We start from the raw sequence: 72,089 nt of genomic DNA, 5'->3' as shown, positions 1-72,089 counted from the left end.
GCTCCTGGAGTATGTAGAAGACAAATTACTGGTATAGCTGGGCTGTGAGCCAGCCAGGGAGATGCCCCACTGGACCTGCTGTTTACAGACAGGGAAGGACTGGTGGGTGATGTGGTGTTCAGAGGATGTCTTGGGCACAGTGATCATGAGATGATAGAGGTTTTAAGGGCGGGGTGGGGAGGGTGGGGGGGGTAGGAGGTGGGCACCGGGCAGCAGAACCACTACCTTGGACTTCTGAAGAACTGACTTTGGCCTGTTTACGATCCTGGTTGACAGAGGCCCTTAGGAGATAGTTCTGAAGGGCCAAGATGTCCAGGAAGGCTGGACATTCTTCAAGAAGGAGGTCTTACAGGCACAGGATCAGGCTGTCTCCAAGTGCTAAAAGATGAGCCAATGGGGGAGAAGACTGGCCTGCCTGAACAGAGAGCTCTGGCTGGGAGTCAGGGGGGGGAAAAAAAGAGTTTAGTACCTTTGGAAGAAGGGCAGGTAGATCTGGAGGACTGTAAGGATGTCACAAGATTATGCAGTGAGATGACTCTAAAGGCAAATGCCCAACTCAGCTCAGTCTGGCCACTGCTGTAAAAGATAGCAAAGAAAAGTTTTTGCAAATACATTAGAAACAAAAGGAAGGCCAAGGATAACCTGCACCCTTTATTGGATGTGGGGAGGGGGAAACTTTACCACAAAGGATGAGACGAAGGCTGAGGTACTTAATGCTTTCTTTGCCCCAGTCTTTTATAGTCAGACCAGTAACCCTTTGGGCACTCAGCCCCATAAGCTAGAAGACAGGGATGAGGAGGAGCAGCATGAAGTCCCCACAGCCCAGGAGGAAACAGTCAATGACCTGCTGCTCCACTTAGACACACACAGGTCTATGGGGCCGGGTGACATCCACCTGAGGGCACTGAGGGAGCTGGCAGACGAGCTCACCAAGCCTCTCTCCATCGTTTATCAGCAGCCCTGGCTAACTGGGGAGGTCCCAGCAGGCTGGAGGTTAGCCAGTGTGACACCCATCTACAAGAAGGGAGGGAAGGAGGATCCAGGGAACTACAGGCCTCTCAGCCTGACCTCGGTGCTGGGGAAGGTTATGGAGCAGATCAGCCTGAGTGCCCTCACACAGCATGTGCAGGACAGCTGGGGGATCAGGCCCAGCCAACATGGGGTTATGAAAGGCAGGTCCTGCTTGACAAACCTGATCTCCTTCTACGACAACATGACCTGCATAGTGGATGAGGGAAAGGCTGTGGATGGTGTCTACCTGGACCTTAGTAAAGCCTTTGACACTGTCTCCCACAGCATTCTCCTGGAGACACTGGCTGCTCAGGGCTTGGATGGGTGTGCTCTGTGCTGGGATGAAAGCTGGATGGACAGCCAAGTCCAAGGAGTAGTCCTAAGTGGAGTTACATCCAACTGGCAGCTGGTCACAAGTGGTGTTCCCCAAGGCTCAGCAGTGGAGTCAGTTCTGTTTAATATCTTTATTGACCATCTGGATGAGGGGATTGAGTACGATCCTCCATAAGTTTGCAGGTGACACCAAGCTGAGGATGGGAGTGTTGATCTGCTTGAGAACACATGGCCCTGCAGCGGGACCTGGGCAGGCTGGAGCGATGGGCCCAGGCCAGTCGTGTGAGGTTCAGCAGGGCTCAGTGCCGGGTCCTGCCCTTGGGTCACACCAGCCCCACGCAGCGCTACAGGCTGGGGCAGAGCGGCTGGAAAGGGCCTGGTGGGAAAGGGCCTGGGGGTGCTGGGTGACGGCCGGCTGGGCAGGAGCCAGCAGTGTGCCCAGGGGGCCCAGGCGGCCAGCAGCACCCTGGCTGGTGTCCCCAGCAGTGTGGCCAGCAGGACCAGGGCAGTGACCGTCCCCCTGCCCTGGGCACTGCTGAGGCCGCCCCTCGAACCCTGTGTTCAGGTCTGGGCCCCTCTCTGCAAGAGGGACGTAGAGGGGCTGCAGCGTGTCCAGAGACAGGCCAGAAAGTTGGTGAAGTGTCTGGAATATGAGTCTTATGAGGAGCAGCTGAAGGATCTGGGATTGTTTGCCTGGAGAAGAGGAGGCTCAGGGGGGACCTTGCTGCTCTCTACAGCTGCCTGACAGGAGGCTGTAGGCAGGTGGCAGTCAGTCTCTTCTCCCAGATAACAAGTGACAGGACAAGAGGAAATGGCCTTATGTTGTGCCAGAGGAAGTTGAGACTGGATATTAGGAAAACTTCCTTCACGGAAAAGGTGGTGAAGCATTGGGACAGGCTGCCCAGGAAAGTGGTGGCATCACCATCCCTGGTGGTGTTCAAAAGACACATAGATGTGGTGCTTAGGGACATGATTTAGTGTTGGACTTGGTAGCCCTGGGTTAACGGTTGGAGTTGATCTTAAAGGTCTTTTACAACCTAAATGATTCTATGATGCTACTTCTTGTCTTTTATCAACTCACAAGTAAGCCATGTAAAACCACTGTTGCAGAATGAGAGCCCAGTACCTTCAGTCACCTGCCTCAACCCCCTGGTTTACCTTTGGTAGGAGAATACATGAATTTATTTCCATTCTTATGTGCTTCCAGTGTTTTTCCTCTGTTCTTTATGCCCATTCTTGCAAGACCACTGTGCACCATACAGATGTCAGCTGAGTTGTCACTGAACACAACACATCTCATCTTTTATGAGCTGTGCTCCATTTCACAGCAGTGGAGAACCAGGGTTATTTACACTTCCTTGTTCTCCTCCAAGAAACTCACTTTACAAGTATTTGGGGTTGCTGGGGGGAATAAACTAGCTTTTGGTAGCTCTTTGCATTGTGGAATCTCTTGTCTACTGCAAACTCCATCCCCCTTGTATGCAGAGGTCCAGGTCATGAGAGTGGATGGTCACTTAAATGCCTCATAAATCTCCCTAGAATTTTTCATCGTCAGTTTTACATGGGATATATTAAAAAGAGTTTTGCATGAGTGAGTGTCATTTATACAAGTCTTCCATACTTTATGAAAGTACTTCTTTATTGAAATAACAGAGCAAGAAAAAAAAAGCAAAAATTATAGCCTTGCTTTAACCATAAAGTCCACAGATACTAGGCATTGCCTAAAACTACCCATGTACATCTGATGGTTTACGTAGATAATTGCAAGGCATTCTGGCAGAGCAAGTACTAATTCTTTACCACTGAATTCCTCAGCTAGGAATTATCCAAAACAGAAATAAGTTCTTGGTACCTTAGGTGAACAGATATTTGGCTGTTCTCTGGCAAGGAGATCTTGACAGTTTCAAGTATAGGCTGGCTGACACAACTCTCTACCTACCTCTTAAATGAGCTTGATCCTGTCTGAATTTCATATATATAACATACCATAAATGACAGAAATAGTAGGACTATGAGCAAAAAGGTTTGGCTTTTTTCTCTTGGGAACTTCTTCCATTGCCATCCTTGTAATGAGCCTGAAGATCCAGCTAGAAGCACTTTGCTAACTGGGAGAAAAGGCATTTTTAGTACTTGAGGTTTTACCCATTTTGAGAGTACCTCTCTGCAGCTGCCTTCAGAAAGCTCAAAAAGAGTGTTATGTCTGCAGTGAAGGATGCAACTATACCATGTTGCCATTGAAAATGGTGACTTCTGGTATTCTCTTATTCAGTAATATGCACAGAATATTAATTAAATTTGTTAAAACAGTGACTCACTTTTGAGACTGGATAGAAAGCATAAACATGTAGAAAAGTGATTTCGTAGAGCAAGTCTGCATGTTTCCTCTAAAGGTATTCTTTTTGGTGGTGGAGAAAAAGTTATTGCTTGCCTTTACTGACGTAAAATCTGCTCTGAAAATGAAAAGTAAATCTTTTTCTGCCCACAGGCAGGAATAGTTACCCAGTCGGCGGATGTTTCTTTTGGTGATGTTGAGTACTTTCTGATGGGGTGAATTTTTTTCTACAACAAAGAAAACATCAAAGCTTCACCTTAAATAAAAGTGAAAGTTTATTTCTGAGAGAAGGCACAGAGCGTACTAACGTACGGGGTCTCTAATACATCTCAATTTCATACAAGGACATAAGATGCTATATTTGCATCTGTGTCTAAGTGTCATTTGTATCATTGCCTGTAGAAAAAAAGGACAGACTGAGGATTCAGGAACTGGAGTCTGTTTGAAGACCTCTTACCTTCACACCTAGTTCTAGTTTTGCTAGCTGATCTACAGGAGCTCGTTTAATACCTCTGTCTCTTAACTCCTAGCCATGAAATGAGGTGACACTTCATGTACAATACCCTCAGTGAAGTAGGTATAAATGCACTTACAATTTAGAGGTCCTCAAACGTTCTGCTTATTATACTACTCAAATGACAGAAAACTAGTGTGGATCAGAAGGCTTGTTTTCAAAGAATCCTAAAAAAATTTTTGGATCTAATAAAAATATCAGTAACATTTTCTTTTAAATTGCCAGGAGGGTGTGCCAGCTCAAAGTGATTAATTTACGTGCGCACACACCTCCAAACACAATGCAAATGTATTTGTAGCCTGGTGCAATCCACATGGACTTGATCAGATTTTATAGCCATTTGAATAGCAAAACCCAAAATTGTGTTTTGGAGTGACCGTGTTTGAATGGGTCAGTCTATCCTATAAACTTAAGCAAGTATAAATTCCTTATGCCAGCTAGAGGCAACACGTCTTTCACAAAGCTCTGGGGTATAAGCAGTTAAACTGGTAAATCTTTCAGTCAGTGCAGTTGGTTGAACCTGAAGAAATGGCAAGAGTACTTTCCAGCACAGACCTGCTAACAGCTTTTCCCATTGGAGCCTTGCCCAAGGAGGTAGAAATACTGAGTGCCTTACATCTGCACCAGGAGAGAGCTGCAGCTTTATTTGGGTTGGAATAGGAAGATGTGTTGGACCGTCACTCTCTAGCTCTGTTAAAACGTGTGATATTGATGCAGAACGAATGCATAGAAAGAAACTTTCCCTACACCATCATCATTCTAGTGCCTTTGCATCAAAGTGAAATATTCCTCCAGATCTATTTTCTTCAGAGCAGACCTGCAAAGGGAAAGAGTTCTAGCATGTGCCTTATCCCGTGAGAGGAGTTTTGCCTTTTGTGGTTATCTGTCCCTCCGTGACATCAGCCAAGCACATAGCATGCCCTTGTTGCAGCACATACTTCATTTGTGCGTGCCAGAATAGGGGCGATGGTGTGCTTCTGTGGGTGCCTGTTTCATGCCATCGCCTGCAATGCCATCACAGAGACAAGCGATACGCTGCTTGCCAAGCTGACCTGAGGTCAGACCAGCTTAAGGTGCTGATGTGAGCATTGACACACAGCTATGTTTCTTGTGCTCCTAACCGCTCCCAGGAAGAGAGCAGAAGCTAATACCCAGAACTTCATTGAATTATTTCAATTATTGGAAAACTGGTGGCAAAAGTTTCCCAAGAACTGAAGGAATCTGCAATGAAATCTCTCATTATTATTCAGATAATCAGGCATTTGTTCTATACAAATCTGTTTGTATCTATATTAGATAGATAGATAGATAGGTAGATAGATAGATAGATAGATAGATAGATAGATAGATAGATAGATAGATAGATATACACACACACAAGCACATGCACATGTTTTGTGCATACAAAAAATAGGTGAGCACTGACAAAGAGTTGAATCATAATGAAAGCATGTTGCTTGTAATCCAGTTATTTGGTTGTATTTAACATTACTTTATGTCAACTGCACATATAAAATCTGAGAGGGGACAGAAATGCAATGACAGGTTTGGTTTATAAAACTAGCCAGCTTTGCAAAAGACAATATTGCAAGCACAAATAAATTTATATATATATATATATACACACCATAATTATGCAGCAGCTATGCTATAGCAGCTATAGCTACACTATAGTACATATTTTGAAATAAATGGGGTGGTCTTCTTTAGCAACACACATAGAGAATTAATTTAGATACTTGTTTCCTTAACACATTTGAGAACATTTACTTGTGCTTCTGTACGTTCATTTTAGAAACATCATCTCAGCATTATGTTGTAGTCAGGTCACGGTGGTCTGAAGAAAAAGGAAAGCACTCTGTACTCTACAACGGCAATAGCTTAGAGAGCTGCCAGAGAACCACAGACCTTTTAGTGCTCTACAGATGGAGGCATGGTTTGCTGTCAGTTTCCCTCTAAAACTCAATCAGCCTCTCCTTTGCTATACTTTTAGGGCCTTCTGGAGATCATTTTTACTTAAATTTTAAGGCAAGTAAAGGCCCCACATAGTGTGCTCTTCTGCCTAATGCAAATCACAGCTCTTTACCTAATAATTTCTGTACCAGACTCATAACCTTTGTTTGTGCTGCAGCATCTCTCTGGGAGAGACAAACTTGATTTCAAAATGTCAAATGAGACACAATTATTTGCTGAGCACTATCATGAGTATGATATGAATTGTGAAACGAACCTTGCTCTTTTAAGTAGGGAACTTGGCAAATCTTAGCATCAGCTGAACATATTGTAACGATCTATTTCTGTATCTGAAAAGTCCAAGGGAAAAAATTGGATTGATCAAGCTAGCACACAAGAATTGGAGAAACAGACTGTGCACAGGATGCTATTTTTTGCTGCCAGTTCCAAGGTCCTAGAAATGGTTGCATGTATAAACATGTCTGCTTGTCATAGATCACTCCTGTGTAATGAGGCAAGCAGCACATGGTGTTGTATAAATTTAAAATGTGCCAAAATGAAGGAACCGACACCAATGCACAAGCATGAAACTAGTCATGCAGAAGATTACCAAACAACACTAAATAGAGACTTAAATATGAACCCTTTTTATTAAAACAAAACAAAAACAAACAAAAAAAACCCCCGAAAAAAACCCCAAACAACAACTGTTTTCTCTTTACTTCATTGTAGCTGTTTGCTACTTTGTGAACACAAATTCATCTCACAGTGAATGCTGATGACAGAAGTAATCCCTAAGAGCATGCTTTTTATATAGGGTCTATATTTACATGGTGTCACACACAGAACAAGGCAATCCCTGTCACAGATAGAATTAGCAAAAATGGTTATAATAATAATAATAATAATCGAAAGAGGCAAGTTTGGTAAACTTTCTTGTTCTGTATTTGAGATAAACTCCAGGTGATATCTCTATGTTACAAGATGTGAGTGGTAACTTTCCTGTTCCACAAGCAATTCATGAGGATGCTAAACGAACAACCAACACAGCTGTACTTATTTATTTGAAGGAACTGGACAGCTTGCATCATAAAGTTTGGGCTTGTCTTCTCAAAAAGAGAAATAAAACGAGGAAAACCTCACTACCATCCTTTCTCCCTCCAAGCATTCATACTAATGTTCCTCTTTCACTCCAAATTCACTTGTACTTCTAAAACCTCCTTTTCCCTCTTTCTGCAACTTTATGATTTCAAACTTGAACTCCTTCTGCCCCAACATTCCATGTCCCTACCTCCATACAAGAAAGAGTTGCTACTGAGTGTGCTCCTTCTCTAGCCAGAGCCCACCACAGACTTCCCTTGCCATATTCCCATGCAGGCGGGACAAGCCCACTCAAAGGCATCACATTGCCCTGGACCTCTGTTGGCCTCAGGCTGCTGGCTGCCCAGTCTGTAAGACCAAAATGTCATAAAACTGTCCACATTTTCCTAAGTGTTTCTAGAGAAATGACCTACTTGACTGTGGTGGACTTTAAATTACTGAAATTTAAATCATGTCTTAAAGGTTCTTTCCTCTTGTGAACGCTGTGTTCAGTGAAGATATAATTCAGGTGTCTGAATATAGAATATCTGGGGAAAATCTTGAATGTTTTTATATTTTTTCATTTGAACATTGTTTTTTTAAGAGCTGGTCATCCTCAGCAGATCTTTGCTGAAGTCAATGATGCTAAGTAGCAATGGTGACTTAACTAAATGGGAACTAAACTCTGCAAAGCACAGAACCAAAGAAAGTCTGTTTAATAAGGTACATCACTTCAATGATCTTTGTCTTCACTCACTTCCAAAGTCTTGCAGAAATATATGTTGTGTGGATTCAAAAGGTGTTTTCCAGAGTTAAAATTTCATGTTTGCCTCTGTCCTGGGGTAAGTGATCTCCCAAAATTGTCCAACTATTTTGCAGCCAACGATCATGTACATATGCATGTAAAAAAAGCTGCAAGATTGCTGCATGTGTGATGTCTTAGCACTCAGCATTTCTATAGCTTCATCACTTCTAAGCTCTGTACAAATATTTTCTAACCATTTAACAATCATTCCAAATCTGGGTGGGGCTCCGACATTTTCTATTTAGAGTCTTTAAATACACGCTTATTCCTCCTAAGATCAGTGGCATAAGCTTAGTTAAGACTCCACATTTTAAAGCTGTTTCTTGACGGGGCATTATATATTAGCAAGACGCAGAAAAGCAGTTACATGGATTTTTATTACTCTGTCGGTACAGGCTCAGGTAGCTGCACTTCCTTGACGCAGATTTGGTGAAGATGATTTAGCTTTCAACAGTGACCCCTTACGGTGTGCGTGGGGAGATGCTCCACACCGCACACACCGCTGGAGCTGTCACTTCTAATATGAAATACTTTGCTTACAAAAATTATTACTTTTCAGTCGTGATCTGAGGAGCGTAAGTGGAAAAAGTCTGCCATAAAGGCCTATCTTCCTTCCTGACCTTGCTTTATTAAGACATCTCCAAGTACTTTTGATTTTTTAAACACTAAATGTCATTTAACCAAGATCAATGCCTCTTAGCAGAGTTGCACTACTTAGAGAACATGAATCAATGTTCAGTCCTGTGCTAAACATAGAAAAGACTATAAGTGGTCTTGGGAAATAATACCTGCCAAAAAACTCATTATTTTCTTTCTGAAAGTGAAATACTGAAATTTCCATTCTTGTGAATCCCTCCCTCCCATCCTTGCTTTTGCTTCTTTCTCTCTGAATTAAAAGCCCAAATGCCATTTAAAAGTTTAATGGCTCCTTTTAAGACCATTTGATGGTAATGATCTGTGTTGCAGAGCTTTCATTCTCTATTCCTGCTCTGAGACAGTCTTCATTAATTTACCAGGCAGGGACCTGTACTTTTTAAGCAGAAGGGTTATAATCCCAGTACTGCAATGAAGTTCCAAATAAACATAATACACAACATAGCCAGAAATTAAAATCCTGAGTAGATTCATTTTTACTGTTGTCCTCATTTTTGCAGACTGCTAGCTTGTCTTCCAGGCATGCTACCATTTCATTTCACTTGATAAGCCTTTAAAATTTGTGCCTTTCTAGATGAAAAATTTGTTGTTTCTTCTGGAGTGGCATGAGACATTCTGTCACATTCCTCTGCAAAGTGAAAAAGTTTTTTCATCAGTACAGCTTTGCTTCCTCAGTGCTGTTCTAGCATTTGGTTCCACTGTTTGCTAGTTTGAGTGTTTTTTTGGTGTGGGGTAGAAGAACTAATCTAATTAAACATGGTTCCAGTGGGAATACTTTATATTTTGTGATATTGTGGAGCCTCTTCTACACACTACAATATGCTTGTAAAATAATAAAGCCTAGCAGGAGCTGCAATCAATTTACCTGTTCCCTTAGTCTGAAGCTGAAGTAGCACCGCCACGGCCACTCTAGCCAGGTGCACATCCAATCTGCTCCCACAGACTCCCAAGGTGCAGTCCACACCCTTCCAAGGTGGTTTCTTCCAGGGCTTGGATCATGTCAGAAACTACTTCAGATGTCCAAGCAGGTTCTCCCTTACTGCTTTTAACGCTGCCACACTGTTAGTCGTCTCCTCATGGGTGCAGAGAACAGGTATTTCCATGGTAATACCTGTCTTTAAGTGACCGGGGTTCACTTGCCTCAGCTGACTGTAGTCTTCTCATAGTCATCACTGCATCTCAGGCTTGATCTCTGGGGGCGACTATAACACCTCTGGTTGGAAGATGGAGAGACAGCCAACAGAGCACATAACAGACACAGTAAGCATCCCATTAGAGGATGGCTGGAGACACTGCCTCCCTGTCAACTAAGGTGGGCTGGTCATTACAGAAAGAGCTGAAATAGTCCTTCCCACACAAAGACGTTTGTCATTGTCCTTGAAATATGCTCCTTTCATACTTCTGTCTCTGCCTCTCCTGAGTTGCGGTGGCAAGCCAGGGAGACAGTGCAAGTTTTCCTGGTTGTTTTTTTTCTCCCTTTCCTGCTGTGGATGTCAGACCCTGTCTCCAAGATCCTGAGGGTTGTTCTTCTGTGACAGCTACAAACAAAGGCCACAAGTGCAGCCAAGTGTTTTCAGCGGGAGCTGAAGGTATCACAGCTTTGTGGGAGGCCAGGTCAGGGAAGCAATGTGTTGTGAGCACGTCCTGGATGGACAGATCTTTCACCGAGGCTAGGGAGGAAGATGCTAATGGGAAACATTGCATAAGACCCTCAACACAAGGGGGTGCCATGGCTGAGCCCAAGATGGGACACGACAACTGGGAAAGCTATGATTGTGCCAGAGCAGCCTGAAATTATGCTCCTTGAGACAGCTGATGGGACTGGATGGGACAGATGAGAAAGGAAGAGCTCTTGATACTCCCCACCCAGACTTACCAAACAATGTAAACTGATCGTTCAAGACTCCATTAAGACCAACTGGTCTGACGTTAGCAGGAAAGAAACTTTCCTCTTTTCTTGCAGTTCTAGTGGTATTGGGATGGTTGCTCATTTATTACATTCACTGTGAAAAAGAGGGTATGAATATGGGAATGACTTGTTCCCTGTTTCTCAGCTACTGCAGGATTAGCTTTTCCCCATACTCACTCAGGACCTATTTCCTCTGCTGGAAAAGAGAAAGAGCAGCACCTTCTGAGGATCCTGTAAGAACATCTAGCCGCTGCCAAAGGCTGTTATGTGGCTTACTCATGCCTGATAGACCCTCATGGCCTCTTTGCCATTCACTGAAGCTTATATCATGACAAAAGGCATGTGGGATGGTTCATGTTTCAAGCACTGGGAAATCCTGCTGATGCGTAGTCATTTTAATAGCATTAGGCCACATACGTCTCCCACAACCTTCCCAAATAGTGAAGTATACCAAAGTTTGAAAAGAATGCCAGTGCTCCTTGGAGCACTATTGACAATGCTTGTAGTACCTCCAGAGGACCAAGAGCTCTGTTTTAAACTGTGCTTGTTTATCTTCAAAGTCCACTGGCTTCTAGAGTTAGGATCTCATTCTTTTTCTCTTTTTTCCTTCAGAAAGGCAGTAGAATGTTTTATTTAAAAAATAAAAAAAAAAGCAGTTTGAATAGAGTCAGAAGTTTGAAATGGTCAAAAATTACAAACTGAATATGACTTGTAATATTTTTCCTAGGGTTTATTACTAACTACATGAAGAATTCCTTGCTCTGTTTGCTTCTCAGAGTCATTGTATTAGACTGTGGAGTGTAAAACCTTTTAATGGAAAATCTTTAGAGAACAACTACTGCCAGATAATTTTGTACTGCAGTATCCTTGCAAGCAAAATACAAATAGGGATGAACCCAATCATACCAATTTGGCTCCAGAATTAGTTTTCCAGATCTTTTTCCTCAGCTCCTTTAACTCTGACAGTTAATAATTTTTTATCAAAAACAAACAAAAGGTATATATAAATTAAAAACCAAACAGAATTAATAATGCTGTACAGACTTTTTTGTCCACTGTTACATTTCAGTGTCCTGATCCTGCAGTGTGACATAGGTACCCAGGTGACAACAACATTTGGCAGTTTAAGGTGAACTGCAAACATGAAAAAATGCTTCTTAAATGCACAGAGTCCAAAATTTCCAGTGCCCAGTTCTACACTCAGCCAAATCAGAGATGAAACACAGGTGGCATGATAAAAACGTATTTTACCAGCAATCTGTCACTCCTCCCTGTACAAAGCAAACACTGAAACCATTATGCAGTGACCACGTTCAAAGGTGTTTCCACTTAAAAGAATCCCTCCCAGAGAGGGATTAAGACACTACAAGTTAAAGATCTTTTTCCCCCTTTTTTGATTTTTTGCTCTGATTGCTACAAGACATAGTATACTTCTTGCTCTTTGACTCCTTTTTCTGTATCAGTCTGCAGCAGAATATAGTAAACCCATCAAGAATCCTTCTAGCTGACTGATCAGTCAATGGCAACCAGCAATTTCACATATTAATCTGTTTAATCAAGGTATCTAAGATGAAAAAGATGACTAGGGAGCTTTGCAGGAAAGGGAGACTGACTTGTCATTATTGTCTTGTCATAAGGCTTCTTATCCTCTTCCTAAGTTCACAAAAGCAGAGTAACTTGGGTCAAGAAAGGAAATCACTGAACAAGAAATACGTCGCTGAAATGCTTTGCTGAGTCAGGTTTTGAGTTTGTTCTCAGATGCAGTGGGAACTGTGCATCAGCTGAAGTTCGGGAAGAATGGAAATCTTTTCAAAGTTTACCACATTCTTAACTGATACCCCAAACAAGGGTCATCTGCTGATCAAGGCCCTGGTCTGCAAGATGCTGTATTCCCCCCACTTCCACATAAATATCCTTTGTAAATGTTTAAAGGTTTTGGGATGGGGTTTTTCCCCAAGAAAAGGTACCTGACATCGTAACTTCTTTACTGTCCCTCGGTAATGTAGCTGTCACTGCTGCTGCAAGATTGCATGTTTGCTTCTCAGAACCCTTATGCAGGCAGTCTTAATGTTCTGCAGCCAGAAAAGCCCTGTCTCCCTGCACCTGCCTGACATTAGCACTTCAGAGTGCATGAAGGCATGGGTCTCTGCAGCATTGTATCTGCAACCTGACACTGCTCCACTGAACCTGGTCAGGTCTACTCCCATTGCCTTGTGCAGCTTGGCAGGGGTTGCAGTGTGAGCCAACAGCATAATAACCATACCTTGGAGGATACTTAGGATTTCACTGGATGCATAGATAAGACTGAACCTACCTGCCTGGCTGTATAAAACCAAAAACTTTCAGATGGCACTATGTCAGAACTTGTAAAGAGACTCCATGTTGCTCTCCAACAAATTCCGTCTGGCACAAGGAGCCAATTTGTTCCTTCCAAAAAGCCTGAAAGACTTATAAAATCCAGCACTTCAGAGGCCATAGCTCTCTTGCACTATTTGTCCATGCATTTTCATCTTCCTCTCTCTCACCTGCATTTCTGCAATTTGTATTAACCCCTTCTGATCCCTATGATGGAGAACTAACTTTAGGCAAGAGGACTGAAGAAACTCGATTTGTTTCAACCAGCTAAAAAGGGCTTCAAGCAAGGATGTGATTCTCTTTGAATACAGCAGAGTAAACACTGGAGAAGGATAAGGACTAGGACTATTGAAGCTAATGGATGATGTTGTGAGGTACTATGGCAGTCTGTTTGCAGACTTCTGGAAAAACATCCCTATAGATCTCCATAGTCCCTTCACTTTTGGAAAGATTTGTCAGTATGGGCTTAGAAATCATCCCCTCTCCTTGTATTTCTCTCTCTCAAATGGAACATTTCAGTCTTCTATGCAGTTTTGCAGCAGGTCACTGATGCAGAAAATGGAATAACTGCAGAATTAAGAGAATGATTAAAGCAAGTATAGTGCTAAGTCATTCTGTAAATCAGATGTGAAGATCTTCTTAACCCATGAAATTTTGTAACACATTTACATCACCGGTTGATAAAATCCTACTGCTGTCATGCCTCTGGGAAGCCTTACTGACCTTGTGCTTCACACCAGAATCTTTGTATGATAGAGAGCTATGGGCCGTGCAGCCCAGAGGGAAGAGAACCCCAGGCAGGAGACAACAGCTGTTTGTGATGGTTCCCACTGCTCCACGGTAGTACAGGATGGAGCTGGGCATGCAGAGAGACTAAAGTGAGCTCTCTACTGGATGCAGTGGACCTGATTGTCCACCTTTCCCTGATGGTCAGGGGTGAAGATTGCTCAGCTGCCTTTCTGGCAGCACAGTTCCCCTTTTGCATCTGATATTTCAGGATGGGAACCACATTACTCCCCAAAAACTTACAGGGTTTAGAAAAGGTTGTGCTACTCATATAACTTCCCATTACCACTATCATACCAGCCAATCAAAGATCTCCAAGTGCTTTTTAAAGTACTCTTTCACAGCAGGATTGCAAGATAGATAGTGCTTCATTTATAGCTGAATTGAGCAATGACCCTTTACAGAAATGTTGCCATACACAGTAACTCTGGTTCTGGCTGACTTCTGATGCCACTGAGTGATGCTTCAGTCAACAAGATGGCCTGGCCAGGACCATACAGAAGCAGAGCCATAAGCAGAGCAGTTTCTAGCTTCTTGTGGGGCTGGTAGCATTGTGCCATGTTCACTGTTTTCTGTGGCAATGTAAGAGTGGCTCCTGGGTTCACCTAGTTAACGATACTACGCACAACAGACAATTTTAAGAACACAAGTATAGATTTACCCACAGGTGTATAATATGTGTCTCAGAGGAGAGAAATGGCAACCTTCTGCTAAATAAGTGCTGAAAAAATAAACCACTTCACTGCTAACAAACTCATTGAAACGTTCCTTAAGACAAATCAAATCTACCATCTCCATCAGTCTGACTAATTGTTGGACAATAAGTTGTCTTCTTTTTATATTGTTTCCCTGCAAATATACCTGATCCTTACTTGTTTGCTGATTCTTGCTACAGATGATATAATAATACCTAATTTACATATAGATTAAAAATTACCTTGAAGTTTATTTATCCCTTGATGAGGAAAGGCAGTGGAATGCCACACAGATTCCATTTAGGAACAGGTTCCATAAAGCCCATGTCATATTAAATATTAGAACTAAAAATTTTGGGGTTCAGTTTTGCTGGGTCAATATCACAAACTGGATTTGGAAAACTGTTCATAGTGGTTTGGGTACAAAGTATTATTCTGGATACTAATAGACACTGTTTAGCTGCTGCTATTTACTTCAGGGTTTAAAAATTATTAGACTTGCTTTGCTTATAAAAAATGTCTCCATTGGTTCTTGTGCCTAATTGCATTAGCTTCAGTACAATTTACAAAACTTTCTTCTCCCCCTCCCAGCCTCAGACATTGTCAGCCCAATGTGCTTTCAGATCTGGTACCATGAAAACAGTCCTCCCTCCCTCTGTCTCTCTTTCAGCTTTGTCCCCTGATACCAGTTTTTGCATCAGGACACTTCACGTTGATCCTCAGAGGACATCAGTCACGGAGGAGAGCTGCAAAAGCCTGCCAGAGCCAGTCTCCTCATGTAATTCAGTAGTAATGGTGAATACTTTTTTCCAAAGACATTCATATGGTTGAATACCCAGGTATCACTATGTCTTCAGTAATGCATTTTCTGCATAGTAAACAAGAACTAGAGATGGAAAAATAACATCAAATCATAAAATCGTAGAACCATTTAGGTTGGAAAGAACCTTTAAGATGAGCGAGACCAACCGTTAACCTGACACACCCAAGGCCACCACTAAACCATGACTCTAAGCGCCACATCTACACAACTTTTAAACACCTCCAGGGATGGTGACTCAGCCACTTCCCTGGCCAGCCTGTTCCATTGCCTGACAATCCTTTCAGTGATGCAACAATGTTAATAAATAAAATCTTCCCTTTTTCCTTAGTTTCCTAAGGAAATAATTAAACCTTTCTGTATTAATTTATTGAGTTCTTCGTATCTTCTACCATGCATTAAGCTTCATTATTACAAAATATTACAGATCTTTTATCATCTCTGACTGCTCGTTTCTGGTTTAACAAGAATAATAAAGGGAGTAATTGCTGAGAATGAGACAGGCATACATAGTGTTTCTAAGCTTACTAATGTTCTTTATGCTCCATATATTATTGAAAATTCATAGTCAGCTGAAATATGTCTTCACTGATCCTTTTTCTGTCCTTTCTAAGAAGAGGATGATGCATGTTTTCCTTCTCTGAAGAACCTTGCAAGTGGAGCATGAACTTAGTTTTTGTAAATGCATTTCAAGTATTGAGAAGACTTCCAGGATGCTTCTGGGCAGTGGATCTGTTGGAAAGGGGATGCTGAGAACCCAACTGGGGCAAGTGGCAGCAACCTCGTCCTGACAAGGGCTGCCCTGCTTTCCCTAAGGACGGGCATCCGCACCACTTGCTGGCTGATATTTAGTGACATTAAGGACATGGGGTATGCTCAATTTTAGCATACAGGTGAAGTGCGTGTCAGTAGATTTCTATCCATTTTCAGTCATTTGTAACCAGGCCTAGGCTGCAATGGCTAGTGAGAGAAGGATACTCATAACCTTCTGTCTGGGTTGGAGTGGTACACTTCACTCGTAATTAAGTAGCAATATGTTTATTGATATAAAACAGAGATTTAACAAAGTTTAATCATAAATACAACAGACTTGATGGCAAGGTACACTTGACTATTTACTGCACAGAGGGTCAGATAAAACTGCCAGGGAGACCCTCCCATTGAGTCATGAGGTTCAGAAAGGACCCCTTTGCATGCTAAACTCTTTCCTAGAGGGGCGTTTAGGTGTGGCTAGATCCTGACCTAGTCCCAGACTTGGTCAACAGTTTATATCTAAAGGATTATATATGCACAATCAATCCTTAACACCACTTAGCTGAGATTTCAAAGTTTGTCATGCTATTAATCACTTAGCAAGAATCTGTTGTGCCAAGGACTCTCTCAGCCTCGAGGTGTAACCTTGGGAAGCATCCCTAATCAAGGGGAGAGCCTGTTGTGCAGCCCACTGCTGTGCAGGAGAGCTCAACAGGCTCAGGGCTGTCCACTGTTTATACAGTAAGATAACTGACTTATAGTCATATTTGCATACCAACTGTAGAAGTTAGTTTCTTTCCAACTTGGCTTGACTCAGACCTTGACCAGCCCCGTTAGGTGGGCACATTGTTCAAATTAGCCCTTGGCTAGTGTGTTATCTGTCTCCGTCAAATCCACTTTGAGTGGGATACAGCCATCATGACCAGAAGCAGCCACTACAACCACCACTGGTTGTGATCACTGGAGAAAAGTTATGGAAATAAAGGTCAGGATGGGAGGGTGAGAGGCAGCAAAGCACGCCACCACACCTTCACAAAAACAACAACACAGGTTGGAGACATTTTTCTGTCTGATTGCACAGCCCTATATCCATGGCTGAGCATCCACAGTACATCACTTGAATATTCACTTTTTTAACGAAATGACACGTCCTTCACAGCTGGATCAGGAGTAGGACATTGGGTTAAAAAAAAAATGGGATGAGAAAAGACATACTGCCAACCTAAGTGCTCATTAATGTGCTAAAAAGGAAACATAACCTAAACCTTCAGGAAAAAGCAGCTTTAACAATTGGTACATGTTCCTTGACAAGAATGCCCTTTAAGAAGAGCGTATAATGGGTCCTCTGGCATGTGTAAAAAACTAGGTTTAGAGCATCCTTAAACTCCGTGGCATTGACTGAGTCTATAAGCTTGAAGCCCTCGCACTGATTCTCACTTGGAGCAGCTCACCTCCAACAGCATCATTTGAAACCTTTGGACTAAATCAAATAAGGAGAAAGAGGAAAAAAAAAAGGCATATCAGTATCATGAAATGACTCTGTAGAGGACTCTATAAGCTCTCAGAGTGGCTGCACTTAGAGCTCACTTGGTACTAATGGTGTGTGAGAAGTAGGATCACTTTTCTGGGAACCAGGAGTAATGGCAGTGTAGCCCCATCCCTGCCCGCTCTGAAGACACAAGCAGGCAGAGCAGCTCTCAATCGCGCTCTCTCCCCTTCTGCTCGAACAGCAGTAACCTCCTTTCCTGGCTTGTTTTCCACGCTCCCGCCTCACCCAGAGTGTTACCCAGACCTCTGAAACACAACACCGTGCTTGCTGCCATGGAATGAGAAGCACCAGAGCAGAGAGGAGGGGAGAGGTATTTAACAGCTTTCACCTCAAAAAAAAAAAATGCTACTTGTTTCTATAGTTCACAAACATTGCTGAAAAAAACAGCATGTATCTAACAAAGAAGACAGGGTGTACAAAAGGGCAAGGTCAGCTATATGACAAAAATTTTTCTTTTTTCTCTGTAAAATGGAACGTATAATAAAAAAATTGCATCTTGCCCCTTCAACATAGTATTGAAACCTTAAGTTGTGTCAAAAAGATATGCGCAAGGCCAAATCACTAGTTTCGTTAAAATCCTTCCATGGAATAGCCTTTTTTTTAAATGAATACAGTCTGTTTAAATGAATACACTGTTACTTCTTCGTTTTTGTTTTCATTTTGACATACATGATTTATTTTTTGAAGACTGTTCAACTATCCACCATGGATCCATTGTGAGAGAAATAAGGGACACATTCCCTGTAGACATCACCTTTTTTTGCTGCAGTAATTTTTCTCAGTTCTCTGATATCTTTGATTTTGAAAGAAAGGCCACCAGCTTTAGTTTTTTCTATGCTTCTCTTTTCAGTTACCAGTTTCTTTACATCTTCTTACTGTGTATTGTACAATTTGATGGATGCTGTAAGTACAAGAAGGCCATATATGAGTAAAGAAACCAAAAAGAAAATGCACAAATATGAGTAAAGCAGGTCTTCAGTTAGACTTTTTCTTAAAGAAACCTATAAGTGCTTAAGTTGCAACATGATTCCTTGTAGCTATTCCAAAATCCTTATTTTCCTGAGCTAACTGCATTTTCAAGATTTTATGATGACTTTACATATCCATTTGATAGCTGGTGTTGATAACCTCAATATAATTCTGAATATTGGTTTAATCCTCCTACAATCTTTACTCAGACAAAACCTCTCCTTTTGGTGGGACTGACATTCTACCCTTCTTTTTTTTTTTCATTGTATCAGTTTTCTTTCCAAATCATATGACCACTTCGGTATCTTACAACCACATAGGAAAAAACTTTAGTTAGAGGTAAGTATGTGTCCTATGGAAACTATGCGTTCCAATCTGTGTGTGTATGCATGCCTGCATCTTGGTACATCCCCACTGCACACATAACATTGCATCATCCTGATACCCACAGGGTATTATGTACAAGGCTCTGGCAGGGCTCTGAAAAGTTCACCTGTGATTGGCTTGTCTTACATATTTGGCATACATATTGTCTGAACTTTAGATAATCGATACAAATAGTGGTCTTAACCAGAAAGAAGTCAGCTGTTTAAAAGGCCTGCAGAAACAAAACAAAACCGAAAAAAAGCCAAAATCAAAACCAAAAGAAAAAAACCCACATCTGTGGGCTATCTGTGGGAGTGGATATTTTGTGCCTGGTAGGATGAAAAATACTGAAATCAATCTTGGGATGTTGTTTTTCCTTTGTATTTCATGACTGGGTTGCTGCTTACAGCTGGGCACATAGTCATTGAGTTCAAGAAAAAGGTCAAATGGGTCAGTGAACAAATAACTGCAGGAGCTCCTAACTAAGCTGTTAAGGAGTAAAGATTATAAGTAAGGAAGAGCAAGCTTTGAATTCACCTGAATTGCTGCTAGACAGGAATAAAAGAACAAGCACTCCAATGCTGATCGCTTACAGACACAGACTGGCTGCCTTGGGTGTGTACAGACTGAGTGGGATAATCCCCAATGCAATGTTGATGCAGCTCTGCAGACAACATCCCTCTCTCCCCCCAGCCCTCTGCTTTCTTCATGGGTTATTACTGCCTGCTCCATCCTGAAGCCTCCAGATGACAGCATCATGAAGACCATACATGTTTCACTACTGATGCTGAGTATCATGTAGTTCATACTGTGAGGTTTTGATGTGAATGTCCCTGTAGCTTTTCCTTACATGGGCAATATGGTCTTTATTTTTTCCCCCTGAGTAAATTAGGTATTAGTTTATGGCACAAACCCTCTGCTTTTTAAACGCTATGGCTTAAAATCAGTCTGGTTTATTCCCATTTGTTTATCCAAGCAACTACTGCAGGACTTGCCTTACAAACCTTCCTCCCCACTTTGAGGGAAGGGACAATAAGAGTTATTGCAACAGCTGCAAGAACCTTTGAAACCAAGACTTTCGGTGTAATCTGGGCACTGAACTACTGTTGTCTTGGAAAATGTCTCCCTTAGTTACATGCTTTGGCATCTGTTTTAATTTTGGTTGCACTGACTTAGCAGAGAGGATTTTGTTTCCCTTTATTATTGTTTTCTCTAGGGAGTTACCACTAAAGATATATATACACTCATACCTTTCTGTTTCAATAACTGCAAGATCACCAATAATTTCAGCGGCTCCTATATTATTTCTGTACCCGTACTCAGATCTATTAAGAACACAGAATCACACAATGGCTGTGTGTCCTGGTTTCGGTGGGGGTAGAGTTACTTTTCTTCCTAGTAGATGGTACAGTGCTGTGTTTTGGATTTAGGATGAGAACAGTATTGGTAACACACTGATGTTTTCAGTTGTTGTTAAGTAATCTTTATACTGTCAAGGACTTCTTTGCTTCTCAGGCCCTGCCAGCAGAAATGCTGGAGGGGCACAAGAAGTTGGGAGGGGACACAGCCAGGACAGACCCAAACTGGCCAAAGGGTTATTCTATACCATAGGATGTCATACTCAGTATATAAACTGGGAGGGAGTTGGCCAAGAGGCACCGATCACTGCTTGCTGACTGGCTGGACATTGGTCAGTGGGTGGTGAGCAATAGCATTGTGCAGCACTTTTGTCTTGTTTTGTTTCATTTTGTTTTTCTTTGAGTTTTATTCCTCTTTCTCTTTTTATCTGCCTTTTCAGTAGTAGTAGTAGTAGTAGTAGTAGTAGTAGTAGTAGCAGTAGTAAATTTCACTTTATTTCAGTTATTAAACCATTGTCTCAACCACATACGTTTTGCCTTTTTTCTCCTCTCCATCCCACTGCAGGGTAGGGTAGGTGAGCAGCTGTGTGGTACTTAGTTGCTGACTGGGATTAAACCATAACATTATGGTTGGAAGGCACCTCTGGAGATCATCTAGGCCAGGGTTCCCCAAACTGTTTAACCAGGGGCCGGCGCGGATGCAGCGGCAGGCAGCCATCTGCGGCTGCTTGGTTTCCCCCCCACAACTCCCGGCGGGGAGGGCAGGGGGGTCTGTAAATACCGGGGGCCGATTGAGGACCCTGGGGGGCCGTATCCAGCCCGCGAGCCGTAGTTTGAGGACCCCTGATTTAGGCCAACCCTCTGCTAAAGTAGGTTCACCTATAGCAGGCTGCACAGAATCACATTCAGGAGGGTTTTGAATTTCTCTAAAGAAGAAGAATCCACAGGCTCTCTGGGCAGCCTGTCCCAGTGCTCTGTCACCCTCCAAGTGAAAGAGTTCCTCATATTGCAATGGAACTCCCTGTGTTTCAGTTTGTGCCTGTTGCCCCTTGTCCTCTTGCTGGGCACCACTGAGGAAAGCCTGGCCCCATCCTCTTGACACCTGCCCTTAAGAGATTTGTATGCATGGATAAGATCCCCTCTCAGCCTTCTCTTCTCCAGGGAGATGCTCCAGCCCACTAACCATCTTTGTAGCCCTCTGCTGGACCCTCTCCACCAGTTCCCTGTCTCTCTTGAACTGGGGAGCCCAGCACTGGGCACAGCATTCCAGATGGGGCCTCACCAGGGCAGAGTAGAGGGGGAGGATCACCTGGCCGCAGTCCTCCCAGTTACCCCCAGGATCCCATTGGCCTTCCTGGCCACCAGGGCACACTGCTAGCTCATGTGCAACTTGCTGTCCACCTGCCCTCCCAGGTCCTGCTCCACAGAGCTGCCTTCCAGCAGGTCAGGCCCCAAACTGTACTGGTTTATGGGGCTGTTCCTCCCAACGTGCACGACCCTACACTTGCCTTTCCTGAACTTCATTAGGTTCCTCTCTGCCAACTCCCCAGCCTGTCCAGGTCTCGCTGGATGGCAGCGCAGCCTTCTGGTCGGTCAGCCACTCCTCCCAGTTTTGTATCATCAGCAACTTGCTGGGGGTGCGCTCTGTCCCTTCATCCAGGTCATGCATGAATAAGTTGAACAAGACCGGACCCAGCAATGACCCCTGGGGAACATCACTAGCTACTGGCCTCCAGCCAGACTCTGTGCCATGGATCACAACCCTCTGAGCTCTGCCATTCAGCCAGTTCTCAATGCTCCTCACTGTCCCCTCATCTAACACACGCTTCCTGAGCTCACCTATGAGGATGTTGTGGGAGACAGTGTCAACAGGCTTGCTGAGGTCAAGGTAGACATCATCCTCCCCTCATCTACCCAGCCAGTCATTCCAACATAGAAGGCTATCAGGTTGGTCAGGCATGGTTTCCCTTGTTAAATCCATGTTGACTACTCCTGATGACCTTCTTTTCCTCCACATATTTAGAGAAGACATCACCTTTCCAGGGATGGATGTGAAGCTCACTGGCCTGTAGTTTCCTGGGTCCTCATTCTTGCCCTTTCTGAAGCGTGGAGTGACACCTGCTTTCCTCCAGGCCTCAGGCACCTCTCCTGTTCCCTGTGACCTTTCAAAGATGGTGGAGAGTGGCTTGGCAATAACATCTGCCAGCTCCCTCAGCACCTGGGGGTTCATCCCCTTGGGGTCCACGGATTTGTGGCTGTCAGGCTTGCTTAAGTGATCTCTAATATGATCCTCCTTGACCAAAGGAAAATCTTCCTTTCTCTAGACTTTCTTTCCTCCCTCCAGGGTCTGGGATTCCTGAGGAGCGGCCTTAGAAGTAAAGACTGAAGCAAAGAAGGCATTCAGTAACTCCACCTTCTCTGTGTCCTTTGTTACCTCATTCAGCAGTGGGCCCACATTTCCCCTAGGCTTCTTTTCGCTACTGAAGAAGCCTTTCTTGTTGTCCTTGATGTCCCTCACCAGTTTTAATTCCAAATGGACCTTAGCCTTCCTCATTGCATCCCTGCATATTCTGACTATGTTCCTATATCCCTCCCAGGTGGCCTGTCCCTTTTTACACATTCTGTAAACTTCCTTCTTCTGTCTGAGTTTTGCCAGAAGCTCCTTGCTACTCCACCACCTCGCCTTGCTGGCCTGGCTTTGCTGGAAAGCACACAGCCATCCATGCCAGCATTCCAGTCACACGAGCTACCCCACCGTGTCCCTGTAACTGCAGTGAGATCGTGGCCCTGCGACCGCACACAGATCTCTGATCCTTCCTGTTTATCCCCACGCTGCCGGCCTTGGGGGTACCGGCATTTCACATTAGTTTGCTTAGTCTTTGGAAAACCAAAATTATTATTTTTTACTGCCATTCTGAGGAACCGGTTATTTGTCTGCATCATGCTCTGATACTGCCTTCAGTAATGTCACTTTGGAAAGCACCCATGTTTCTTTTCTCTATTATATTAAGATGTAAGAAGACTAAAGCTATATATTTAGTTTAAGGTGATGTTTAGTTTCAGATATTCCTAATCTAGAGTGTTTATGCCCAATTAGACATTCAGGAGGGCTTATCATTTTAAGTTCTTTCAACTGGTATCAGAAAAGTAAAATTCATCTTTTTGGAACTAGCTAAAGCCTAGATTATTGCAAGTCATTTGAACTGTGAATTACAGTCTTCTTGACTGGAAATTTCCAGATGTACACGTACTGAGTTCTCCTTCAGAGCTTTCTGACAAGAAGGGATGTGTGTTTCATGCTATATTCCAGTCTGCATCAAAACCAGCCTGCAGTATAGGAATGGCACTGAATGGGACTAGTACTCAGTGCCATGCATTTGGTCTAAATACATACAAATAAATAAGCCATGCATCCAGATCTTGCCTAAATTAAGCACACAACTGATTCAACTGCATAACAACAGTGTGCTGGACTTTTGTCCACATAAAATAGGATTTTAAAACAATATCAAGGATGACTGAGTTGCAATAAATCCTAATACATTTTTAAAAATGCAAAATTTCATCCACATTTCCTTTGTTCCCCCACTTAACACTTTTGAGCATTGTTGATATGAAGTTGAATGAGACATACCTGGCACTCTTGCATGTCTGTATAGCTTTTTTCTTCATCTTTCCGATGTCTGTCTTCCCTAAGTGTTTCAGTCACACCAAGGGCTGAACATATGAGAACCATGTCATATCGTTAGTCCTGCTTAACACCTTGATTCAACAAGACTGCTTTTCAACACAAACAAAACCAGGATGTGGTCTCAAGGAAGGCAAGAAGAATCCCTGGATTCCAGAATACCATTTCAAGAGCATTGTCTTTAATCCTTGCTACCTCCTGTAGAGACTGGCATGGGCACAAGGTCACATTAGCTTTCCTTACATCAAAGCGGATAGGTATGTTGCATTGCTCCTGTCTTAAAGGCAAATTAAGCTTGTCATAGCCAAAGCAGAGATTAGTGACACCTAGAAACTGAGAGTGCACTACTGAAGTTATAAGAATGTTAGCTTGCCTTGCATCCAACATAAGCATACTAAAAAGTGTAACCAATAGCAGCATGTAAGTATTTTGTGCCATTGTGACAGCATAGCCATACACAATGCATAAGCATTTTCCATATGTGTCTGCGCTATATGACCACCATCATGTGGAAATGAATACAGATATAGCTGCACACAGGAAGCATCCAACCAAGAAAAAGTTGCCAAAGGACAAGATAAATATAAAAGGCTGCAGTAGGCAGGACATCCTGCTGTATACAAATGAAGGATGACTGACAAAACCAGAACCAAGGTAATCAGCAAGAGAAGGAGATGAGATCCCTCTTCAGGAGGTGGGCAAAACCCGTATAAATACTAGGTAGGGAGAGGAAAGATAGAGAAAGAAGAGGACAGGTCCACGTATGACCAGACTTCCCTTGTTGAAGACCTCTCAAGCCTGATCTTCTCCACCTCCATGACCAAGGCTACCAAGGACTCAGCCATCAGCCCTGACTTCATGGCATCAGCTTCACGGTACCACATACACAAAGGTGACTTAGAGTATCTGCGTTAAGGACAAACATTTTTACATATGTAGTGAACATGACTAATACTGTGTAAGTACTAACCGTTAGCACAAAACGAGCTGTTAATGAATGAATTTAATAAAGGCTTTTGAGTTTAAAATTGGCCTGCTTTATCAGTCTGCTAAAAACTCCAATCATAATCATCTGTAATTCCCTATATGTAAACATATATTTAGTTGCAAGATTACTCTCTTTTTAGCTTTAATGATCACAAAGTAAAAATGTGAACAATTACCTTTTATGCGTGTCAGGGTCCTTGATTATAAAGTTTAACTCATCCTTGCTGTGAGGGTACTGTGTCTGAATCCTACCAGGACATGTGCCTCTTTCTCACTGAAAAGAGTTAAACAGAGGCAATTCATATAGCAGTGCGAGCACCTTAATGATCAGAAAGTCTCAAGCTGACTGAAGCTTGTGCTACAACTACTGCAGATAAGTAACTGTAAAACTTCTCAGTGTAATTTGGCTGCTGAAATGTAGTTCGCAGGACATACCCTTCTCTGGTATAAGTTAGCCAAGCTCCATGGCAGTCCATCAGACTCAGATGAGGTACTGGTTCCACCCATGAAAGCTAATGCTTTGCAATTTGATCACCTCTCAAATACCTGCTAGCGAAACATACTTGCTAAAAACTTCAGCAACTAATCTTCTGTCTGTCCATGTCATTTTTAAGGTGTCACTGCTCATGTATCTAGTACAGAATCTCCTGCTGCTGTCAACATATGCTTTACGTCATTTTTAATCATCTCTTAATTTTGCAAAAGTGTACACTATTTCAAATAGAAATAGTGGTGACTGATTACAGCAGCCTTTGTGTTCAATCAGCAGTGCTGCCCATTTGCCCAAAGCATTTGATTTGCATATTCTTTAGTTAGACACCCATCTTCTTCAGCTTGATATCAAAAGGATATAACCTTGCAAGTCTGCATCAGATGCCATTGTTATAACATTTCTGCAGCTGATGCTATAACTGAAAGCCTTCTCTGCCTGAATGCTGGGCTTACAGTTTTTTGTCTTTATCTGAAACATTGCTCAAGCATGCCTCTAACACCGCACACAATTGAGAATTTTTGTAATTTTAATTTTAAAAAATATAAAATTAAAATTATACTCCACTAGGAATTAGGAAGTTAGTAATATCTTAAAATATTTAATAATGCAGTCAAAGTTCAATTAAAAGTACCCCTGTGACTTTGCAGGCTGAAATAGAAGAACATTGTAAAAGATGCCTAATTAGGTTTCTGTGAAGTAGAGATTAGAACCAGTTATGCAATACTAGGCAAAAGAGAGTTCGTTTGAGTTGTTTATAAGCTGATTACACTGCTCCCTTACTCCAACTGAAGTGTCTTGGTTGTCGCGCTTCAGGCTTCACTGATAGCACAGATAATTTTCAATTCCTACAATACATATTAGTACACGTAATGCCATTAGGAACACATAATTTCTCTGAGCATGGCATTAATCATAATTTCTGTGAAACTTAATAGGTGTTTGTGGATCTAAAGCATATGATCTTGTGAGACACATGACATTTTGTCTCGTCCTTGGTACCTATGGGAGTTAGAGGCTGAGTAGGATTCCTCCCTACTGGCTTGTTAAAGCTTCCTCTGCTCTGTCCTGTAATCCTGTGCAACATAACATACAAGAGAAAGCCTAGGCAATAACAGTAATTCATTTAAATCCCTGAAGATTCACATGTGCTCTTCCATAGCTCATCAAATGGCAGGGTAGCCAACTAAAACCCTGTGATGTACTTCATTCCCTGATCCCAGGGACAGCAGGTCTCAGACCAGCCTGCTTTATTACCTACTACATTTTCTGGGGCTTACACACATTGCTAAAATGGGTCATTTTTTTCAGCTTACAAATTTACCACACCACTCCCCCATATAAGAAATGCTTTACTTGTTATATAGCTCATTCAAAATCACCCTTAAAACAAGCCAGCTTGGAATGAAAGACAAAGTAGCATCATAACTTCTAACATGGCATCATTACAAATGTTCTTAACAAAGTAAGCAAGTGGAGTTGGGGCAGGGGATTGTTAAGAGTGGATATTGAATGTGTTTGCATAATGATCATGCCTAGATTCCTTATGTTTCAGGCTGCATCCATTAGAGAAAACCTCCTGATGGAATAGCTTCTTGCTCACAGCCAGCTCTATTAGTTTATTTGGATATGTAAATGTTCTGTGATTGGACCACAAGACCTCCACTCTGTTGTTTATACAATTTTTGACTCCTTGGTATCATGTAAAACTTTTTCCTCCCACCTGGGTGAATAAGGGTGCTGCTTTGGTAGAGCAAAGTGTCTTCATCTGTTGAGCATAATATTTGATGTCATTTGCACACTAACAAAATGCTCAACAGAAGTATTAGAATGAAAAAATGCTAGTGGCTCATTACCAGCTCTTGACTGAGACTAGACATGACCATAATTAATCACTGCAGGATGACATCAAGCTTCATGTGACTGACCTCCTGCACAATTTTTGAAAGATCGTAACAATTAAAAAATGCAGATAACAGCATGCTCCAAGTCCCTGCCTTACTCATTTGTGGTCTGCACTTTTAGCACTGTTTACAATTTCATATTGTTTCTTCTATCAACAAAATAACCTAATTGCCTTTACGTGTGTGCTGTTTGTACAAGATAGATTTCTGAAATATGTATATCAAGATTGGATTCCTAATTTACATGAAAATACCTGGACAACCTCGTTAATATGGCTATAGAACTTAGAGAGCAAGGGTCACCAGAGTCAGGATGGTCAAGGATACCAATTATCAGATATAGCAGCCCTCACCATGAGACAACAAACACAGCAGTCTTCAGATCTATAGCATGCAAAACTCAAATACATCTGAAGTTGTAAGTGGCTAGAAGCTAGAAGCTTATCCCCATAAGCTAGAAGACAGGGATATGGAGGAGCAGCATGAAGTCCCCACAGCCCAGGAGGAAATAGTGACCTGCTGCTCCACTTAGACACACACAGGTCTATGGGGCTGGGTGGGATCCACCTGAGGGCACTGAGGGAGCTGGCAGACGAGCTCACCAAGCCTCTCTCCATCGTTTATCAGCAGCCCTGGCTAACTGGGGAGGTCCCAGCAGGCTGGAGGTTAGCCAGTGTGACACCCATCTACAAGAAGGGAGGGAAGGAGGATCCAGGGAACTACAGGCCTCTCAGCCTGACCTCGGTGCTGGGGAAGGTTATGGAGCAGATCAGCCTGAGTGCCCTCACACAGCATGTGCAGGACAGCTGGGGGATCAGGCCCAGCCAACATGGGGTTATGAAAGGCAGGTCCTGCTTGACAAACCTGATCTCCTTCTACGACAACATGACCTGCATAGTGGATGAGGGAAAGGCTGTGGATGGTGTCTACCTGGACCTTAGTAAAGCCTTTGACACTGTCTCCCACAGCATTCTCCTGGAGACACTGGCTGCTCAGGGCTTGGATGGGTGTGCTCTGTGCTGGGATGAAAGCTGGATGGACAGCCAAGTCCAAGGAGTAGTCCTAAGTGGAGTTACATCCAACTGGCAGCTGGTCACAAGTGGTGTTCCCCAAGGCTCAGCAGTGGAGTCAGTTCTGTTTAATATCTTTATTGACCATCTGGATGAGGGGATTGAGTACGATCCTCCATAAGTTTGCAGGTGACACCAACTTGGGGGGAGGGGTGGGAGCGGTGGTGAGTGTTGATCTGCTTGAGAACACAAGGCCCTGCAGCGGGACCTGGGCAGGCTGGAGCGATGGGCCCAGGCCAGTCGTGTGAGGTTCAGCAGGGCTCAGTGCCGGGTCCTGCCCTTGGGTCACACCAGCCCCACGCAGCGCTACAGGCTGGGGCAGAGCGGCTGGAAAGGGCCTGGTGGGAAAGGGCCTGGGGGTGCTGGGTGACGGCCGGCTGGGCAGGAGCCAGCAGTGTGCCCAGGGGGCCCAGGCGGCCAGCAGCACCCTGGCTGGTGTCCCCAGCAGTGTGGCCAGCAGGACCAGGGCAGTGACCGTCCCCCTGCACTGGGCACTGCTGAGGCCGCCCCTCGAACCCTGTGTTCAGGTCTGGGCCCCTCTCTGCAAGAGGGACGTAGAGGGGCTGCAGCGTGTCCAGAGACGGGCAGCGGGGCTGGGAAGGGGCTGGGGCACAGGTCTGGTGGGGAGCCGCTGAGGGGGCTGGGGGTGTTTAGTCTGGAGAAGAGGAGGCTCAGGGGGACCTTCTTGCTCTCTACAGCTGCCTGACAGGAGGCTGTGGGCAGGTGGGGGTCGGTCTCTTCTCCCAAGAAACAAGTGACAGGACATGAGAAAACTGCCCCAAGTCACACCGGGGAGGTTTAGATTGGACATTAGGAAAAACTTGCTTCACTGAAAGGGTGACAGAGCTTTGGAACAGGCTGTCCAGGGAGGTGGTGGAATCACCATCCTGGAAGTATATAAAAAACATGTAGTTACTGTGCTTAGGGACATGGTTTACTGTTGGACTTGGCAGTACTGGGTTAACAGTTGGACTTGATGACCTCAAAGGTCTTTTCCAACCTAAATGATTCTATGGTTCTGTGATTAAAAGAACTGATGAGTTCATACCATCCCCAAAGATGATGTTAACAGACAGTAGCTGCAACACATTGGAAAAGAGGCCGAGAGGGACCTACCTCACTTTATTCAAGAACTTTCAAAATGTTATTCTGTTGCAGAAATTCTTGGGGTTTTGAATGAACTAAACCTCTTCTCTGTTCCATGTCAGATGTGTGGGACATAGGTAAGGGGAGGGGTGGGAGTGGGTGGGGTATGGGTAGTGTTTGGTCTTTATTTTGAATACACATTGTTAAAAATGCGGAAAATGAACTTTTCAGAGGAGTTTTAGCAATAAGCATGTCTCAACATTTTTTGAAATGTCATCTCAGAGTGAAAGCATGTAACCTGGTCACAGTCATGCATCTTTAGCTTGTCAGCAGTGTTTCGCCACTGGCTGTGGTTCTGGTGTTTGACACCGAGTCATTGTAAAATCCTACTAGGCCACGTGGTCGGTGACCAAAACCACTTCACAGACAGCACCAAAGGAGTAGATGAGAGCAAATGGAACACTCCTGGTCTTTTTGCTGAGAGCTCTGAAGGCCAGTACTACTGACCACCTGCTCCACTAAAGACTGGAAATCTTTGCACATAAAATCACAGTGACCCTTGTTCAAAGAGCCTGGCACCAGCCTCCTGCACTGTAAAGGAACTATCAAATGAAACCACCATTTTTCTTCTAAATTACCTTCTTGCCATAGACATTCCAAGCATGTGAGAGCTGCTAAAGTGCAAGTGCACTTTATATAATGAAATCAGTGTGAGCCAAGTATTTGGCTCATATATGAACTTCTGTGGCAGAGACGCTAGTTCTCTGTTGCATTTGTTCTGCTGCATATAATGTCCCATGACATCTGCACAGTAATTGCAAACACGGATTCAAACAACTGATAGTGGCAATGTTCCTGAACATACCTTTGACCAGATAAGTATCTTGACTTCTGTGTATTTAAAAAAGGCACCACAATTAAAATGTGTCTGCTTATTGTAAAGGAACTTGAACAGCCAAGAAAGATGTGCATCTAGGAAATACCCTGGGGCTCACTAGCAAAAAAGAATCCGAAAGAATGTTTTTTGTTCTTCCCTAGGTGAAAAGCATGCTTCAACCAACAAGCCAAAACATACCATTTCCTGCTTTGTTAGCTGCACTGCAGCACAAAAGAGAGAGCGCACTCAAATTCCCCAAGCACTGAAAGAAGCCCTTCGAGTGTCAGGTACCAACTGTGTGGTGGGTTGACCCTGGCTGGACGCCAGGTGCCCACCAAAGCCGCTCTATCACTCCCCTCCTCAGCTGTGCAGGGGAGAGAAAATATAATGAAAAGCTTGTGGGCCAAGATAAGGACAGGGAGATCACGCAGCAATTACTCTCATGGGCAAAACAGACTTAACCTGGGGAAATTAATTTACCAGGCAAATCAGAGTAGGATAATGAGAAAATAAATCTTAGAACAACTTCCCCCCACCCCCACCCCCTTCTTCCCAGGCTCAACTTTACTCCCCATTTTATCTACCTCCTCACCCTGAGCAGTGCAGGGGCACATGGAACGGGGGGCTAAGGTCAGTTCATCACATGTTGCCTCTCCCGCTCCTTCCTCCCCAGGGACAGGGCTTCTCACACTCTGCCCCTGTTCCACCATTGGGTCTTTCCCACAGGACAGAGTCCTCCATGAACTTCTTCAACATGAGTCCTTCCCACAGGCTGCAGTTCTTCACACACTGCTCCAGCATGGGTCCCTCCCACGGGGTGCAGTCCTTCAGGAACAGCTGGCTGGCTCCAGTGTGGGTCCCCCGTGGGGTCACAGGTCCTGCCTGCCTGCTCCAGCCTGGGCTCCTCTCTCCGAGGGGCCACAGGTCAACTGCCAGGAGCTCACTCCAGCACGGGCATCCCCCTGTTCTGGCATGGGGTCCTCCACAGGCTGCAGGTGGATATCTGCTCCACCATGGACTTCCATGGGCTGCAGGGGCACAGCCTGCCTCACCATGGGCTTCATCATAGGCTGCAGAGGAATGTCTGCTCCAGAGCACCTCCTCCCCCTCCTTCTTCACTGACCTGGGTGTCTACAGAGTTGTTTCTCTCATGTATTCTCACTTCTCTCTTTGTCTACAATTGCCTTTGCTCAGCAACTTTTCCCTCTTCACAACTATGTTATCCCAGAGGCACTACCACCATCACTGATGGGTCTGGTCTTGGCCAGTGGCAGGTCAGTCCTGGAGACATCCGACATGGAGCAGCTTCTAGCAGCTTCTCACAGAAGCCACCCCTGTAGCCCCCCAGCTACCAAAACCTTGCCATGCAAACCCAACACAAACTGCCATAAAGAGCTGTCACTTACCAATCTCCCTTACATATCTCTTGGCAGAAGAGCTGCTTTGCACTCATTAGTGAGAGGCATGTTATTTGCAAAGACTGTTAACTCCTGCTACAGATTCTGATCTCAAGTATGTATTTTATTAAAAGATGAGCTTGTTCCTTGCCACTTTTGTTACATTCCCTGATAAAACACAATAAACACATGAAAAGGTGTCTTTCACAAGTATTTGGCTGGCATGAGGATTGCAGATTTAGCTTTGCAGTGTGCCAAGTTTCTTGTAAAGTGCATTATTAGAACAGGGCAGAAAACACAGGGCAATTCTCCTGTCACCCTTCAGTAGCCATGATGACTAATGGATTACTTACATCTGTCTGAGAACAGGAAAATAACTTTCAAGGTCTCTAATTTTTTATACCTTTTTAAGAACAGAATTTCTCATCTTACATGCTGATTTTGAATAACAAATGGAAATGATGGCCTTTTAATCCTCACTTCCAACACCAGTTCACTGCCTCTGCCATTAATAAATCCTGAAAAAAATGAACTAGTAGTGGGTAAAAAATGTGTTGCCTTTTCCTCATCAAATTCAATGCTTCTTTTAAGTCTTTTTAGGTGTTACTGTGACAAGAAAAATTACTCCAAATTCACTCATTACTTCTCTGGAAAGAATTTATTCATCAGCACCTGAACTTTAATTTCTCATGCTCTAACATCTCAGTATTTCTATTACTCCCTTCTGCCCAAATTTCTATTACTTCATTTCTGGAAAGAAAACAATTATTAACCTCATCAGTGAGGGTATACAGGACTTACTCTTGGCCTGAAAGTTTCAGAGACATATTGGACAATTTCCTGTGAAGTTAAGCATTGCAGAAATTACACATTCCTGTCACAAAGAGGCAAAGAAACCTGCTTTTTGACCCATATATCTAAGCCACCAATTTTATTGCTCCCTGGCTAGATTACTATTTTTAGATATTAATCTACACTAGGATTATTCGGGCAAAACTACCTCTTGAAGTTCCATCATTCTGCCAAAGCAGAAAGAATGAAGAGAGACTGGTTTTGAGTTGTGTTTTGTTTTGCCTGTCAAGAGAAAACAGAGTACCATATGCTCTTCATTGTTTCTATCTATCTGAATATTTTCTTTTATTTCCTAAATGCAAGCATTTGTTATAGTGGATGTGGTACCTCACTGCTATAAACACTTCCCAGAAATTCAGAACTTTGTCTGAAACTGCTGATTATTTTTAGAATCATCTAAAAGTACAACTGCTGTTCGCAATGAGGCAGTGACAATAAGGCCACACTAGGCTCGCTCTCTTGCATCAAGCCACACAGCAGAGGAGCTTTAAAATACCTGATAGGATTTTAATCCCAAGTGGTAAATTAATAGCATGCTACAAGAAAAATGCATGAGAAAGTAAGGATAACATTCTTCAGTGACAAGACAAGGAAAATTGAAAGCAGATCATAGAATTGTTTGTGTTCTTCAGATTTTTAAATGCTGCTATGAGTAAATGCGGTGGACAAGAAATACCTTGGATTGTTAACATCAACAGGCAAGAGGTAACCATAGGGGTGAGGGGCTGAATGTCCAAAAAAAGGCTTGTGAATTCTCAAGCACAGGTCTGCTATTTGCTAGCTATGACCTGTATGAGCTTGTTGCAAAATGTAGTAACGCCTGGGCTAAACAGAAGTGACATATACCAAGTCCTCAAATTAATAAAAAGGTACATAACATGAGGCAACACCCTCAATTAACAGGCAGATCATGTGTGTTCCTACATACATACTATCTAGATGGAGAAAAGCAGGTTTGTAAAATTGGAAAAGTCCCTGGAAATGGGGAAGTTCCTTGGAAATGGACCTAAAAAAGCCCAGGGATGCATGGGAACTTGGCCACTGGCACCCAAGATCAGTAACTGCAAGCACCAGCAAACCACAAAACCAACATTTTGTTCCCAAGTGTCCAGGACCAACTGTAATCTCCCCAATTAGGAGGAAGTCAAGACTGAGTGAATGTGACTTTGGGAATGAGTGTGTCAGACTATCAAGAAGGTGCCAAAATCATCAGCTGTTAAAACCCCAGTATCCAAACACAGTATGTTTTCTCTGTCATAGTCATAGCAGTTAAAACATGCAAATAAAGTAGAAATAAAACATCTAATAAAAATGCATTACTAGGTTGTGTAGACAGAAGCTTCTGTATGACATAAACCTACCATAAACTGCTGCAAGTTTAGCCAGTCAAACAACCACTAAAACAAATATTTGATAAATCACAACACACTTTTTTCAGTATCACTCAGTAAGACCCCAATATTTGAACATACCAAACAAGATAATCAAGCCTGAAAGATAAGGACAGAGAAAATAAATATTGTAGTCAAAGCAGAACGCCACAGACATGACATGAGTCTGTTACCAAGCGTTATATGCAACACTTCAGAGCAGGATCAAATTATTTTGATTCACTGCCCAGTCCAGCTGTCTGTAGGACTGGCTCCTGAGTCACATACAGCTCTGGGAAGTTGAAGTGCAGCATTTGTGCAGGAGCTACAGCCGGTGATGGCAGCAAGGCAACAGGAGGACAGGATTGCTGGGTAATCAAGTGTCTACCTATCAGCGCAAGCAAGCTAGCAGGGAATGCCAAATGTGCCAGTTCTTCACTGCCTTGCTGTCCAGCTGAATACCCAGTAATCTTTCAATGAAGAACTACTGCCATTTTCTGCTTGCAGATTACTCCCAGGGCCTCTGCTTGAATGCAGGTGCTATGTGCTATGTGTTTTGAGGCTCTGGGAAGACTTGGATATGCCCTTCTAGTCTGGCTAAGTAGGGTGGAAAATATTTCTTTGGCCTTGGGGCTGTAGAAAAACAGCTGTAGTAATTTTGTTTAGCTCAAGAGAAAGAACAAAAGAATTCATAAGAATGCTTTACATAAAATCCAGCTGAGGTATCTTCTGTCTCACATGGATGGAAAACCAGCAGAGTCATAAGCACGCTGCTCTAACACATCAATTTTGGGTACCAAAATAGTCTTGTTGGAAGAAAAAATCAGATTCTTCCACACCTGTAATTGCCTTAATAATGGCAAAAGAATTGTAACGTGGAGATTAAAATGAGCTAACAGTGAGACAATGAAGCCAGCTAAACAGCTTGCTAGACTAGCTGAACGTTCATAGCTCCATAATATTGTGATCACTCTTCAGCTGGTGCCACTTCAGGCACTGAACGCACCTGTGTCACTAAGACTCTTTTCAAGTATCTTAAACAAAGGACTACATGTTGAAAACACTATCAGGGCACCCAAAAGATATTAGGTAGCTTGAGGGAACTGCCCCCTAACACTTTTGAACAGGAAGTGCTCGTTACAGTTATATTCCCTGTAGTATTAGGAGCTCTTAAATCAGTGACAGAGACAGACAACATGACCTGGCCACGCAGTATGGGTAACAGTAAAGCTATCCCAAATTAGTTGGATGTTTAGCACACAGGACAGAACTTGGCTCTTCCACCTCCTCATCTTTCCTTCCAGCCCCAAAACCATATTTCTATGGTTAATTCCCTGCTCAGATTTCTGATAGCTAGAGTATGAGTGATTGTTGGGATGCCTGCAAGGCCCCTCTTCTTGTTCAAACAGCAGATAACAAGAGCTGATCAGATACAGGCATCAGTGTAATGGCAAATACGAATAGGACACCCAAAACTATCTCAGGGGGTGGTTGTCCAACACTGATAATGCTAAAGATGAAGATGACTATCAGAAAGATTAAATAGTAATCAGACAATTAAGAAAGACTTTGGGGGAAAACGAGTCAGCCTGAAAACCGGTATAAAAGCAGCAGAAACATTTGCAGCAGTGAAGAAGACAGGAGAGTGCAGCAGACCTAGGGGCAGCACCAGGACACCACAGGAGCTGCTTGTGCTGGAGTGGACAGAGCAGCCTCGCTGCAAGGCGCTGCTCGGCACCTGCACATCACTGTGAAGGATGCAGAGGCGGGAAACCCTGTTGCCACGTGCCTACGGGACCTTGTAGGGGTCTTCCTCAGTGGCATGTGGGTCTGGTTTGCAGGTGCCACACAGGTGCAGGTACAGATGGAGCACCCTGTGACACACAGCAGTACTCGGGACCAGAGACATGAGCTTGTGACCTACATAACAAATCATCCATTTAACTGAGGGGTAGCACACATGGATGTCATTATAACTTTTTGGCATTATAGACAGGTGTTTAAAAAAATTATAAGTGGCTATTATTGTTTTGCAAGCATTTGGTATCAGTTTATTATACTGCCGACACCAATCCTGAATGCACAGTTCATTGATTGCCAATTAATTTCATGTCACTCAATATGATGGAACACTTAGATCTGGATTTGATAGTGGGGATTTGAACATTTCTACAGTTCTAGGGCAGTGCATGATCACAAAACAAGTCCAGCAACCTATGCTTAAAAGAGCATTGTGAAATACCTGACACATCGTAATTATTCCTGTAGTGAGGATGAGACCCACCTGTGTTAGTACGTTTTCACAACTGTTGTGTAGACATCTGCCTTCTGCCACACTCCCAAGCCCTCCCAGACCCGCTGTAGTTCCTCACTGTAATGCTTCTTTGTAATGAACAGCGAACCTAAGCCACATTTTCATGGCTGATCAGGTTGGTGAAAAATCTGTCAAGAGCAGTTATGATACAGCTGATCCTACCTCTTACCTGCACCTTTATTTGCTATGTTTTGAGTGAAGCTACATCCTAGGGCTCATTATCTCAAGTGCAGTCATCTTGTGTGAAGCATACTATCATGCTACCAAAGGTTATCACACCAGCTGTGTACATTGCTTTAATGTGTTGTGGTACTAAGAATATATAGCTGTAGCCAAGGTAACAAGTGAAAAGCAAATGGTTTCTCATTACAAAAACATTAAAAAGCAGATGCATTAACAGTCAGTGATTCAATCAAACTGACTTGACTACAGAAAATTTCATATACAGAGAATTCAGCAGAAAGACTTATGGCGTCTGCTTTTGGTACCAGTTGCAACCTTGACTGACCTCTGAGCAAATTTTAACACTAGATCTCAAACCGGGCAACACTAGGAGGAATCTACCAGCTGCTTGTGAGTTTGGATGTCATCTTGGATGACTCCTGAGGAAACTTGTTTGTCCCCAGTGACCTTTAGTTGACAGGAAGTCTTATGGAAACTGCTTCTGCTTATGGAGCAATGTCCCTGGGTGACACTAAATGGACCTGGCAAGGCTGGACAAAAACAGTGGTGATATCAGAATAATCCTGCTGTTTTCCCTCAACATAGACCTCGACTTCAGAAAGCCCCAACCTTTTTCCCTGGAAAAGCTTGCACCAAACTATGAGCATTGACGTCAGATACTACAGGAGAAAACTTTTCACCCATCATGGGCTTGTCACCCACCTCCCAGCCAGCTTCTGCTGACTCTGCAACAACTCTCTGACCATTCCAAAGCTAAAATAGAAACAGGATGTTGCCATGCTAATTAAGAGTGTACATTAATGTATCTTGAGAGAACATGATGGTCATTTTGTAAGAAGATACATACTTCCTTCAGGAACAATAAGCACTTTCTGCATCTAGCATGATATAGTAACACTTTTGACAGCAACAAGGCACATGCCTTCAAAATCGTGACCTTTTTTCAAGAGGAAATAACATTGGAAATAATGAAGTAGAAAATCAATGTTTTCAAAAAGAGCGTACTTCAATATTGTGTTGGAAGTGGAAGAAGAAAGACCTTTCAGCCCAGAAACAGCATGTCTCAAAAGTTTTTATGTCAGGGCTCATTTAGTGCTGTGTATCCATGAAAATAGCCCAGCAAGTTACTGCAAAATATGTGATTATTTGCATTCAAAACCTGACCAAACTAAACTCTCCATTTTAGGTTTCAGTATGAAAATCTTTGGAAAACAAAACAGAATTATTATAAATCCTCTTTGCTTGCTTTCCTGATACCCCTTCTCCTATGAATAAAAGTACTAGTATGTGAACAAACAGTAGGGTACAGAAACGTCCATCAAACACCACACTTCCTGACTAATCCTGTTGAGTCATACCTGACCGCGAAGGGAATGCAATTCCTTACCACAGTCTGCTCAGCGATGGCAAGTACGTGGTCTGGTTTACTATCCAAAGTTCAAGAGTGTCTTTCATGGCAGCTGGAAGGTCCATGAGAGGACTTTATACTCTTCTGCTTGTTAGTAGATAAAGGCTAATGCACTCATACAGAATATTATAAAACATTTCCCAAACCTGACTGTCCTAATAGAGTAGTACTGAGTCACTTTCGTAAGCCTTGAAGGAAAGGACAAGACTTCCTCTGCTTGAGGACCATGGCAAACCACAGGGGATATTTACAGCTTTTAAAAACAGCATGTTGCCACAGATTTTCATCCATACATCTCAGAGTCTTCCCCAATAAAAGAAGTAAAACTCAACAGAAAAAGTGAAACTGAGGAAGAAGCTGTTTACATAATGGTCCTAACAAGAAGACTTCTATCGTTTCTCCTGCCTTTTCCATTTGTAACATGTATTGAAGAACAGTTTATGTTAAAGTTGTTTTTCCAGTATCTTTCAGACCTGAAAATTCCCCAACATACACATCTCCTATTTTAAAACATGGTCTTGGGTTATCACCCATTTTTTTTTTAATGTTGTAAAACTTAATATGACATGATATATACTTGCTTCTGTAAAACAGTATTCCCAAAGATAGGTTTGCCTGCCTACCTACCCAAACAAAAATGAAACTGTTCTTCAGACAGATCAGTCTGATCTGTTGTACAGCTAGGTTGCATCATCACACAAATGTTAATACAAGTATAAAAAGGAAAGCTGGAGCACTCACCTGGGGTTGGGAAAAAAGGAGACACCAGACCAGGCCAGCTGTTTTCAACAGCTGTGTGAATTCATATCTGACTTAAGTGAGCTGTATAATTGCACCTGAACAATGCCTCTGAGTCTTAGAAAGGCATCAGAAAAATACATCTAGCATAGTAAATTGGATCATGGAAACTAGCCTTAGCTAAGCTCTTACTGCTATGAGAAACTTGGTTTTGCTAAGCGTATCTGGGAAATACACATATCACAGGACATTATCTGTTATTCATTGAAAGTGACACGTCTATCTTCATACCCTGGCTAAAATCTATGTGGATTATTGTATGTTTACTTTAACATCATTTATTATCCTATTGAGACAGTATCTTCCAGTGCAGAGTGATGCTGAACAACTCAGTGATGGATTCTCCTGAGTTTTGTAATTTATTTATTTCTAATTGATGCTGCAGCAATATGTTGTGGACTCCACATTCCTGCTATTTTGACAAGTCAAAACTACTCTTGTGCTTATTATAGCAGATCCTGTGTTACTGTGTTTGGAAAACACAACTGGAATCAATAAAAACCTTGAAGCTCAAATGACCCCGGCTCCACCATAAACAAAACAATCACCTCTGGAATTTTTTATTATAAGTATTTCTAATCAATGCTAGGCATCCTTAAAGACACTGAATTTGGTCTTCCATTTTTTAAGTTTGTGGCAGCTTCAGAAGAATTGACAGTGTGACTTCAGCAGCCAAGCAAGAGTTAATTATCATTACTCCCTAAATCCACAGGGCTGTCTATCCAACCTGCACAAAGCTAAACTGCTGTTGTGTAAAACTTAGGGGCATCTGACCAGACAGAGGAAGCCCAGTGTTCCCCAAGCTCCAAAGCAGCTCTGAAAGCAATTTAGCCATGTATATTATACCCCCCACCATTCATTTACACAGATCTTTTGTTGTAATTCTACCATTGTCACGTGGGCTTGAAAAGATGTAGTACTTTTCTTTAAAAGATCAAATCACCCTTTCCATGTGTAGAAGGATAATGGGGAAAAAAGAAGTCATGGGAGTCCTCTTAGGATAAAATACCTCAGCACTCCAAAATTCCAGATGCTTAACTTCCATTTGAAAATTATTAACTTCCACTGAGTGGCTCTAGAATTGCAGGCCGCTTTTTGTCACAGTAATTAATGGGTCCCTACACTGCCATGTCTGTGCATTTAGTAATCTGTAAAGAATCAACATGACAATGACAGCAGCCTGGAATAGCACCACTCAGATAGAAACACCTGGTGGAACGCCATTAGAATTGATACTACAAGTTATGTTAGATTAATTTATATTCACTGGTCAAGCCCAAATTTACATGTGCCCTAGCACTTACCAAAGCCAGTGTTTCTAAGAACATGTTAATACTAGTAACAAGAGCCTCCATAAACATAACAGTGACAGTACAAGCACACTTCACTGGTTTTAACATGGATGTGAAACAACAGCCTTAAACTACTAGCCAGAGATACTGCAGAAAGTCCCATCTTGCCCCTGTTGTAGCAATGAATAGCTGGGGATACAGGATTGCAAGCTTTGCTTTTTCTAGAGACAGATTTGGCTTTATGTTGCTCATATGTGTATAAAGCATAACCTCAGCACTGATTTCTGTATCACCAAAAGTGTTTCTGCTTCTTGCAACTTCAATCAAACTTTGGCATTTGCTTTCACCTTGTATTAGTTTTGCAGCCAGCTGATCTCCCTAGAAAACATTAATTTTATTACTGTGAAATTAGCTTTCTTCAAGATCATTCTCCAGTGGTGTAAACTTGCATTGCCCTGAGCATGCACAGCCTCGGTGCACTGGACTAGCTAGGTAACACCTTGTGTTTCTACGGCCTTTCCCCACCAGGCTGAGCGGCTGAATTCCACTATATTTTGTTTCATCCTTTTCCCTTTTTGCCTATGTACTCCCTTATGTTAAGGCATGACATCAGTCATGCTGATGACTCAGAATGCCATACTAAAAACATAAATAAATAAAATTGAAATGTGTTTTTTTTGCTTGAGTTCAGTCTCAGTTCACTTTCATCTTCTCTGTGTTCCACACACCCTAATTAATTTCTTTGAAGATGTGCAGCATTAGGCTTCATAGCCAGATGTATTCTTTGTCAGGGGAGAAAAATTTGCTTACACTGCAGCCTGCCTCCACGTCTCTGATGCATCTACAAAAGACACCTGCAGAAATACTGTTAGCCTCTTCCAATCGTATGCAATGGGATTGTTACTCTCTCCTCTGCCTGAAGAAAGTATGAAAAACTGAAGGGGGAGGGCAGGGGAAGTCAACAATCAATATTGCTACAACAGGCAGAAATTTTGCTGTACCAATATTACCACTGCAGCAATTACAAAGACTTATCTATTACTTCAAGAGAAAAGAAAGGATTTGTGATTCATGCTAGTAATTCTTTGCATGTAACATGGTGATTTGCTTTTAAACATAGAATTCTCAAAGCAGTTTGTAATGAGAAAATTGATGCAGCTATATCAAGTGTCTTATGCCAGTCTAGATGACAATTCAGTGACAAAATACACCCTACTTCCCCATCCCTGAAGCCCATTTCTCCCACACCATTGCTTATCTAATATCACTGTACTTTTCTTACCATGCAGCTTAGCGTCTACAACTACACAAACAGCAGTTTACATTCACTTCTCTTCACAGTTCATATGCAAACTAAACACACAAAAATCTGCTTTTTCTAAATTGCATAATTCCTATTTAGACAAGAGATTTAGAGAAATTCCAGAGTTTGATGCCAGTTGTTTGAATTCAGAACATTTAAGTATCAACAACTTTTTTTAAAAAGTTTAATTCCATTGTTCCTCTTGAGCGCTTGCATATTTGTTACATAAATTTTGTGTAGTCATTTACTTTTATTGGAGCTCTGCTTCTTAGAAGCCAAAACTACAATCCAAGACACAGACATAAATCATTTTATGTTCAGTGTTTGCTTTTAAAATCATTAATAAAAGTAATCTAAAAGGCAAATTTTAGCTGGCTGAGGACAACGTTCTTTGGTGTGAAGCTATTCACTGCCTAATATTAAAGGCATTTTGACAAGGGCAATTTTTGTGGTAAAACTGGGAGGGTATGACTCAAAAAAAAGGAAGAAAGAAAAAAAAAGCTCATTTCAGGTCTGTTGTGCTGTGTTAAGTCAACCCGTATGGGCCTGTTCAAGCTGCTTGAGACTGGGTACGGCAGGGGTGAGGGAGCCTGCAGGAATACAGCTGTGTCACTACATCACAGAAGTCTTTTTCCTTTGGAGGCTGTAAATAAAAAAATGCCTCTTAGATGTAAATGACTATGGTGGTGTTCATCCAGCCTGGATTGAGGCAGTAATAGGCGTAAAGGTACTTACCATACACCTGTAAAACTAAACGAAGCTCAAGCAAGAGCATCTTCACTGTTTTGCATACAGTATGTTTGGATACTAACCTAATTCTGTCATCATTAACTTCCTATTTTAGACTCAAACGCGCCTCCATAAACGACGGCCCTGGCACAGCGCCGTTTCCCCATCTGCCCGCAGCCGGGGCTTCTGCCCTCCTTCACAAGCTGCCCTCGGCTTTCGTGCCAGCCCCGGGGCGCTCTGCGGCCGGTCACCCCCGAGCGGTCTGCCCCGGCTGCGCCGCGCTCCCCAGGGCACACCAGCCGGCTCTGCCGGCAGAGCCGCGGCACCCAGCCGCCTCCGTGCAGGCCGCGACGCCGCCGCCGCCATTTTTCCTCCGCCGCCCGTGAGGTAACACCGCCTCGCTGCTGCCATCTGGCTCCCCAGCCTTTCCCCGCCGCCCCGTCAGGCACCCCGGGCAGCCCGGCCCACCGCCCGCCGAGCTCCCCGGGCGGTGCCCGCCGCCGGTGCCGCCCGCCGCCGCTGACGGGGGGCGAGGGCCAGCGCCGCGCATGCGGAGTGGCGCTGCTGAGGGCCGCCGCCGGGCGGGCAGGCGGGCAGCGGCGGCCGGCGCGCAGGTAAGGCGGGAGCGGGGCCGGGGGGGGCGGTTACTGCGCTTTCCGCCGCGGCGGTAGTCGTTGTCGCCCGCTCCTGTCTGCGGCGGGAGTGCGTTGGGCCTCCTCTCGGCTCGCCTTCCCGGGGGATGAGTCCTTTCCGAAGTTGAGACCGGCCCTGCAGGGTGCGAAACGGGCCGACCCAGGCGGGGGGCGCGGGGGTGTAGCCTCTTGGCCGTCGTCGTGTGCCGGCGTGCTGTGGCGGGAGGAGCTGACAGCCCGGCAGCGTGAGGAGGCACGGGTGACCGGCGCTGTCTTTCGGCTTCCCTGAGAAACGTGAAGTGACATTCAGAGCCTCAGACGGCCTTGGCTCGCCCGCTGCCGCCCGGGCTGGGCACCGGCGGGCGGGGGCAGCCCACTCGCTGCTCGGTCGGGCCTGAGGAGCGGCCGGAGGCGGAGGCGCTGTACGCTCCTGCGGTGGTGTAACGAACCTGGGTGGTTTTACTGGGGACATTCGCGGGGCGGGGAGGGGGGAGAAAAAGTCGAGATGCATGAAACGAAACTGCCAGAGGTCTGGCGAGTTGCAGCTGTGTCCATAAGACGGGTGTTACAGCTCCTGCGGTACTGGGGAGGTGTCCTCTGTTACCGTGCGGTGTGCTGCCGGCAAGGAGAGGCGCGCTCAGTTCTGGTCATGTGGGGGTTCGTGAATTTAAATGCATTTTAGCGTTTATAGTTCTCCATCCTGGGTTGAGTTAGTTCGGGAAACTTTTTTTATTTGATATGTTCCTGTGGCGCCTGCATAACTTTTAGGGAAGGTGGAACTTCCTGTTGTCTTCTGAGCCCGCCCCATCAAAATGGAGAAGCTGTAGAGTTGTTGGAAACTTCTAGGGAAAATGTTTGACTATTTGTGTCTACACAGTATGAAGAATTTTCCATCAATACATTCTGTAAAGTGCTGAGCGTTTGTCTTGTACCGCAACACCGTGCATGTAAAAGGTGTCACCATGATGTACAAGGTGTATCTATCATATGTCAGCTGTCTTTATAGAAGTTGAATGTTGGACAGGCTCATCATACTTATACGGTGAGTAAAGGGTATTTGAGGTCTGACTAACATTTTAAAGCATACTACTTCGTTATATGGAAGGTATGCATATATGCTTCCTTCTTGAATGAAGTCTACAATTAAATATGAGGTGTAGGAGTCAGCGTGTTTCTTGAAGTCTTATATGGAAGCAAAAGGAATATGAGATAATAATTGAGTGCAGCTCTAATTTTGGGTTTTTTTGTATGAAACCTTTTTTTTTAGGTAATGTAAGCATTTCAGTTTTACACAAGAGAGGAAGCAGGCATGTCAGCTCTTTGTCCACCACCATCTCCTGCAGTTGCTAAAACAGAGATCTCCTTGAATGGCGAGTCACCTTTATTAGCTGCCACTTTTGCTTACTGGGACAATATCCTTGGCCCCCGCGTGCGGCATATCTGGGCCCCAAAGACAGAACAGGTACTTCTCAGCGATGGGGAAATAACTTTTCTTGCTAACCACACCCTGAATGGAGAAATACTTCGGAATGCAGAAAGTGGTGCAATAGATGTGAAGTTCTTCGTCTTGGCAGAAAAACGGGTAATCATTGTGTCATTAATCTTTGATGGAAACTGGAATGGAGACAGAAGCACATATGGACTGTCAATTATACTTCCACAAAGTGAACTGGGCTTCTACCTGCCACTTCACAGGGTGTGCGTGGATAGGTTAACACATATTATAAGGAAAGGAAGAATATGGATGCATAAGGTAGGTTTATTGTTCATTACTAAAAACAGTAGTCCAAGTTGTCTTGAGCAAAAACAAGAATTAAGATTCTGTCACAGACAGTCCAGACACAAAAAACTCAGAGGAGGCTGACCACTCTACAAGTATACAATTTTGGAGGTTAAAATTTATCAGTACATCAGCAAATTCAAGGCTGGAGTTTTTATCTGGCTGGAGTAACATGGATTATCCTAGTAATACTATATAACCTGTACAGGGCTATCTAGGTGAAATAGGTATCCTGTACAGTTTTTTCCTTTGTCTGAATTTGATACAAATTGTTGCTTTTAACTTTGTTAATTCATGTATTTAAACTATGTAGAATTGTAAATTTACTGCATTGCTAATCATTGTTTTCACTTGAAATCCAGGAAAGTGAGCTGATGCAATTAATGTTGTCATTGTTGTTACAATTTTTATTTTTCAAAAAAAAGGGTGTCAGTGAACAGTTTGGCACGTGTTAAATTGAATAAAACTAATTGGAGAACCATGAAAATACATCTGCTTCAGTACAAATATTTCTACTTTCGAAATTCAAAAAGGAAAATTCTGAAAAATTGCAATTCTTACCTTTGGGTACATTATGAGTATTCCCTTACTAGGTGAAAATTGTTATGTATTTTCGTTTAAAATTAATAACATACTACTAATAAAAAACAAAATCTGTCATCTTCATGGAGTGCAAGTTGTCTTAAAGCAGTAGATCACATATCAGCTTTGAAGTGTATGGCAATGTATGTTTGTCTGATAAAGTTTTTGTTCCTCTTCTGTTTTGAGACCTGTAGTCAGCATACTTTAAACTTCCTTTTTGAATACTCTTATCTGAACTAATTAAGATTCCAGAAATAATGCTGGTGTTAATTTTTGTGGTGATGTTTCCTTTTTGCAACGGGATTAAACTCCATTGATTTTTGCTGTATTGCCTGATGATGGCTGGCATTGTTTTCCACCACATTGGCTCTTGATAGTTCTGGCATTTCTTTTTCAGAGAAAGGATAGATAAAGTTCATTGGCAATATAGTAGAAACACAAATATTTATTTCCTAATCAAGTCTTCTAAAAGCTTGTTGGATGTTTGTGATTTTGACATAAGTGAATACTATCTCATGTTCTTGATTACATTGCCTATCTGTCATTTAGTGTCCTCTCTACTGACACTTAATGTGAGTGGTCAAATAACAATTGTCCATCATTCTTAACTATAGTATGTCTTCGCTTTTTCTGGACCTTGATCCATATCAGTATATTTCCACAGTAGAAATAGCCTTCAAGTGGCATTGAGAATGAGAAAAAAATGTTTTCTACTAGTTTCCTCAGAAATTAGTACTTAAGTTCTTCATTCTTTTTCAGATGTTCTTGAAGGAGAAGTCAGCTGGGTTAGCTGAGGCAATGATACATTGTGAAACAGACACTTATTGTCTCTTTTTGTTTGTTTGTTTGTTTGTTTGAGGAGTATCAAAGATCCCTGCATTTATCTGCAGTTATGCAGCCATACCCAGAAGAGAGAAAACTGCTTTCAAAATGTAGGTTAAAATTGAGGCATGAGTTGTGGAATGATAGTACTGAACTAAAACAGGCCCACTTTGTAGTTTGCATTTTGAGACAGTTCAGCAACTGTGACTACAACGGAACAAAAAATGTTGAAGTCATATCCAAAAGGAACTGTATCTGTTCTGAAATTTCTAATAGTTATGGTTATCAGCTCTCATGAGTTCTGTGTATAGCTGGACAACAGTTTCAGTTTAGAAGAGAAGAAACCTTCTGAACTCAAGGACGAGGAGAAACATGGAAGAGTGTTCAGACTGGCAAAATCAGACAAGCAACTCCAAGCAAGTCATCTATATGGGATTAGAAACCCATTTTATCTAATTCAGTTCTGTGTTCCAGATGTTTGTCTAATAGTTTTGAGCAGTTATATTTCTAAAAAGTGGCTTACACCGTCTATGCAACCTTATCTTCATGAAGACTACTTTTAAAGCAAGGGATTGTCATTGTCAAGAATGTCTTACTTCACTGACACTGAACTCAGGGATGGAGGTGCCTCGAGGAAGTCTGCCTTGTTCCAGTATTGGTTTTTGCAGTTGCTTCTTGTAGATGGTTAGACAAGTTTTATTACTGCTTTAGGGCAAGTTACTTTAGCTTGTTCCCAGTTCCTCTGCTCAATAAAAGTCATGTAAACTCTTCTCCCACTTGAAGTTGATCAACTTTGAGTAGTTCAGTCACAGGAAACTAATGAGTAACAAATAAAAATGCAAAAACCTGTCAGCATCTAGCAAAAGATGTCATTAGTTCTCACAGCATCTTCCATTTTTTGCGTATTGTATTGATTTTTCCAGTGATTAATGCCAAATTCTCATTGTGAACGCTAACTTCATTCCACTGTAAGTTGCATTTTGAATGCAGTTTGCTATTCAGCTGCTGAATCTTGTTTTAAGAACTTTGTCCAGTCTGTTGTACATTGTGTTTTGTGTATTTTGAGGTTTCATGTTTTCTGTACTTGGTTATAAAACAATTTTTTGAAGACTTGTCAATGTCTCAATGGGGGGGGGGGGGGGGGGGGAAAGCTGTTTTTCCTACCCTCCCCAAACAAATAATTTTTCTCATTCTGGATATCTGTTTTTTTCTTGCTGCCTCAGGAGCCATCAGTCTGTACCTTACCCATTTGAAAATAAAAATCCGTACATAAAGTGGAATTCTGCACCAAAATGTGATCATTTGGCATTTTCTTGATCTCTGAGGAGGCAACTTAATGTTTTGTCATTGTCATCACACCCTCCCTTTCCTACTACTCCCAAGCATGTGAGAGGTTTGATGGGGGACAGAGTGGGGAGCGTTGATCTGTTTAAAATGGCATCACTTCCCTCTAATGTCAACTCTTTAAAAGAAACAAAAGACTTGAACATCGAAATTTGAATCTAAGAAGCGTGACTCCACAGGGAAGAAACTGTACCATTTGACTTTTGTGTGCATACATATATAAACAAATACCAGAACGTTCATATTTAACTGCTTCTCTTGCTCAGGAGAGGCAAGAACATTTCCAGAAGATTGTCTTGGAAGGCACAGAGAGAATGGAAGATCAGGTAAGGGCTGTCTGGCTGATACATAAGGCACACCATCATAAAACTGTTTGACCGCATCTGGTGACTGTAGACGTTGGTGCTGCTGCTTATTTTTGGGATCCAGGAAGATACTTTGGACTGACTGATGACATGCCATGCACAGGAGGCAAAGTTTCTGAAGATAGGATGATGGAAGCCTTGAGCAACTTGAAGGAAAATATATTCATCACTTTATGGGTAAAGTGGAAATCTATGAGGAATATTACCTTTCAGAAAAGGAAAGTCATTGACTTGAACTTGAAGCTCTGTAAAGGTAGTAGCTTCCATAGATTCACACTCACTTCCTAACAAGGACAGGTTTTCATTAGGTCTTGTAAAACTTAACTTTTTCGGGTTAAAGAGACATACAGATCTGTCATGTTGGAATGTGGTTGGAGACCTATTGGATAAAACTGTGAAAAGAATTTGATTTCTGAAAATGTAAATATGAAATTGTGGCTTCAGTTTTGTGTCGTAGATAAATCAGATAAGTAATTTTGTATGTTAGTAACTAATGTGACTGGTTTTGGTTTCCTGTCATTGTTAATCCATCGGACTTGGATCTAAAATGCAGTAAATGCACACAATGTGGTATGATCAGATTATCTCACTCCAGATGCTTCTTGTCTAGGCCAAACCACTAATCATGAAAACTAGCGTAGGACCCTGGAAAGACCTTTTAGACCTGATGTTGAGAAGCACAACATGTATTTCCTGTTCATAATTATTGATGAGCAAAGCCCAGGAGGTCTGTGCATCAATATCTGATCACACCACGCTTCCAAACAAAAGGCACTTAAAAGATGTTCTGCATCTTGTAACGTGCAAGTTCGCGTTGGTAGTAACTTCTGATAGTAATGTTGTAAGTCCATGTTAGTATTAAATTCTGATACCACACAATGTGCTTTTACTTCAAGCATTTTGTTTATTGTGCAGGGCCGGAGCATTATTCCAATGCTGACAGGAGAAGTCATTCCTGTAATGGAACTTCTTTCATCTATGAAATCACACAGTGTTCCAGAAGAAATAGATGTAAGTCCTTGTGTTCTTTGCATTCTGAATAAAAAGGTGGCTTTGGTGTTCTGGTTTGGTATCTCTTTGGCAGACAAAACCCCACAGTTGTCATAAATTCTTGCACACTTCAGTTGTTTCACATCAGGTTTTCCTAAGTTGTGTAGGGAATGGTTTTATATAACTGTTTCAGTTCAGTAAATGTAGCAGTACTAGCAGAGTTTTCCATGGTCAGCACTTGGCAAAACTAACTGCATAGGATGATACAGTTTTTAGAGTGAAGTGTAAAGGCTGTTCGATGCAAAACAAAATGAATAGAGAAGTAAATAGTTTTAACATTGATACCAGTTTCAGTGTGGTTTAGTGTTCTCATGGAAGAAGTAGAAGTGATCTCACATGCCCTAATTTAAAATATTCTGAGCAATGTTACAGAAAAAATCCACTGGGAGGAATCTGACTTGTGAGTGGTGAAGAACTTTTAATAATCAAGTGACTTTCTCATTTTCAAAATGCATTGATGGAAGTCAGAAGGTCTTTTTAAAGTTGTGCTTTTTCAGGTAGTCTTACAAGTTAGCTTGAATAGTTCCCCAACAGTTTCCACCTATCATTAAAAACAGAAATCAGTTAATTGGAAGGTGTTGCAGATCCTTGTCTAACTTTTGTTTATATTTACTTGCATTTCAGATAAGTGACACAGTGCTAAATGATGATGACATTGGGGATAGTTGCCATGAAGGCTTTCTCCTCAAGTATGAATTTCAATTTTGCTTTCTGCTGTAGTGAAATGGTTTAAATTTGTGTATGCATATGTATATATACACGTATGTGCATGTGAACATGTATTAGATTAATTTTATTTATAGGAGGGGGGAGGTTGACATGTATTTGGCTTTTTGAGATTTTTGTCTATAAAATGCTGTAGAAGTTGCTGTCATTTTAGAAGAATGGCACTGGGCTAATAGCTGCATCTCTGTAGACTACATTATTACAGAGTTATCTTGATAGTAGAATTCCTGTCCAGTAGAATTTTTCTTTGATACTTAATGTTTAATTTTATAAGGATATAAGTTAGAGTCTTACATTTTTGTGAAATACCAAAAAAAAACCCGGGTTGTGTTTACTGCATAAACTATGAATAAGAATTAATGGTATGGCATATAGAACACTTACGAAATTGTGTATTTCTCTCCCCGCTCCCCCCCCCTGTTTTTAATGAGTAAGTGGAAGCAGTTGCACATGAGAGCAACTTGGTCTTTTCCTGTGGGAAAGCATGTATTACAGATTTTAATTGATTCTGTTAACTTTTCAGAGCATCCCTAGTGAAACTGCATTCATTTATCTAGTGTTTAGTGCTATCTATTTGTACAGTGTCACATATGCTTTCAGTACTACAGAAATTCATGTATTAAATTAACTGATTATTCACAATAAGGTAGTATTTAGTTCCATAGAGAATTTAGGATATAATGAAGTGAAAAACATGGAATAGATTGTTGTAAACAGCTAGAGCGGTTGATCCTACAATGGTGAGCTATTCTTTTACCAGTTGCAGATTTATTGGGCAGGTAGTAGACTGTAGAGTGTTGGTTATCTCTTCTTGCTACTTCTCCCTGGAAATTTTGTCCTGTAAAGAAAAGAATAACTTGGCCATTCATGTGAAGGGTCCAAATATCTGTCTTTTATCTTATCTGCAAAACTTAGCAGCTTCTCTAGGTTCAGATTTCAGGTCTTAAATATAGTGTTACATGGATTTATACATGTCATTGAATAAAAGTTGGATGAAACTGCATATCAACAATACCAACCTCTAAAATAAGCAGTCATGCTTTCTCAGTAACTTCTCAACGAAGCTGAATACCTATTTCTGCCCCAAAGGAAGAATTCTTAAGTATTCAGATGGCCTTAAATTTTACTCTTAGAATTTACTTGGTAAGATAAATAGTAGCAGGTCCACTGTAAAGTCCATCTGCAAGATTTCAGAGTATGAGTGTAGCTATTACAGTCCTTATCAATTAGAGGTGTTTATTAGAACAGGTTAATCACATGCAATGCATCCTTCAGAAGGTAGCATATATGTGTACTTTCGTATATTCACAGATATTGGAGAAAAACTTTTAATGATATCTAGAATTTCTAAGATATCTAGACTTTCTGAAGCTCTCAGCCAGGTGTTGGTTTAAGAAAGTGCAGGGGGAAAGGGAAGATGAGGATAAGAAACCTCAACAGAGGTTTCCTAAGGACAGGTTAAGAGTTGGCAAAGTTAGTCCAGGTGTATTTACTGCAGGCTCCAAACTTAATCTAAGCTAAATTAGATCTGTGCTGCTGGCAGCTCACAAGGCAAGATGACTCAACTTCCGGCATGTCTGTATGTATGCTCACACTCAAGCTTGTGATTTGCTCTTGCCCATGCAGTTACCAGGAGTAGAACAGTTTAGCCGCTGTCTCCCAAAACTGGGTTCTGATCCACAGTTTCAGAATGTTGAGACAACAATGGACAACCATAGGTCTTCTGCCAAGATGCTTTCAAATCCTTCATTATTAGTATGTCTTCTGTTACTTTGATTACTTTATACAGATTCTACATATACAGTTAGGTCATAGCAGCGGACACTTTTGTTTGCACCGTTAACTGGTATTTGGAGGTTCTGAGTGACAGTCTTTTTGTTCATCAAATTGAAAATATATATACTATTGAACTTTTGGATTTAAGCAGTAACCTACACAGCTGTGTGAGATCCTGTGAGTATGGGCCTATAGGTATGAGCCTATATTTATAGTAGGAGCACTTCATTCTTCTTGTGAAGATGACAATTGGTTTATTTGAAAAGTCTGATTAAATGTATTAACCTGTTTGTTTTTATTTGCAGTGCGATTAGTTCACACCTGCAAACCTGTGGTTGTTCTGTAGTTGTAGGAAGCAGTGCAGAAAAAGTTAATAAGGTAATGCACTTTCTAATAAAACCAACATAAATGCTGATTATTAGGAGTGTTAGTGTGTTATTTGGAACAAGGTTTATCTATAAACATACCTGAGATTGAAGAAAGAAGGAATACTGTTTTCTGAGTATCTTATTTCAGCTGATTGGTCTAGCAGTTGACAATTCTGCCTGAATATTGCTTTGTCAGTTGTATTCTGGCAACTATAAGAAAACCAATACATTTAATTTAATTGATACTGTGTATAAATGAGTAGTAAATTAGTCTGAGCTTTTAAAATCAGGTTTGTTAGCTAAAATGTACAAATTGGAGAGGTCTGAACTGGCTCGCCCTGTTCAGCTATGTCAATGGGCATTGTCTGCATACTCTTTAAGAAATTAGTATCTGCACAATTACTCTGGGGAATGAATGTACTTGGCGTCACAAACTGCTTGTGTTTCGTGGAACTTTGAAACTGTTGGGTCTGAAGTCACACACATATGTTGAATCAGGCAAGCTTACTAGAACTTTAAACCATTCCAGCAATTCCAGAATTTTATATTTTTTTTGTAGCCATCTTTGTGTTGACTTCATCTTCAGTCTGTTTAAAACGTAATTGGTAAATACGTGTACAGTTTAACTGGTAGATTTAAAATTTGATTTGACTCAGCTTTCCTGAAGAACCAAAGAGACAAAGTACAGATGTAAACTCCTAAAAACAAGTCATGTAACAACAAAACACTCAATGTCTCATACTCACTGGAGCACATCAGTAGGGAAGATGTTCAGGAGCTTTCGGGTCTAAAAACAATAATCAGCATTAGCTGTACCTCTTAACAGGGAAGAGTATATACATCATTATGATCTGTTTGGGAGGAAAAAAGGTTGCTTTTGGAAGCTGTCATTTCAGAACAAGAAAATAATTACAATTTCATGGTAGACTTTTTCTTCCTATGCTGTTACTATTTTTAACTTCTCGTAAGCTTGTTATGAAATACTTAATTTGACCCAATATGAAACTCTCACCTGCACTTCTTATCCTCTTATATTTTGGTGTAAATGGAGAGTTTCTTGATGCTTATTTTAAGCTTACCCAGTATATGAAGGAAAAATCAGATGAGGATGTTTTCCTTATTCAGATTTCTCCAAGTGCCTTTTTGTATAAAGCTTTCAGATTATATCAGAGTGCTAGTTTCAGATAAATCGAAAGCAATTCCTGAAGAGATACACTTGTATTTACTGTCCATTGAAATATTTCTTAAAGCAATTTCTTTTTAGCATAGTGCAATATATCAGCGTTTTGTTCAGACACGTTTCCCTTTGATTTGCATTTAATTAGGGTGTTACTCTATCCCTTCTAGTAAAAACAATGAAGTTAATTTCCACTTAGGATATTCAGAGACAAATAATGAAGAAAATGTTTTCTTTGTGAGAAAATATATTCCACTAAATCAAATGCGTCTCTACATTCATGGCTGAGTCCTTTAATAAACCTCTTTGATTTTGAGTATCCCTGCAACTGGGAATGAAAAAAAGGGTTTCATAAAAGTGTGCAGTCCTAGAGCCTTTAGATATTGGGCACCACTGCACTTAATGAGAATACCAATACTACTGTGCGGGTAAGGTTCTGTGTAGTTATGTAGCGCTGTAAGTTTTCAATTTATATTGGGGCCTCTGGGCCATGCAATAACGATAGTCCCATGTCCTGAGACCATGACAAAGGTCCTACAGGGGTATATGTGGAGAAGCAGTATATTAAGATAACTTAATTTTCTGATAGGGAATGTTTTTGTATATTGGGCTTTTCTGTCTGATTATATTTTTAATTGTGATGTATTAATTATTGAGCTCTGGTTTTAATTTGTAAGACTAAAACCTTCCTTTGCAGAGAAATTAGTTCTCAAAGTTGATGCCCTTTCTGATATATGTATACATGTATCTGTGTGATAGCTTCAGTGTGAAATACAAACTTAAGAGCAGAGGGCCTGCTGAATATATTATATATTGATTGTAGACTATACATATTATATATTTCGTATTTTATAGTGTGTAGGGCTCCTTGCTGCAGTGAAATATAATAGTCTTCTTTTTTAAATTTCAAGGCACCTTTAGTAAGGTGTGTTTTGAAATAAGTAGTTTGTGACGCGTTATAAAAACTGTGGGGAGGAGGCTTTCATGTGTATTGGCAGTGGTGATGAAGCACCTCTGATCAAATGAACAATGAATGCTGAGACTCAAATTCGCAGCAAAGGGGAACCAGAGAAAAGAAAATTCTTAGTTCTTAGCTGAAACCAGCTAACCACAGTTAATATGTATTGTTTCAGGGATGTAAGATTTGCATAAGATTAAGTTAGCATAATAGAGGAAATGTTAAAGGCTTAAATGGTCATAAAAAGCTTAACCTTTATAGTTCATAAAATAATTAATTAAAAGGCTTTATGGTGTAAATGGTTATAAGTACGCAAAATAATGCATCGATAAGCTAGACGCTAAGTCTAGAGGAATATGAGTCTCAAAATACATCCAGGGTAAATTTCATAAATTCTGCACGGGTTCTTACCAGGAGTGTGCTCTTTGTGTCACAGTGCAATGGTTCTGAAGTAATTGCTTTCTTTATGGCATACTTTAGCTTTCCTTAAATTAAAAAAATGCACCTATTGCATCTTGCTGAACTGGCAGAAAGCATTAGTCAGAAACTAGGTTGTCATGGCTTTAGTTACTGCATAAACACGTTGTGCAAGGATGGAGCCTTCTCAAAGACCTTACAGGCACAGATACAGCACCACAGGTTAAGGCTGAGAGATTAGCAGAATGGAATACGTGTTTGTATTTGGAGATGATTACTTGTAGCTGTTGCAGCACAGGGGTTTGAAAATGCTTTTAGTGGAGAGTTTGAGGAAATTACTGAGGAAATAAGCATGGATGCCTATTTAGGAAATTATGCCTGATTGGAGACAATAGCTGCAGTTTCAATATGGGCTGAATAAAATAAGAGGCTTAAAAGGCTGGGAAAGCAATCACAGTAACTCTTGTAATAGGAAGCAGTAGCAGAGGGTGAAAGTGATTCGTTCTACATAGTTGGCTAAAAACAAACTTTATCAAAAATTACTGGATTTTTTCTTCATTTGACAGGAAGTTGGAGTAATATGGCTTGCAGTTCAATAATTTAATCATGTCACAGCTCTGTGACCTTGGTAAAGTTTTGGCTTCTCTAATAAGTATGATGAACGTTTTTGTACATCATTTGAAATGCCTAATATATTATAGTCAGAAATTGCATATGAAGATCAGTTCATTCCTTACATTTTCATATTTTTCAAAACCATTCTGTTTAATGCAGATTGTGAGAACATTGTGTCTGTTTCTTACGCCGTCAGAGCGGAAGTGTTCCAGGCTCTGTAGAAATGAGTCTTCTTTCAAATACGAGTCAGGCCTTTTTGTTCAAGGCTTACTCAAAGTAAGTATGCTTAGGAAAGTTCTATTCTTCTGTAGTTTAAGAACATCCTTCATTGTATGTGACATACACATGCATACACACATTCATTTTCAATGAAATATGTCTCTTCGCTTGATTTCTTTCTGGCACAGTAGGTTTCTTTGTAACTATTTGCATGTTAAAATTCCAAGCCAGTCTTTTCTCTGACACATCTATTTCTTTAGGATTGTCCAGAATTGTTCCTGTGCTTTGAGGTACAATAATACTTTTTTGCCTGCTTGGGAGTAGAATCCCAAAAGACGTTAAGTTTTTGTGTTGTACGAAAACAACAAAAAAAGAATGGTCCATCAGTCCTACAGTTTCCAAGTATTTTGAAAGGGTTGTAGCAAGGGGTGAAGATGAATAGAAAAATAATGCTTCTTGGTCTAGCGAGCAGTCTAAATTTACCAGATATATATAATACTGTAATGTTAATGGGCTCATGAACCTGATGATGCAATACTGCAATACACAGGTTACCTCAGTACCTGTTTTCACTGTTGTATTGAGGGAATCATCTGCGATGAAGGACTTTTTACTGGGCTACAGCCACCAGTTCTCTCGAGCAAAACATGTTTAAACAAATGGGATCTAAAATTTAGGCATGATGCTTTCATATTGTTTTGTTCCAATATAGCTTTTTGAAAAAAACTAACTAGAGGAATATTTTTTTTTCACTAAAACAGGATGCAACAGGAAGCTTTGTGTTGCCCTTCCGTCAAGTAATGTATGCCCCATATCCTACTACACATATAGATGTAGATGTCAATACAGTGAAGCAGATGCCCCCTTGCCACGAACACATCTATAACCAACGACGATATATGAGATCCGAGCTGACAGCATTTTGGAGAGCTAATTCAGATGAAGAGATGTCTCAAGATCATATTATCCACACAGATGAGAGTTTCACACCTGATTTGTATGTACTCCTGTCACATCTCTCAAAGTTACTTGATTCGAGACAAGAGAGTAAAGTAGTACAAAGTCTGCTTTCTGGTAAAATACATGACGTTTTTTTGCTTTTAAGAAGGTCCTTCAGCTCTGGTAGTTGCTTATGTTTTGGAGGAATTTACCAGTGCCATCAGTAGTTTTGTTGCATTAAATATTACTGAAGCGCATTTTCAGTAATGCTTCTGACCATGTTATGTTAATTTTGTTTCCTGTTTTAATTAGGGGTATAACAGAGCTAAGTGTATTTGACAGCGTCCAATAGCTTTCCTGGGTGTAGTTCATTTCATCTGAAAGTTTTGTTTTAAAATTATAAATTAGCTTTAAAAATAGCAGGATTATAATGCACTCAAGTTTTTTAATTCCCTTTTAATTTCTGCCAGATTGTAAACAGTAATGCCATTGCTGTTCAGAACTGCTGGACAGTTAGCGTCCCTTTATGGCATTACCTCACATGCTGGTTTGCTTTCTTTTCTGTAGAAATGTCTTTCAAGATATCCTGCATCGAGATACATTAGTAAAAGCCTTCCTGGATCAGGTAATCTTTGTTTTTTTCAGAAAGAACAAGAGCTAAAATTCAGTACTTTGAGCCCTAGTAACAGATAATTTAACATGAATAGATAATTTGTTGGCTTGATAGCTCTTTTTCATACCAGTGCTATGCTTGCATAACCAGAGAGAAAAATAATTATTTGTAGTATTAGTATAATACTGAAACTCTTTCTTACATGTGAAAAAGCAATGCACGTTTTCTATTGCTGCATAACAATGTCTTCAGTTACAGTACTGAGAAAGCTACCTGGTTGAGTTTAATTTCAGGTAATTTTAAAAAGTAAAATAATACTTCATCCTAACAGAACTGTAAAACAGCCTAATTTATGGCATGTGAGCAGCAAGAAAACTAAGAACCTTGAGTATATATCTAAAAATCTGTGGTTAATGTGCCCGCTTTTTTATAGTTAAGGCTATGTTATTTGTATATGCTATTTTTGTTTATATTCTGCATTCTTATAATCATTCTTGAATTTCCATGTCTACTTAATTTTCTGTTACAATTTTTAACAGATTTTCCATCTGAAGCCTGGTTTGTCTCTAAGAAGTACTTTCCTTGCACAATTTCTGCTAGTCCTTCACAGAAAAGCCTTAACTTTAATAAAATACATAGAGGATGACACGTAAGTACACAGATAGTAGAAAGCAGGCTCTGAGAAACTTTCCCTGCTCTATTTTACAGCACCGTTTTTTATTTCCTTGCAGGCAAAAAGGAAAAAAACCTTTCAGGTCCCTTCGTAGCTTAAAGATGGATCTTGATTTAGCAGCAGAGGGCGATCTTAACATAGTAATGGCTTTGGCTGAGAAGATTAAACCGGGCCTACATTCCTTTGTCTTTGGGAGACCGTTCTACACTAGCATACAAGAACGTGATATGCTCATGACGTTTTAAAGTTCTCCACTGCTAATGTGTAATATTGCAGTCTTGCATGGCATGAAAAGAAATCTGTCAGTGTGACCGCCACGCTTGTGACAATCATTGACTTGACTGGGGATGAAGCATTAGGAGCACAGTAGCACACTAACACTACAGTCTGCCCTGTTAGAGGAAATACCAGCTTTGCTAGACAGCAGGCGTGATTTTAATGAATCTCTTCTGTGTGCTTTTTTTAACAGTTAAAATAAATGTTACCAGAGGTTCCTTTGCCATGTGGGCTTAGTAGATAAATTTGAACATGTTTAGGTATAAAATAAAGGGAAGCATTTAATTTTTTTTTGCCCAGAGACTTCATTCAGATGTGTGCCTGTTTTCCTCTGTTCTGATGTGTCACTATTTTTAGTGTTTCCACAGAAAACAATACATATGTCCTTTCTGATCATGGGCGTTGTGGAATAGGGGCCTTCTGAGAGTTTCAAAGGGGGTTTTCAAGTATTGTTCTTTTGTATGTGGTACAAGTCTGAAATGTGTCTTCCCTTATCGCCATTTGTAACACTACTGGCTCCTTCATTTAGAGCATTTAAAGGCGTTTGGGATTTTTAATATATTACAAAGTGCTTTTCTTGTGTGCAAACTGTTGACTATTAGCAGCTTAAATAGCAGCACTCTGCACGTGAGAACTGGGTCATTATTTAAGCAGCTTTGTGCATGTAAGTGCCAACCATGCCACTCCGTCACAGACTGTTGGGCCATCCTGCAGTGAAGTGTTCAGCGATCCAGTGTAGAGTTCTTTCAAAACACAGAACAGAAAACTTGTGTCATTCAGCAGCACTTGTCAGTCTTTCTATCCCTAAACTGCTGCTGTTTTTTCCATTGTCAGTTAGAATAAGGTTCAGATTAAAGTATTAGACCTTCCCAAAGAACACCAAGGTGATAGCCAAACTGTCATAAAACAGTAATTTATTTTTTTTTACATTGCCATTAATAAGAGTTAATTAATATGAGTTAATATGCCATTAATATGAGTTAATTAATTAATATTAATTCAGAGATGAGCACAACTGTGAACTAATGTTCATGGGATTTTACTAAGTGAATTTTTGTCAATAATCTTGCCAGTCGTCTTAGTTCATTTTTAGCACGTCTCCAGCTTCACTTGAAAATAAAACTACATTTTCTACTTTTGTGCCAGAACCCTTTTTTCTCAGTAGTATATAGAGCATTGTGGTGTCAGGTTAATCTGGACCCAGTTTTTTCAATTTTGATGCATGATTGGTGCTTGTTACATTGAAATCAGTGTACATTTGTACTGCATGTTTTCTTAATTCTCTTTTTTATAAAAACACAGGAATATATTTGTGCTGTTTTCGTGTAACTTCATTACTCAATATTAATTGTGAAGGAGCTGCACTTGTGATTGGAGAAGCCACAGTTGCTTTGCTTAAATAAGATTAAATTTGCTTAAATTAAATAAAACACTTTTTATTTTCATAATATTTAATAATAATAATAAATTATTTCAACATAACGTGTTATGGTGAACAGGTTTCTGTTTCCAAGGTAGCTTTTTAGTGTCTCTTTCATGCAAAGAGACATAAAAGTTAACAAAATTGCTAACAAAAAAAAATTCACAACTTTTCCTGAAATGTCCAATGTTCAGATTTTTAAAAGGAGTACTGTTCTCTATATAGATGTTCAGAATCCCCTTACATTTTCTGAAAAACCAAAATTCACAAATATTTAGAGCTTCTGAAAGATGTGGAATTGAGCCCCAGCTGCACACCTTTCACACATTATTAGTGAATATAATTGACATTACCTGGTTGAATATGTAATTACAACTTGGTGAGTCTTTCAGGGCTCTTGCAATGAGCTCAGTGCTTCATCAAAGGAACATGTCAGAATGCTGGCATAAGTTACTTGTATTAAGATTCTGTCTGTCTTCCTACCATTATTATTTTCATCTGCATTTTTAATCGGTTGATCCATTAGAGAAGAGTGTGATTGTGCTCAGTTTTTACTGTCATGTCTAAGTTTGTGATAAAAATGTAATGAACACTGCTGAAACTTCTAATGTAGCAGTTGTGTTGAAGTCTAAAGAGATGTAAACATGCTGCTGAAGTAATGACTTCAGCTTCATAGGCATTGGAAAGTTAACAATGACACTAGTAACAGTAAAGCTCTGTGTACTGAAGATGCTGTCACCTTTTTAAATTACTAAAAGCTGGAAACTTTCTCAAGTGCTACTTCTGTTACACAGCTGTCACAAATGCACTGTCACAAGTGCAGAATGTATAGTGAAGTAAATTATTAAATGCATATGCATGTTGTGTTGTAAATCTTGCTCAGGAAACGAAATATTCTAATAAAATTAATGCACAATTTTTGACTTAATTGCTGCTGATTTTTTTATAGAACTTCCGTTCTGTATTAAAAAGTTTTGCTGAGATGATGAACCATAGTCTGTCATTGATAGAAAGTAATCTGTTACATATTTCCATTTCTGTTAACGACTTAGTCATTTCAAGCTGAGACCAGGGTGACTTGCCTATGCCTCCGATGTGCTGAAATAAGAATTTAGCCTCTACTTTAAAGAAGTTTTAATCCAATATGTGAGAATTTAGAAGTATTTTAAGGAGTTCACTTGTATCTAGCAGTCAGTAAATACCTTTCTTCAGGATTTCAGTGACTTGAAGTTGAAATAATAGCGTAAGATTTTTTTCTTCCAGCTGGATTTGAAAGGGGAGTGGTGTTTTGAGCATTTTTAGTAGCACATTTTCCCTGATCTTGATTCCTGCCCTTTGCATACTTACAAAGGTAGCACAGAAAGACATCCACTGGAATGTCTTACTTGTTAGGACCACAGAGGATATTCCCAGTCTAGGTACCAGTTGCAATGTCAATTTTATTTGAGGGCAAAATGGGTATTTTGGTAATGTTCTTATCCCTGAGCCTCCAATATGATACACTGATACAGAGTGCCAGGACTTCTACCCTCCATTCTTTGCTGGGAAAAGGTGTTAGAAAGATTTCCCATTCTTAGGTCTGTGAAGAGGAAGGAAAGTGGTCCAGAATATGAGGGCTGTCTCATACAGGCATGTCTGCTGCCTCTGTTGTCTAATCAGGGCCTACATCGAATGTACTTAGTGTTCTCTTCAACAGTAGAGGCTAAGCTATATTCATTAGTATGCAGAGTAGCTTTTTGCAGATGAATAGAACCTGGCTGTGGTGTTTGCCTCTGTCCTGGCATAGAGCTGCCCTCTGTTACCTCCTGCTTTGGCAAAACACCAAGGAAACGCCGTGGCAGTATGTCCTTATTTACAAGGTTGTTCATGTGATACTTCAGTTAAAGGGAGTAGTTACCTCCTTCCTCAAAGCCATGCTGTTCACATGCACGTCTAGGGGTTTCAGACACACAAGACTTCAGTTGAAGTTCAGAAGTATGAAAAAGGAACACAGTCTGGACAATGTCCATTGAGTAAGTCTGACTTCAGTTCTAACTAAAATTATAGAGCTACCCTGCAAGAACTTTTAACCTCTGATTAGCATAGGGCAGCTTTTCAAAGCAAAAGAACAGTGGAAAGAGAAATTTCTACCTAAACGGCGTGGAATGGAATGGCATGGCAACTGGTAGTTGTTCCCTCCTTTTAGATGTTACTATCCTTATTGTCATGTATATGGTGGTGGTCCATGACAGCTGGAATAGGGCCAAAAGTGTGGGGAACTGCAGGTTGACCAGTTTCACTCCTACCTAGGAAAATCATGGCATGTGTCCTCTTGGAGCCCATGTCTTGCCACAGAAGGGAGAAGGTGATGAGGAACTGCAAGCATGGCTTGACCAAGAGTGAAGTATGTTTCACCCACCTCATTGCTTTCTGTGAGAAAATGACTGGATTTGTGGACATAGGGAGAACTGGGGACATAATTTACACTGACTTCAGCAAGGCTTCCAGCACTCTTCCACAACGTTCTTGCGGCCTCTCTGGATGTTAGGGTCTGGGTGGGTGCCTCACTTGGTGGGCAGGTCCCTGACTGGGTGGCTGGGCTCAGGTGGTGGTCACTGGGTTGTATCTGCCCAGAGGCTGGTGCCCTGCAGGGTCCCACAAAGCCTGTCCTGTTTGACGTCTCTATCCATGACCTGGGTAGGTGACCGAGTGCACCCTGTCAGGTTTGCAAGGGGTTGCCAAACCTGGGGCGCAGTGGAGTAGCTGATATGCACGAGGGCAGGGTGGCTGTCCAGAGGGACCTGGACTGGTGGGAGAAGAGGACAGGGCCCATGTGCACTTGGGGCAGGAGCAAAGGGCAGCCCTGCCCTTGGGCAGGCAGAGCCCTGGCAGCCACGCCAGTAAGACCAGGAGCAGCTCTGGGGAGGAGGCTCTGGAGAGCAGCAAGCTGGCAGGGCCAGAGAGGCTGGAGATGAAGGAAAACTTTTTTCCTCATGAGGGCATATGGGTAGCGAGGACGAGCCCAGGGAGGTGGTGCCGTCTCCCTCCTCTGAGGGGTTACAGCCCCCATAGGATAGTGCCATGAGCAACCCGGTCTGAACCCATGGCTGAGCCTGCTCTCGGCAGTGGTCAGACTGGAGACCTGCCAAGGTCCCTGCTGTCCTGCAGTGCTGCTATCTGGCAGGCAGCCTCTAGTTCCTGTTGCTTAGAACCAGGGAATCACTGAGGTGGGCAGTGACCTCTGGAGGGTGGTGGTTCCAGCCCCCTGCTCAGTCCAGGCCAGCTTCCGCTGACGTTGCTCATGGCATCGTCTGGTCGGTTCTGAGTATCTCCAATGGCACAGGTAAAAGCAGGGGCTGAATTAACTCCACTGTGAGAGGACAGGTGTGTTAAAGCTTAAAGGTGGCCCTGCATTCTCCAAGTGAGAATATATATGAAACCCATATATATATATGAATCCCAGAGATAAAAGTTTAGGTGTTAGGAATATTTTCTTTACAGGGTCTAGCACACATGTTAGAATTAATGGCAGCATATCCTTTACTTGAAACTCGAGGGCTAATGAGGACTTCTTGTAGAAACATCTATCTGTAGCGAGGAGGCAAAGACTTTTGACAGAGAGGAATGTAGACATGTAAGCAAGGGTAATTAGGCAAAATCTCTTAAGGTATTTTTGGCTGAGTGTCAAAGTAAAAGCTTGATGCTGTGAAGCAATATCTCAAAGGCAAACATCTGAAGCTTCATCCCTAACCTGCGTCTAACAATAAGCCAAAACGTTTGAAAACATACAACAGCCAAAAGCTAATTTGTGAAACTTAAAGTTCAATGCCAGCTTCTAGTCCATTTAAAAAATTGTCTCATTATAGTACAACAGAGTGTCTTTTCCAGCTTCAGTTAAATATGACTAACAGTTGCCAGACTTTTGGTTTTCAGTAGAAGCAGCAACGTAAGAAATTATAGGTCAGGGAATACTGAAACAGTACTGCAGCCCATACATACAGTAATCCAATATTTCTGCCAAAATGTTCAGTACTGTAGCTGACCGATGAAGCTGCATTCATCCACAGCGGTGCAAAGCAGTTTGTCCTTGCTGAGATTCCTGTTGGTCTCAGGCTGCCTCTTCACTGGAGATCAGTCCTGCACCGCTTTGTCTCCTGCTGACATTCCCTGCCCTGTCTCTGTGACAACAATATTTGGAAATAATTCCTAATATTCTAGATTCTGGAAGAAGCACCTTCTGGCATTTTAGGGGGGTTTTTTAGTAGCCAAGGGCAGCTGCACAGATAAACCGCGCAGAGCACAAAGGACCTGGACAATAAGTAATGACTAATTAACTTAATACCAGCTTTTGGCAGAGAACTGGGCACTTGCAGGCTGAGGAATGTTTTGGGTTCAGTCTGCTTTTTGCTTTGTTGCTGCCAAGGTCTGACATTTCTCCTTCGTGTTGGGAGACTCACGAAGCAGTTGATGCAAACTGATTAGCATGTTTGTTCATTAATGATCATACGAGAAGGAAATAGGTAGGACAGCAAAATTATCAGGGATTTAGACAATCAGATATACCAGCTTGTAATTAAACGACAATGCTGAGCATTAGGTTTGACTATGAAACTGTTAATTGTAGGTCTGAAGTCCAATGAAACATATAAACACATAATTGCAATCAAATTACAGTTCTGTTAGTGTGGAGGTGCAAATCAGTTTCCTTCCACACCAGATCTGAAGGACTCAGACCTGATGGCAGGTTGGCCAAGAATGGTCCCTCCTGCATCCCAGTGGCCTGAGGCACGCAGGTCAGCATCACTGCTGTCTGCAGGCATTCCTGCTCCTGCTGTTGAAGGATCCACCTTCCTTTTTTTTCTGCCTGATTAAATACCTTACTGCCTATTTTTCCTTATTTTAAGCTGACTTTTTTGCTACCTTGCATCTTCCTTCCCCCACAAAGCTCCTCTCAGCACCCCTGATTGTTTTTCCCCTTTTGTTCTCGTTTTGCTACATCACCCAAATTTGGTATTTCTGATACTGCCACTTAGGCAATATTGCGCATATGTGGCTTTACCAACAGTAAGGCTCAGCGTGAGTGGCTATGCACCCCAAAGTTTCCCTGCCGTTATTCACTTCAGCCTGGTTGGACTTGATTGATTCCTAGACATTATTATTCAGCCTCCATTCCCCTGCCTAGATCCTATTAAGCACAAGCAGGTTCTCTCTATAAGCACCAACTGTTTACATGCCAGGACAGCAGTAACTTGTTTTTCACACTTCTGCTCTGGGCTGTCACAGGTCCCCTGTAGGACCTTGGCTGCTGTGGGGCCACATGCCCCACCAGACCTCCAGTGTGCCAAGGCCAAGGGCGTTGTGAGCTCCGGAATGTGCAGAAAGCAAACTGAATGAAGCTGTGAGGCAACTTGCAGAGTCAGGACCTCCAGGATGGGGAAGGAGAGGCACAAGTCTCATTATAGGGTACAGAATCATGGGGTAGTGGCACAGCACCTCACAGAACAAGCTTGTGGTTATGGTTTGGGTATCCATGATGCAAGCATGTCTGGACAGCAGTGCTGTCATTGATGTTTGATTTCCTGTGACTCCATCAAATAAAGTTGTTATTTGATGCTCGTAGTTGCCATGGTGGCTCTGTAAAACGTAAACTGTAATTTAGATCCTTTCAGTGTCCCTCAAGTTCTCCACAGACAGGCAGCTATATTCCTGAATGTTTTTTTAGGATAGTTGCAAGCCCACATGACTGTAGTGTCTGACTGAGCTGTATTTACAGCTATCTGTATATCACACAGATATGAAATATATACCAATAAATGTATACTATGAAGATGTGACAAAAATATAATAAAGCATTCCAGTCACCTTTCTGATAATCCATGTAAGAAAATGCGAACATGGAAAAGATTCATAGCCAATCTGCTCCATTAACTTTCAGAATGTCTCTTTCCAAACTAATCACTCCGTTTTCATTCCCATCTTTGCACATTGCAATAGATTTCTTTGTCCATTTGTGAATGAACCTACCACTCTGTCACATGTGAAAAGAAATACCTGTTTCACTGGTTATGGATGTGGTGACAATGTGAAGTCTTTAATTAGTTCCAGAGACATGCCAGCTTGTAAATGTGCTTATAACAAAAAGAGTAGCCAAATCTATAGCTTTACACATTAGTGTCAGAGTGTTTCTAGTTTTTTAATTATTGAGTTGTGTTAATCAAGACTGTGTACACATAAAAAATTGTGCAGTGCTTAAGCAGATGGTTGTATTGGTGGAAGCTGCATTAAATGTTCTAGCATTTTATGTGGCTTTGTTATGCTTTCTTTGCTGGTAATTTTGAGAGTGCAAATTCACAAACTGGATACCAGAGGTGCCTTTGATTTTGCTAAGAACTTTTTTTAGTTCCCTAGTTTTTGTTAATTTCTGATGCATAATAATGACACATATTACAAAACCAGTCCATTGGGATAGATGCCAAAAGGTATATGTGTTGGATTAAGCAGGACCCTTCTACAAAGGATATTTGGAAGTGACAGCAATTTCGAAGCAAGCATTGGATAGCAAAGAGCTACCAGAGCGATGCTGAAGCCACAGGCTGCAATCAGAGGGAAACCTGACAGCAACAGTTTCAAAACAGAGCTTCAGCCCCTTTTCTGAAGGCTACAGGCTAGTCCCCATCTGTGCGAGGATATAGGTGGTCCTGGTGGTCTCAGCTGTGTGCTGAGCTTCCTACACCTGCTCTTGGTTCCAGACAAGACTATGAAATGAAATAAAAATAATAATAATAATAAAAAAAGATGCTGGAGCCTGGCACAGGGGAACAGAGATTAAGTTGTTTTGCAGGGGAGTGAAGAAAGAGTCCACAAGGCAACAGCTTGGTGCTCTGAGCCCCAGACCGCATGCAGCTTACCCAAGGGAGAGAAGCACAGTGGAACCCGGGTCATCTCCCACCAGCCCCTGTTATTTAAATTCTGCCTTTTACTCTATAGCTCAGTGAGGGACAGCAGAGCTTTCCTGTGGAGGCAGAAATGTCCCCATGGCCTTGCAACAGTTTAGATGGGGAAGAATTAAGTATTTTTCACTTGAGGCCATTTGTGTGAAAACCAAAGAGCCTGATTGTGCAGACTGGAAAACATTGTTGCTTTTAAACTCAAACAGGGCTATTTCTTTTCTGAAACACAAGCCAGTGTTACCCTGCTGTGCAATGAAAGATCAGTTCTCTGGGCTGTAAAAAGGAGCCTTTTAGATAACTTGGGTGCCAGAGGTCACAAAGCCATCCTCTGCCCTGCTCAGTGCACAGAGACCTCCTGTCTATCTGTGGGCAGCTGCTGGAAACAGCTTTGCTGCAGCCATTTAGCCTGTGACCAAACAAATCGAGAAGAAGTCAGTGGGATTTCAAATGCTATGCATTTGCAAAGAGAATTCACAGATACTCTGAGGAAGAAGCTGGGGAGAACAGAACAATGACACAGCAAAAGCAAACTGTGTGGTTATGGCTGTGCTGAAAAGGCAGCATTTACTCCAGTGCAAACAAAGGTTTTGGGTGGAAGGAAGATGACTTGGATTGGTAAGGCATTAAATTCTTCCCAAGTGGGAAAGTAAAAAAAAAAAAAAAAAAAAAATTATCCATGGAGGTCAGGGACACTGAGCCAAAGCCTATTGGAAGAGGAGGACAAGGAAAGAAAGGATGCTGGGGAGGGCAGAGCAGTGGGAGACCACCAGTAGTGTGCTGGGGGGTCAGGAGGTGCAAAGGGAGGCTAAGAATGTAAAAGCTGTGTGTGATAACCACAGGACTAAGATGAAAACCAGTGGGTGCATCCATGGGACACAGAACAGCCTTAGTGGGCGTGTGATTATTCAAACACATGCCTCTTGTTTTATTGCATCATGTTAGCACTTGGTGAAATGCTGTGGGAGTGCTTTCACAGAGCAAAACAATTGGTGCTGACCCGAAGTCTACACTGTATGTGCTTCAGCAGTTTAACTTCAGACAAGCTGAAGTCTCATCCCATAGCCTGACTGCTCACTAGCTGCTGGAGTGCCTGTTCCCATTCAGTTTAATGGAATGCAATGCATTTTATGCAATCCATTACGTTAGCCAAACCACCGTGAGGAAAGATGGACGATCAGATCAGGTGAATGATTTTGGGAGAGGATTCCTGGTGTGAACTGAAACACTGCTGCAGATGTACCCTCTGACCAGGAAGCTGATCACAAGTGATGGGTGCAAGTGTGTAAATGAAACTAAAAGGGAAGAAGGACAACAGAAAGGAGAAAATGGGAAAAGGAAATTGTTAATTATCCAGAAAGCTCTGAAAGGAGAAAAGAATACCAATAGGCCTTTATATTCAAAGGTAGCATGGCACGGGGCAAAACTTAAATTGAGATCTGTGCTTCTAGCTAGAAAAATGGTCTGTTTTTATTATAAATGCATTTGAGTTTTTAGCATTAAAAAAAATAATAATCTGAAGGGCAAAACCCAAATAGATACAGGTACTAGAATGGCCGTATTTACATGCCTCTAGTTTTTTCTGCACAGCTAGTTTGGAGTACTGTATTTTTCTATTTAGTGGTAGAAGATTATTGAAATGTGTTTATCCAATTCCTTCTTCCCTTCTCCTCGCTCTCAGCTAATCACTGAATGCAGACAACATTTTTGTTTCTAGCAGAAAATTAATGCAGCATGGATCGAGTAAAGCAGGCAGAAATATGCCTCAGCATATGTGCTTTATTATGAGAAGAATTTAAAAAATGATTGTAATATTCCTAAATGCTTGTAAATATGGCTTGATCAGAAGCTATTCAAGTGGACTAAAAACATCATCCATGGGACAAGCTCATGGAAAAACTTAGTATGTTTAAGTTTTTCACAATTTTTTAAAAACAGTCTACAGAAAGGAACTGATTACTCTGTTCCTTGCTGTAGGTTCCTATGTTTCCAATGCATCCTGATTTAATTCCACTTCCATGTAGTTTTACAGGGTTCCTCTCCAAGGGCTTTTTGTGCTGCAGCATCTCCAGTTCTCAGAAGTTTGGCTTCTCATTAGAAAACTTCTGCAGTACAGAAAAGCAAGCATCTTGGAGCCATCTCACACTTGCTTGTGGGCAGAATTGTGGAATGCTGCTGACTAGTCTCATGTCAAATCTTGCCAATGGCTGAAGAAAAATAAAACCCTTATTAAAACCAGCATTGTTATTTTTTTTCCAACAAAAGCAAGACCCATCTGGTTCTTATATTGTTTGAGACCATGTCTATAAGGTTAAGCAGTGCAGACTTTGCTGATTTAGGGACAGACTTCAGAATCAGGATATTTTTAGTGTTGCGTGTTTGAGATCTGCTTGGCTTGGGGCAGGGGGGAGGCTGTAGGTGAAGAGAAGAAAGAGAACCGAGGGCAAGATCTACGTGTTTCCATGATTCCTGAGTCAGGAGACAGCTAAATGCCATCTACCACAAGCTGGAAGGACATTGTTTACACTGTGATAGCATCTCAAGATTTCAGCTTGGTTCGCTGAGCGTATCTGAAAAAACAGACTGTACAGTCATCTGGACAGTGTGGGTTATAGACAACTTTTTGATGCTTTGGGTTGTTAGCCTTACTTTTCATGTTAAGAGATTGCTCTGATGAGTACAAATGACTCTACAGGCAGGCAGCTGCAGAGATAAAAGGTGATAAGGTTTATACCTCATTAATCAATGTTAAGTGATTGCAGTGAGCCACTTGAAGACAGCTAAAGATGGTCCAGAACAAGAATTATTCATGGTCAGCTATGTTTTAATACTGGTTTGTTTTCATAAGTGATTTCTCTGAAGGAGACATTTTAGTTGCTGTTAAATTTTATTGGGAGTGTATTGTAACTGCTCCTAATCGTGTTCTGGTTAAAGGATGGCAGAAAAGGCTCTTGGAGATTGAAAATTTTAGTTAACAAAACAGCTCGTTTTGTCCCAAGTGCAGACCCATCCTAAAGTCAGTTTAAGCCAAGTCACTAAGAAAGCTAGGCTTTGCTCTGGAAGGCATATCTACAGCACAATATTTCATAATCTTCATGATGAAAACATGTAATTAATGATTAGCTAATGATAGGATTCTTCATTTGGACACCCAAAACCAGCAATGAAACCCTGTGGTGTTTGCTTAATGCAGATCTTTATCCAGTTAGTAGAGGCAAAAAAGACCAGCCGAAATCCTTCCCTGTCCTTGCCTCTCACAGCTAAGCCCCCCGGTTACGCAGAGCCTTACTGGCTGTGTAGCAAAAGTGCTCACACAGTTACTCTTGAATCCTTCTATTGTGAGGTGACATGTATATTTCTGATGTCCAGCTTCTGTGCTCCTTTTTTTAGTGGTTTTCAGGAGGAAGGGAAGGGGAAATGGAAGCAGAAGTAGAAGCAAAATAAAGGAGAAAGTAAATAAGGCTTTTACTGCCTACCTTCCTGGAAATTTGGCATATAACTAGTTTTCATTAAGAAACAGTGAGATGAGAACTATAACTCATTGTAATAGTTTTGTAAAAAAACTACCAGCCAAAAAACAAAAAACCCCAAAAAAATCAGCATGTGAACAAAAAGAAAACTAATACAACAGAATTCTGAGTCTTTTGAGTGATTCAGTTGCCTTTATATGCAACTAAACAAAACCAGAAAAACCAGTCTCTGCAGAGCAGGACCTGGGAGTGCAGGTGGACAGCAAGTTGCCCGTGGGCCAGCAGTGTGCCCTGGTGGCCAATAGAGCCAGTGGGATCCTGGGGGGCATTGGGAGGAGCATGGCCAGCAGGTGGAGGGAGGTGATCCTGCCCCTCTACCCTGCCCTGGTGAGGCCCCATCTGGAGTGCTGTGCCCAGTGCTGGGCTCCCCAGTTCAGGAGAGACAGGGAACTGGTGGAGAGGGTCCAGTGGAGGGCTGCAAAGATGGTGAGGGGAGCAGAGCATCTCCCTTGTGAGGACAGGCTGAGAGAGCTGGGCCTGTTTAGCCTGGAGAAGAGAAGGCTGAGAGGGGATCTTGTCCATGCATACAAGTATCTAAAGGGCAGGTGTGAAGAGGATGGGGCCAGGTTTTTTTCAGTGGTGCCCAGTGACAGGACAAGGGGCAACAGGCACAAACTGCAGCACAGGGAGTTCCATCTGAGTATGAGGAAGGACATTTTTACTTTGAGGATGACAGAGCACTGGATGGAGTTCCATCTGACTATGAGGAAGAACTCTTTCACTTGGAGGGTGACAGAGCACTGGGACAGGCTGCCCAGAGAGCCTGTGGATTCTCCTTCTTTGGAGATACTTAAAACCCACCTGGACATCATCCTGTGCAACCTGCTGCAGGTGAACCTGCTTTAGCAGAGGGTTGGCCAAGATGATCTCCAGAGCTCCCTTCCAAGTCCAACCATTCTGTAATTCTGTGATTCTTTGTAAAAGCTGTTTCAGCTGAGATTACTTTGTTTGCCCCTCATTGTCAGCAAGTGCTAAACTGTGGAAGCTGTAGCGGAAATAGCTTCTCTTAAGCTTTTTCCTTTCATTTCAGTGCTTGTAAGGACATTTTTGACACTTTGTGGTATGTGTTTTTTACAAGGAACGTTAGGGCCTGTAGAAGTGGCAGTCTCACTTGATGAAGAGCCAAAGTGACAAATTGAAATGTCTTTGTTCTTTAATCTCAGAGATTCTGAATCTTTGCATGTTTCTGCATGCAGTTCACTATGCCCTTGGACCAGATACAGCAAGCACAGAACTAGTTGCACTCCAGCAGTCCTGATGGAACCATGTCACACTTCATGTAATCATGAAAGTTACTTGGTGAACATAAAATCAGAAACACCCCAGAGTGATACCACCGGGAAAAACACATCAAGAAAACTTAATCCCTGATACAATAAGAGAGAGAACTCCAACATTTTCAGAGTAGGATTCAGCTTTTCCTTTGGTTCCTTTTCTGTAGGAGGTGGAGTTGGGATTTAACAATCTGGATCCTGGTTTTTGAACGGACATCACTTTCAGGGTGTTTCAGGTACTTCATCTGTCTCTACTTTGCAAGTACCTATAAAGAATGTTTTGTCACGAATTAGGTCACCTCAAGATCTTCATTAGACAGTGAAGACCCCACTGAATTTGTGGTTTGATTGGGTTTAAAAGCCACATCTCTTTGGACCCAGCAGGTTCAGAGAGGCTCAGGGCACCCTGCATGAATCTGAAAATCATGATGGAAACTTGGTGAGCAAAACCAGTTCCATTCTGACCTCCTAGAAAATAAAACTGTGACACTGTAATCCATGATGACAGGAACAGAAACATCTTGCATCAGTTTAGTAAAAAAAGGCAATACAAGTATGTGTGATTAAAAATACATATGGAATTTATACATAAGGAGACTTTGGGACTGACACTGGTGGTTTTTCTCTTCAGTTTCAAGCCTTTTTTTTCTAAAATATGAAGTCTCTGACTCAGAGGCCACTGGGAATTTCCAGTACCAGAAAGAACCATCTTTTTTGTGTCATGTGCCTATGGATGGAAGGAATAAAAGCACTACCACATTCTCTACCTTACTGTGCATGTACTGCACTGTCAGCAAGGACAAAGCAGTGTGGATGGAGCTTTGTCAGTTAAAGTGCAAAAAGGCTCTCGGAACAGCAACTTGAGTTTTGTTGTTCACTTTCCTTTTATGTTTGAAGGATTTGAAGTCCTTCCCATTTGGCTGATGTAAAAAGCTGGCTGGCCATCTGGATACGGATAACCCGTGATTAGTTTATGTAGTCTGTGAATGCATTTATATAAACATTGGGAATTTTAGTCACCCTGGAACCAAATTAAAGTCTCTGGACAAGGCTTCATGCTCAGGTCTGTAGAATTCTGCTGGAGTTACATCAAGATTTCTGCAGGCAGGCAGGGCCCGTTTGCGCACATTTTATTTCATTTATTCAAACCTCTCTGCTTTTCCTTAGAGATTTATATTTCCTGGTCAAATTGTACCACTGCGGATAATCCACAGGGATGTCTAGACTAGCTCTGTATTTTTAAATGCATTCTCCACTCCCTTCCATTAGTCCTTTTCATCAGCTGGAATGCACAGTCTCATATTGTGATGGATTAGCCCACATTTCCATACCTCAGGGAGATGAAGAGGTCTGCTGCCACCTGCTCTTTAATGAATAAGTACATCATATTTTACCTGTGGTCATGAAATTGGTGCTCTGAGAGATGGGACTATTATTAAAGCTAGGAACTTAACTAAAAAAAGGAAGTCGTGTTTTAAGATGAGATTTTAGACCATGAATACTGCCTCTCTTATCAAGTGAATCCTTGTAGTTGTTTGAAGGAGACAGTCACCTTGGAAAACGTAAGGCTTGTGGTTTAATTGTGTTTTGGAGCTGTATTTACCCGATTCCTTTATT

The 72,089-nt window shown here is 41.8% G+C and overlaps 1 protein-coding gene across 4 annotated transcripts; it reads left to right on the top strand.

Annotated features, from left to right (window-relative positions):
* The first annotated feature begins 41,453 nt into the window (after positions 1–41,453).
* C9orf72 (C9orf72-SMCR8 complex subunit) lies at positions 41,454–59,670 on the top strand. 4 transcript variants are annotated; one of them, XM_055791020.1, is made up of 11 exons: positions 41,454–42,377; positions 43,890–44,375; positions 47,417–47,476; positions 48,431–48,526; positions 49,190–49,254; positions 51,373–51,445; positions 54,762–54,878; positions 55,583–55,818; positions 56,328–56,385; positions 56,913–57,022; positions 57,105–59,670. In XM_055791020.1, exons 2-11 carry the CDS (start codon positions 43,932–43,934, stop codon positions 57,289–57,291), a joined length of 1,446 nt encoding a protein of 481 aa, XP_055646995.1. In that variant the 5' UTR covers positions 41,454–42,377; positions 43,890–43,931; the 3' UTR covers positions 57,292–59,670. The 4 variants fall into 4 exon arrangements, with proteins under 4 accessions (XP_055646995.1, XP_055646994.1, XP_055646996.1 ...); XM_055791019.1 differs by lacking the exon at positions 41,454–42,377 and adding an exon at positions 42,384–42,604; XM_005236015.4 differs by lacking the exon at positions 41,454–42,377 and adding an exon at positions 43,123–43,664.
* The last annotated feature ends 12,419 nt before the right edge of the window (positions 59,671–72,089 follow it).

This window comes from Falco peregrinus, chromosome Z (assembly GCF_023634155.1).
Source record: "Falco peregrinus isolate bFalPer1 chromosome Z, bFalPer1.pri, whole genome shotgun sequence".
Taxonomy (NCBI): Eukaryota; Metazoa; Chordata; class Aves; order Falconiformes; family Falconidae; genus Falco; species Falco peregrinus.
Note: the sequence above shows the minus strand (reverse complement) of the source record. Positions and strands in the feature narration are given on the sequence as shown.

What these genes read in the sequence shown, in the direction of transcription:
- C9orf72 (XM_055791020.1), top strand. Translation starts at nt 43,932, where the DNA reads ATGTCAGCTCTTTGTCCACCACCATCTCCTGCAGTTGCTAAAACAGAG. An exon ending in GAAGAATATGGATGCATAAG is followed by an intron (nt 44,376 to 47,416) that starts GTAGGTTTATTG and finishes TCTCTTGCTCAG; the next exon opens with GAGAGGCAAGAACATTTCCA. An exon ending in TTGTTCAAGGCTTACTCAAA is followed by an intron (nt 54,879 to 55,582) that starts GTAAGTATGCTT and finishes TCACTAAAACAG; the next exon opens with GATGCAACAGGAAGCTTTGT.